The 72,089-nt window shown below is 48.3% G+C and overlaps 1 long non-coding RNA gene across 1 annotated transcript; it reads left to right on the top strand.

Annotated features, from left to right (window-relative positions):
• Window positions 1-41,901: 41,901 nt before the first annotated feature.
• Window positions 41,902-42,415, top strand: LOC146784033 (uncharacterized). The gene is made up of 2 exons (XR_014970590.1): window positions 41,902-41,986; window positions 42,233-42,415. It is a non-coding gene; the product is annotated as an uncharacterized LOC146784033 (long non-coding RNA).
• Window positions 42,416-72,089: the final 29,674 nt, after the last annotated feature.

Genomic DNA, 72,089 nt, shown 5'->3' with positions numbered 1-72,089 from the left:
CCGGTTTCCCTGGGTGAGGTAACTCGAAAACTCCAGTGCTCCCGTGGGTGTTGGCCCTAGAACCCCCTAATTCTAAAGGGGCTTGCTCAAAGTCCTCTCCTAAGTGTCCTTAACTTCTAAAATTCCAACCGCGACTTTCCGATAGAATAGTACGGGGCTCGCGCCTGTGTTCTCACACTGCACGCGTCCCCCGTGGGTCTCCTGTGTCACTACCTTGGGTGGTTCCTTGGGGTCCCAGTGATTCTACGTGCTCTAGGCACTGTGTCTAGTCAAGTCGTGCTTCTTATACCACTTTCTTAATATATGGTTTTTCCACCCCCTGGGGCCCAGTGTATATTGTGCTATTTACTGTCGTTTTAGAACTGTATTATTGTGTATCCTGGACTCTAATCTCATAAAGAGATTAGTAGTGAGTGTTTAGAAATAAATACATATATTTTATATATACCTTGTGTGGTTCTCCTTTCATTTAATAATTCAAGAGGTTATAATCTGGTAAACCAAGCTGCTTTACACTCCTTCGAGACTTAGCTTGAAGGCTGCTCTACATAGCTACCACTAGGATAGCTTTCAATAAAGGTTGTCTTTAAACCTATTCATCAATAAGGGTTGTTTGGACTGGTGCAAGGTGCCCACTATACTAGTAGACAGCATATACCAGGCTAACTTCTCACACCCGGTAACAGAGATCTTACATGCTAAGAAGGTTTGGCAACTGACAATAAAGCTGTCCTTCATATTTCACAGATATTATATGTTTAGCCCTCTGACCATAGAATTATCCCACAGATTATAGAGCCCTCCCTTGCTTTGGCATATGTCAGTAAACGCACCCCTTTTGTACAGCAAAGTTAAAGACTTAAGCTGCTGATAGCACAGTCGTCTATCAGATTATGCAGATCATACAGGGCTAAAATTCTGTTGCAAAGCTATACCCCACATTACAGAGATCTTACAGCTCTGACCTAAGAGCCGTCCCTCAAGTTGGAGAAAACTTCCAAGCTAAACGTTTGAGAGAAAAACGAATTACCAGGTTACACAGCACCTACAGGCTTAGGCTTCGGACAGCTAACCTGTTCTTTACTTTACAGAAATCTTTCCAGCTAGATCTTATTGACAGGCTATGGTTTACAGGCCAAGATCACAACAGAATAACTATCCATTGGTTTACAAAGAGTTATTGGGATCCGGCTTTAGAGAGCATCCCTTAGGTTATGCATATCTTACAGAATTAAACATTTGACCGTTAAGGTGTCCTTTGATTCCGCTGATCTTACCACATTAGATCTCAGGCAGCAGAACTATCTCTGAAGTAAAAGCGTCTAGTGGTTCAGACATCTAAAAGCAAAGCTATCTTTAAAGCTGCATTACTCGGGATAGCATTGCAACCCATCGTTATTTTGCCCATTATGCCACCTCAGATTAAACCCAGCCATTTTGCAAAACAGTCTTTGTCCTGCTCCATTTACTTCTATTGCACAATCATCTAATTAGACTTGCTCTTACTGCCCTCAGTTAATACTAGCCTGACCTGCTGTGTATAGTGTCTCACAATCCTTCCAATTACTGATTCGGGCAAAAAAAGTTCAAAATTCAATCCATGAGCTTTATTTAAAGATCAGGTCACCATGTGTTTCGCGATTGGATCATTTCCCGAGGGCCCCATATGTTCAGCTCATAACACATTCTCTAAAAACATAAAGAAACTTATATAAGCAATTCAAATATTTTTTCAACAGACACATGTAGTGGTCTTAGCATGTAATCGCATATAACAACAATCTTATATATGTGATGACATAGGTTTGGAGATTAAATCAATTGTTAGAAAATCTAGTCAATATGTGTGTCCCTTCTAGTAGTACCTCACAGGGAGTTCATTATGCAACATAGGTACTAATCATTGGGTCTTCTCATCAATCAATCCAAGCACAAATCATCACTAAGCTCATGAATAAAGATGCATTTGTGTAATCATCTTGATGTAAATTAACAGCCGTGATATAATTGTAAAATTTGAATTAAGTAAATAGAAGATAAGATCATTATTCCCTATTCCTGTTATTGATTGTAACCTCATATTTCGTATAACAACCAGAACTATAAATATAACATAAGTGTTATCTAACCACATTTTCAAGTGTATATGATTTGAGTGGTCAAAGCCTCATACTATATCCATTGCAAAGATAAGATCAAATCATATTTTCTAATCAGTCAAACTAACTATGATCCACACAAATCATTCTATTTAAATGATTTCACATTCTTGTTCATTAAGACTTTTCCTTCTTGGTCTCAATATTATATGTCCACTCTAGGTACCTTATTTAGAGGTAAGATCCTATAGGTTGTTCAGTTCTATCAATCTCATATTCATTCTAGCCCAACACACTAACTCGTCAATATATGTTCATATTTATTATGTCAGATTCCAATATCACACCCAATTTGTTGAAATTGCATAATGCATTTATCTCAAAGATTCAGTCCTCGTTAGTTATTTGGCTTACTCAGTTAGGGATTCAATTTCATGATCTTAACCACTCTCCTGTTGTTGCTTCTCAGGAGAAGTCTTTCAAATCTTGAAGTGCTTGCATTACCAAATACAAGCCAAATCAACCCCAAAGTATGAACAGATTATAAACTGCTCTTCAATATTCATTGATAACATTAGGAATAAACTGTCATAAATACATTTATGAAAAATAATCAGTTATGGCAGTTACCTGTGTAATATCAGTAATTTAGTCAGTCACATTTTTTCTGATTGCGCTTCATTTTATAATATTGTAAGAAATATACTAGCTCTCTCATCAACAAAACAGTAGTTCTAAAGGCCAGTTCCCAAAGATTTCACTCTTTACCTTAAGCTTTCTACAGAGTTACGTCATACCTTCTTACACCAGCGTGCATGCATTATAATGCATCAAATGGCTTCATTTTAAAGCCTGTCCCTTAAAATGGCCACCTAGTGGTTTCAGCATTCTACCGATCCATAAACCTAGGTGGGGCTCCATACTTAACTCTTTGGGTCCAATGTTCAACGTCCTGACTGCTATATCCTGGTATCAGCATGTTTCAAGTCTATAATTCTGCTTGGAAAAGCACTGAATACTGACCTCTATGGTACCTTTTCAACCAACATGTGTACTTACATTTGCACCTTACCTACGATCATTGCATACATTCAATGCCTTTTTTAATTGTAATATTACTTTCATTATGAAGTACTAACCAGCACATAAACCTAGAGAGCTGTCCATTATTATGAATAATACAATTGTATTTGAAACACATACCTGTTCTCAAATATTTCAAAATAAAAAATTATTTGATTTCAAGCATCCTATGTCATAATTCAAACCCTAGATAAGACCTAGTATAACCATGATAGCCTCCTGGTTTTAACCTTAAATCAATCAGCTCAATAAACATATTTGCAGGTAACATTATCATTGTCTCTCTCCTGCAGATGGACTACACCTAGCAACTAAAATCTACACAACGTCAGTAGTTTTATATTTCACAACCTATTTTACTATAAAGTTCCATAATAATTAGATAGGAGTTCAGCTTTTGGTCAGAAAAATATGTACCTTTAAAAAGTAAACTGAAAGTAGATCTTAAACTGGCATATGTATTGAATGTATTTCAAACCCATGCAAGCACATCTCAATGTTTCAATTCCCAATAAGCCGTTCCTCTGGGCTATGCTGCCTCATAGCGTCTAGTCATACTTTTATTAGATAATAAATGATGGTCATGTAAGCTTTAGAATTTAAATATTATTTATTATAGTGTTTCTTTTATCTTGCTTGTCTCAGTCATAACAATGGCATATTATACTCTTGTATTTAACAAAATGCTTTTAAGACGTTGTGTCAGGATTCCTGCCACAGTTCACCTCTCCTGTCTATCGCAATATACCGGCATGAATCATATCATTCCCCCAACACTTATGAATGAACAAACATCTTGCACCTTGACGTTTGACCATATCACATGCTGTTGGTTATAGCTAGCTGCAGCTGGTGTTCCCCGGTTTGTTTGAAAAGGCTTTATAGCTTTTACAAATGTTTTACCATGCATATGCAAGGTCAGGTTTCAGGGACCACGGAAACATCCATAAAATCCACCAGAATAGGCATCAAGCAACTGGCATAGATGATCTCAACGTGAACCTTCTGGAAGACAGACCTCATCAAATTAATCCCCGGCACCTGTTTCTTTCTGTAAGCAATTAGAATGCAACTTTTGTAAACATTCTAAAACACCTTCTAGAAGGCATCCTCATCAAGTTAATTAGCTGCACCTGTTCCTTGTTACAAACAATTAGAATGTGACCTTTATGGACGTTCTAAAGCAGTCTTATTTAAAAAGCGTCCACGCTCCTCCCCTTAGCTTAGCCTCTTTGCCTGCGACTTAACTGTTTCCCAGGTGCCAGGACTCTGTCTTGCTAGCTCCCCTGATCCTCTCGCTTCTACCTCACCGCAAAGAACATCCCACATTAGTCTTGCTCCTGGATGGAAAAAAGAACAAGAAGTAAAGGAGAGATGCATTAACAGACTTAATTTGACTAAGTGCTGAGCTCAGTGGCAACATCGTGCTGCAAACAAAGGTAACCAGTGTTTTTGTTCAACTTGTGCATACTGTTGGCAGGGCTCTGCCAGAGAGGACTTGGGTGAAGCTAAACCCGTCCAAATTTCCTTGTGGGTTTGATTCTGAAATCATACTCACTGCAGTTTGGAACATTTGGATAAAGGAGCCTCTAAGGACAATCTAAGTGAAAACAAAACAACGAAACTAAAGGTTGGTTGAGATTTGAAAAGTTTTTGTGAGGTGATACCTTAAGAGATAGAGTTAATACTAGACTAAAGCCTTATTATTTGTTTGTTTATAGGTACCATATCTGCCAGTACCATTTATCGGACTGGTGTGAATGCCTGCTGCAGTGTTGCTGTTGAGTGGACGATCCACAGCATCTTTAACTCTACATGCTGTCTCCATCCCAACCCCCTCACCCTGGGAATTGCCATGGAAGCAGTGTCTCCTTCTGTAAACTGAGGGCAAGTCTCAGGAGGATTTGGGAACTAGCATCGCCGCCCTCATTGGAATCATCTGGGATCCAGATAGGTGGCTTATGACACATTGAAACCCTGTGATGTCAGCTCTTGCTATTAGATCTTAGCATTCAGGCAGGCTACTCCTTCATCTGCTATAATAGAAGACCTTTTTATGTAATGTGTAGTTTGGTTATCTAAAATAATTAGAAGTTCCTAAGCCTTACAGTTTATTTTATGTATGTTCACTCCAGGGATACTGCTAATTTGTCATCAGCATAAGGCCCTATTGTATAGCACATAATTTACCAAGCATACATCTTTCATGCTTTCTCAGTATCCTATCTCCACCTCTCTTATGTGGTCGTACAGTTGTTAGCTTAGTGGACTTCAACTTTACTAAATCTGACTCTGTGTGTTCATTCCAGAAATGTATCAGTAGTGTGTATCTAGTGTCTCCATTATGTATAGCTCTCTAATGTTTCTGCCACCTTCTTTTCAGTTTGCTGATAGTAGATCCTACATATAGTTTATTACCAATGCATGTCAAAATATATACGTAGAATGTAGAATTACAATTCATGAATTCTTGTATCTCATATTTTCTGTTATCACATGGGTCAGTAAGAAATAAGTGACTGATGATAAGACCATGCAGTGCAATTGCATGCAGTATGAGAAATTTGAGGAACTTGCTCTAATGCTTTGATCTCCCACCAATTAGATGATTCTTTGATCATTAGTCCCTCAAGTCTGATGAATCATTTCATCATTCCTTTGGATTTTACCTCTTTAGTCTCTGTATTCATGGGGGATTTATTGAACAAGGCTCCAGCAAGTTCCTCAAATTTCTCATATTGGGTGCAATTGCACTGCTTGGTCTTATCATCAGTCACTTATTTCTTACTGACCCATGTGATAACAGAAAATATGAGATACGAGAAATCATGAATTGTAATTCCACATTCTACGTATATATTTTGACATGCTGCACATGAGGGTCTAGGTTCTGCACACGCTGGGATTACCGTGACGGTTTCTTTTTTGAAACAACGCTATTGGTGGCCAGAATTAACTAAACAGACAAAAATGTTTGCCCTAAATTGCGACATCTGTCAGAAAATGAAGGGTTCCACCGTGGCACGTCCAGCGCAGACACCATTAGTTATATCAGGCAGACCACTTGCTTGCGTCTATTTGTACAACTGTGGCCCCTTACAATTGGATGGGGCTTATAAGTATATCTTGGTGGCAGTGGATTCATGCTCTAGATTCCTATGGGTATGGCCTCAGCAGTCGGCTGATGCTAGAACTGTTATAAAAGATTTGCAGGTCTTTATAGGGACATACGCAGTAGGCACATTAGATTCTGACTGCGGCCCCGCGTTTAGATCTAGGGCTTACAAGGAAGCCATGGAAAGTTTGGGTGTTGCATTGCGGTACTCCTCTCCATACCATCCAGAGGGATGGAGAGGAAAAACTGTGACTTTAATCAATCTTTAACAGCAAGAGTATTAGGTTTGGGTGGTAGTTGGGTCAATCACTTATACAGGGTCCAAAGAGCCCTTAACAATATGCCAAGAAGTTCCCTAGGAGATGTCACTCCTTACGAGATCCTATTTGGGACAAGAAAGTGGGTACCTGATCTCGATTGTGAGAGTATAGTGGCGGATGTAAAACCATTTGACATCAATAAACGTTTGACTGTTTTACAGGATCTCAATGAATTCCGGGCACTACAAAGCAACCTGCAAGTAAAATGCACCATCACTAGGGAAGTCAAATCAGTCACGGAAAGACCTGCTTGGATCCCAAAAGTCAGGAATTTGGTCAGAGAAAAGATTGTGGACAAAAAAGAATTTGGGCCATCATACAGAAAGCCAGTCCCTGTCTTGACTGTCAAAGGAACAAGAACACTACTTCCTCACCCTCTTGCCGGCAACAAAGGAAAGAGATTAGTCTCCATTGATCTGATCAAACCACACTATGTGGCCGATACTGAATAGTAGGCCTCGTGGGCTCCTAGGTAGCTGATGCTCTCCTCTCGCTACCATACAGGAAGTTCAGGTAAAAAGAAAATAACATTTGAAGAGTCACCAATCCCATTTCTTCTTGGAAGAATCAGATGCTTGCTTGGTGTTATCCTTTTCAGGACTACCCATGAGTTGAGGTTTTGTTGCTCTAGCTTTCAAATTATCTGTACCTAATTCAGCAGAGGTGTCTTCAATAATTTTAGCGTATTTCCACTGCTGCTGCCTCCCCTTTTATGTTTGCTACCATAATAGCTGATACCTGGGCAAAAATTCCTAACAATTTCATCCCTAAGTTCAGAGCAGGTTCTGCTCCATACTCATTCTGTATTTGTCTTAATACATCTGGTATTACTGCTAATGAAGGGATACCATGTGTTCTGGTATATATGGCAGCGAAAACTGTACCCCAAGAGGTACACACCTCTATCTGGGGAGCTATCCCCATTGGCAAGCAGATTGTTAGCATTCTGTGTTTTTCTTGAAGGCTTGTGTGTGGGAATACTGCCTCTAGCCGTGTTATTATTTTAGCCATCCAGAATGGCATTTGCCCACATCCAGGCATTTTACCCATAACTGCGTGCAGCGTTTCTGGTGTTATTTTAGTTGTAGATCTCTGAACTTGTATAGCCCTTGCTGGCTGAAGTGTGAGTGTTCTCATCATGAACTGTGTCAGGTTTCTGTAAAGTTTTATTATTTCTTTATGAAGTGGACTTAAGTCTGCTACTGACAATGTCTGGATGTGGTGTGTATGCAGCTACGACTGGCCAAGTTGCTCCATATCTTCCAAGCGGACCAAGTCTCGCTTTTTCTCGTACATGTGGGAGGGCACCTTTTAACCAGTTTATGTGCTCCTGGTAGGTGGGTGGAACTTCAATGTCCTCATACGGACAGTATTCATTTGGTGTTTCATCTGCACTGTAAGAATGCCATGTATTTGATTGTGCATCTGCTTGTGGTAATTTAACCCATGGATTGATTAACTCTGTTCTATATGATTTGTGTGCATAAATCATGAATGTGAATTTCCCACCCCTAGCTGTGACGCCATAGTCTGCTAGTTTTAGAGTAAGGGCAGCTCTGACATTTTCTGAAATGCTGATTTCCCCCTTCTGTTCTTCCTCCCTCGCTGCAGACCGTTGTGCTGGCGCAACGGCATCTTCATCAGCCATTCGTCAGCCATTTTTTTTTTAAAAGAAGAAGTTTCAAGGAAACTGAGATTAGGTTTTATGCCCCATAGGAACTGTTTGTCCTTCAAACTTGATGAACCTACAGCCAATACATAGGGTATGCCTACTCAGTTGTGGGGGAATAGTTCCCTTCCCACTTCAGGGGTCTCTGAGAATAGCACAACTGAACTACTCAGATTTGACCATTAAATAAGTACCAAACCAATGTTGGCAGAGTCATGTGTAGTTCCTATAAATCTATATAGGATCTGCGCGTTTAGACACCATAGACTCTGGGATCGGTGTCCAGGCTGATTTCAGACACCCCCACCGAGTATGTTCGCCTGTATACCAGCTAGCTCACAGTGCCACTAGAAACCCCTCTTACCAAGGAGAGAATAGTTCTAGGCAACTATTGAACATGACAGCTCTGTCCCAACAGGGATCGTGGAAACAGTGCGATACTTTTCGCTCAGTCACTCGTGTTCCCTTTGTCTCAGAGAGATACACGGTGGGGATGTTTTCTATAAACATTTATTGAACCAGCGTCATTCTAGTGTAAAATAGGTGTGCGGAAACGACCGTTAGACCGAAACAGATATAAATGATTATAAGCACCAACAGAGTAAAGGGATGGTAGATTTCTACCATATTGCTAAAAAGATGAATACAGGCAGGTATAAAAATACATGACAATAAAATGCGTATTCCTACGATGCGACCCTAACTAGATGTACCTAAGTGTACCTAGCATGTATGTAGGTGTAAAGCCAAGATTCCCTCTAGGATAAAGTCAACCCCATTACCTGATGTTAGAGACTGTGGGACCCGTCATGGTCTCGAGATAGCCACTCCGCGAGGGATGTCAGATCACTGTGAGCTGGAGTGTCTGCGCGCAGGAACCTTAGCGTCTCGTGCCAGTGTGTCAGCATGGAAGTCCTTTTTCTCCTCTGTCCACCTCAGCAAAGATATGGTGTATATTTACCCAAATTGGTACCCTCAGGGGTTCTACGTTGCTGTGTCATGACGGACTTAGGATGACAGAGGGAATGACCCTTATACATAGTTATTATGCAGGCGATGGTAGTCCTGCTGAGTTTCCAAGAAACCTCATACATAATGGATAAAGCTGGTTTTCAGTTTCAGTTTTCACGTCCTGTAAGCAGTACCGTAACTAGGTAAAAGGTCAGTCCCAAAGAACCGTTATGTAGTGTAATGGTACGGGAGAATATAGGTAAAAGGTTAGGTTGCTACCTGAACCTATATTGGGGTACCTACATGAAATATAACAAGACATGGGTTTGAAATGTCCCCATAGTTTGGGGAAATTGAGAAGACCTGGAAGTGCTCCCCTGAGATATAGAAATATGAACAAAATGTGATTCTCTGGTGTAGTTTTATAGATATATTTTAATTTGGAAAGGATCAGTTGATGATCTGAAATTGTTTCTAAAAAATCTGAATAGTAATAATGACAACAATCATTTACTCACCAATGGCCAGATGTAGGACCTTTACATTTTTCGACTCTCAAATTGCGCCGCTCTGCGACTAGCAATTTGCGACTCACAAAATGCAATGTACAACAGTGTCACAGACATTGTTAGCGATTCCTAATGGGGTCACAAATTGCCTACCTCATTAAATTTCATGAGGCAGGTGCTCTTTGCGACCCCATTATGAACGGCTAGCACTCCCAGGGATGGTGGCCTTCTGGGGTCAGCAGACCACCATGTCTTTGACTGCTTTTTCAATAAAAACAGGTTTTTGTTTTTTTAAATGTATCCCGTTTTCCTTAAAGGAAAACGGGATGCACTTAAAAAACAAAAATTAAACTTTTCAGTTTAACTTTTTAAAGGCAGGCAGTGGTCCCTGGGACCACTGCCTGCTCTTAAAAAACACTTTCCACACACTCACAAAGGGGAAGAGGTCTCATGGTTACCCCTTCCCTTTTGCGAGTGGCTTACCACCTTTCTTGAAGTAGGTGGTAAACTACGAGTGTTTTGTGACCGCAAATGCGGTCGCAAAACAATCATACATTGCAGTTGAACTCGCTATGAGGAAGGGACACCCTTGGCAAGCCCCTTCCTAATAGCTAGTCACAAACCATATTTTGCGAGTCCTTAATAGGTTACCAACTTGCAAAATAGGGTTTGTACAGGGGCAGACCAATTTTGCGGTCGCAAACGGGCCAAATTCCCGTTTGCAACCACAAAGAAACGGTCGTACATCTGCCCCCAAGCCACCACCTAAGGACTCTAAGCTACAGACTCCTCTTGTTGCGCTGTACGGGAGGAGGAGGGCCAAAAAGCTCTACTACAGTAGGTGTTCATCCCCGCAGCTGGGACAGCCTTTGTCAAGCTCCCAAGCCACCACCTACGGACTCCAAGCTCCAGACTCCTCTTGTTGGCTGTATGGGAGAAGGAGGGCCCAACAAGCTCTACTACAGAAGGTGTGCATCCCCGCAGCTGGGACAGCCTTCATCAAGCTCCCAAGCAGACATCTACGGCCTCTAAGCTCCAGACTCCTCTTGTTGGCTGAATGGGAGGAGGAGGCCCCAAAAAGCTCTACTACAGAAGGTGTGCATTCCCGCAGCTCGGACAGCCTTCATCAAGCTCCCAAGCAGACACCTACGGATTCTAAGCTCCAGACTCCTCTTGTTGGCTGAATGGGAGGAGGAGGCCCCAAAAAACTCTACTACAGAAGGTGTGCATCCCCGCAGCTGGGACAGCCTTCATCAAGCTCCCATGCCGGCACCTACGGACTCCAAGCTCCAGACTCCTCTTGTTGGCTGTATGGGAGGAGGAGGGCTCAAAACTCTCTACTAACTTCTCTTACCATGCACTCACTAGTTACTCTCACAGCCCACCCTTCACTCTTGCCGCTCACCCTGCAATCACACACAGGTGCACCGCTCACCCAAGATTTACACTGCTCACACCACCCTGCACTCACTCTGCAAGCGCTCCTCTCACCCAACATTCTCATGGGACTTCCTCTCATAGTGCATTCATGCAGCTCACTCAACGCTCTCATCGGCACCGTTTTCACCCTACACTTGCACCACTCACGCTGCACTCTCTCACACTATTCACCATCACCCAGCAGAAGACAAGAGATACCATGGTGCACCAGGTGAAGTGGCACCAGGACACAGAGACTGCAGGGGGCTACTAAAACATGATTATTGCAGTATTTCACCGTTCAAACAGGGGACCCATTTGGTTCTTGCACTAGGGCCCATGACACACTGGCTACACCACTGACAGCAGCCAGAGATGAAGGCTCTTGGAGATGAGGCTTTTTACGTTTGTGTTTCGAGTTTAATATTATAGCCAAACACTGTAACCTTCTTACTCAGCTATTGGAGGTCTCGCTACGTGAGAACACAGTACACCTTTCTTAAGACCGCAGTGGGGTCATCAGATTGGTGTGGTGGGATCCCCTGGACCCTAATGGAGCCAGATCGTTCCCAATGATGTAACCTAAAATGTTGGGACTAGCTTGCAGAATGTGATGAGGGGCCCTTGAGCTGCCCATATCTCACAGATATTAATTAGCCTTGGGATGGAACGGTTGAGGGGCCCCCTACAGGGCTGGTGGGGCCTCCAGCATGGAAAGGCTGCAGAGGCCTGGTTACACCCTTGATGCTCTAAGCTATAACCAGTGTAGAAATATGCAGAAGTAAGGTGCTCTGGGACACAGCTCTCAAATCTAGATTTCAAAAGAAAAATTGGAGTTTATCGATGAAAAGTTTAACATACCATCCTAATTTGAACAAATGAGTTTTAATCAGCTTTTTTGGACTTGATTGGTGGAAATGCACAAATCATTTAATGCATTATCAGTGGTCACCATTTTGTACATAGTTTTATATTGGGGTGGTTGCTCAAATCTGGAAGAAGTACCCTAGCTCCTGCCTGGGGGCATAGGGTTTGATCTCCTGCATAAAGTGGCAACCAACTATTGTGAAAGAGGCAAACACCTTAAAGTTGATTGCAGGCTTGGTGCTTGTGTTGATGAGTTGCTGTTGGCTCTACTCCACAGCCAGTATCATGGCAAAGTGTTTGTGTTATTGCACTAATAGACTTGCAAGGCACATGCATCAAAAGAAAAACCGGTCGCAAACGGGCAGAATCTCAGGATCTGCCCCTTTGCAACCGGTATTTTTGCATTTGGGATGCATCATCCCAAATGCAAAGATCGCAATTTAAATAATATCTAAATTGTGATTACTTAAATTGCGATTGCATTTAAGGAATCGCAAATTGAGATTCCTTAAGTGCAATGCATTAAAGTAAAAAAATTAGCGATTTCGCTAATAGGGGGCGCAAATTACCATGAAGTTGAACTTCATGGTAATTTGCAAAACCTTTGAAAAATGCACTTTTGTGCACTCTTCTAAGTTTCATGTTGCGCACACATATGCCCAGATGAATGTTCTTGGAGCCGGGCCTGCGACAGAAGGTGTGCATCCCCGCAGCTGGGACAGCCTTCATCAAGCTCCCAAGCCGCCACCTACGGACTTTATGGTCCACACTCCTCTTGTTGGTTGTATGGGAGGAGCAGGGGCCAAAAGGTATTACTAAAGGTGGCGCGCGTCCCCTCAGTGTGATACGCCCTTCATCAATCTGCCAAGCTGTCACTTAAGGGCTCTAAGTCCCAGACTCCTGTTGTGGAAGGAGGAGGGGGTCACAAAGCACTACTAAAGGCAGAACGTATCCCCACAGCACAGCACACGACCTGGCCAGGCAGTGCCTAGAAGACCAGGCCTAGACAGGCCTATCTGAGCCTGGAGAAGCCAGGAGGAGGGGGGAGGCTGGGCTGGGCCACCCCTCGGGGCTTTAGCTTTTTAAGATCTTTCATATGGACAAAAGGAAGGGCTCAGCGATCTCTAATGGTAAGACTGGTACAGCTCCATCTTCTAGTGACTAGCATGATGGGAGTTCTGAACCATGAGATAAACTGGGCAGAGAAAAGGTTGGCGGCGGAGCAACCTATAACCTCAGAGCCTTTACCACTTCTTCTGGCCATATTACTTGTGAAGAGACCAACAGCGCCAATTTTGTCGGAGCCAAGTAAACCGCTGCTGTTATTATGTTCCCGTTTACTGCACTTCTGATTTACCACTTTTAGTCCACCTCAAGCAAAGAAGAAGAAAACATTTGAGGATGCTGCCGTGAGGAGCGAGTTAAAAGAGACTCGCCTGATGGAGAGACCTGATCTGTTCCTAAAATCCCGTTCATTCATTGTCCAATTCTACTGGGCAGCTGGAAGTCCCCATTTGGAACTTGCTTGAGAAAGTTTGAGAAACTGGGGGACACTGAATTAATCTTACGGAAGTGGCCGATGGGATGAAGATTCCTGCTGGTGGTATTTTGGCACACCCCCATGGATGTCCGGGAGGGAGGGTGGGCCTGCGGCTGGGTGCTCAGACTCCATGAATAATCAGGTCAATGAAGTCACATTAAGTAAGTAACGGACTAACACGAGGTCAGGAAGGGGAAAGGAGAAGGCAGTTGCCACACCGAGAAGAGAATATATTGTGGGGGAACATCCAGTTGCGTATACCCAGGGCCACTGGAATTTGTCAGCAGGGCAGCGCCACATTATGTGGCAGGCTAAATTAGGAGGCCAGAAAAGGCAAAATGTGCCACTTCTTTTTTTTATAGTATTTCTTTATTATTTTGTAATTTTTATATATGGTAATACTGTCTGGGCAAAGTTTTTACCTCATTAGTACCAGTTTAATAACTAAATCACAGAAATAAGAAACTGAAAGAGGGCCAGTTACTCTTTGCAAAGGGTTTTCCACTGCGCACAAACACATGCTGCAAAGTTCTGAGGAACCTTTGATCTGCTCGAGGTAGAAAGTAGAAACACATTTTTGTTGTTAAAATCTGCAATCTATGCAACAGATGAAAGATTATGTGGCAAATCCATAATTATGTGAAAAAAGTTGTGGCCCCAGAATTACATAATTCCAGTGGCCCTGCTTTTACCTTAGGCCCGCATGTAAATTCTCCATCTGGGAGTTTATCACCGCACTTAACCCCACACCTTATGTAATTAAGCTAACTGAAACTGATGTCCTAGTGCTAATATCTGATCAGAGGGAGGAATGGTTAGACCTAAAACAAACAAGGGCATGCCGTTTGCTACCGGAAAAATGCATTTTCCAATGTACCAACCCTATTTTGTGAGTCGTAACCTATTATCGACTTGCAAAATAGGGCTTGCGAATCACCATTAGGAAGGGATGTGTAAAGGGCGTCCCTTCCTAATAGCAAGTTGCACTGAAATGTATGAATGTTTTGCAATGGGAATACGGTCCGAAAAAATTTGCAGATTGCCACTAATTTCAAACTGTGAATGAGGGTGCCAACATTTTTTCACAGCAGGCAGTGGTCTAACAGACCACTCTGCACTCTAAAAAAAGGAAAAGAAAATTTTTCGTTGTTATTTTTGAAATGCCTGCCATTTTTCTTCTAAGGAAAACCGTCCGAATTAAAAAAAAAATGACTTTATTTAAAAAGCAGTCACAGACATGGTGGTCTGCTGGCCCCAGCAGGCCATAATCCATTTGTGGGCCGGCCATTCCCAATGGATCGCAAAATGCGACCTGACACATACACATTAATGAGGCAGGTCCCTTGCGACCCACTTGGGAATCGCAAACAGTGTCTGAGACACTGTTGTACATCAGGTTTAGCGAATTGCAAATTGCGAGTCTCTAAAAATCTCAGTTTGTGAGTCGCAAAACCTGACGGTCACACATATGGCCCAAGGCTTTTAATTGATTAGAGGAATATTGGTATGATAACGTATAGCTATGATGATATACTGTGGTCGTGAACTTTAGGGACTCTTCCATTCATTGTTGCTACCCTTTTGTGTAGGATATCAAGCCCATTGTTGAATTGTGGACAAGCTAAAGCACCACCACTGGAGTCTATTTGAAGATCACTGAACCACACGTGCTCTTGCAATTTGATTTACCACATGACCAATCCTACTGCGCTGCGATCTCCTTATAACATTCCAGTTAAGTAAACATTTGCTCCCTTGGAGTCACTAAAAGAAAATGATTGATAATTAGGGTGGGGTCAGGGAGATGTAAACCCCAGGCGGGACTTGGTTTGTTTGGTGAACCATGGTAGGCCTGTGGATGTTATCCTGCCCCCTCACACTTCCCCTTACTCTGGTCCAGTGATGCATAATGTGAGCATTGTTCTTTCCTCTTCAAGTGTTTTCCAGGGTATTTTTATGCAATGTTGTCACAACTATTGATACCATTGTGCCTGAATTCCTGGTGATTTAGATATATATCATGTATGACATTTCTTCCATGACAAAAATAACTGCAGAACTGCTACTTCACACTCTGCTTATATTATATAGTCTTTTCATTCAAAGAAATAAGGCGAATTCTGACTTTTACGTTCTAAGGATTAATTTCTACTAAGTTCTGCTTTTGGTCACTAGATGGCAATTTTGATCCTTCATTGAACACCATAAAACCAACTTGTGTCTGAAATGTATGAGCGTCAGAGGAATTATCAGAGAAACAAAACCTGTTTTATTCGAGAGGAGCAGCCAATAGTGCTTGAAACAGAATGCCAGGGAAGGCAGAGGCGTTGGTGTCCTCCTTCAGCACCTACCACAGCAAAAACAGTTGGGAAGTACAGATCTCTGTGAAGAGTCTATTTGAATAGTCACCACAATGTTCAAGGTGACTGCTGTCTGAACCAGTAAACCACAGATCCAAAGGTACACACAACATGCCTACCAAGCATGCGTAGAAGCAGAATTATGTAGAGTCCTTCCTTGTTTCCTGAATGTATACCTCAGTAATTGGAGGAACCAAATGTTGAATGTCAGAACCCCTTTCAGAGGGCTTTGAGGCACACTGTGCTACTGGGCCCAACAGTGGTGGTTGAGGTTTTTTGCTCCTGATTTTCCAGGTTCGATCTACTATGGATTCTAAGCAAATTGGCCAAGTACCCTGTCTACACTTGACTCTCAGTGGTAGCTGTGGATGAGCAGTCAAAGGCTCCCTCGAGGGGTAAGTGTAGATACAGTGGAGTAAACTCGACTCATAACTCAAAACGTGCACATCAAAGGCAATAAATCAATGTCCATCAAATATTCACTTCTTGCGATATGGTAGGGGTATTCCCCATTCACTGGTGGCCACATCAAGGGAATTTTCTCTAGTGGGCCTTACTCAAGAGACCACTCTGACTCTTTGAAAACAGTAAAAAGTGTCTATGGTGCCGCAGAACCTTTAGCAGCGAGTCCCCTGTGGCCTGGTAGGCCCATTAGAAGTCTTAACCACTCCAGCAGCAAGGAAGTGTTCAGCGTAACCCGGCCGCAGGCCCTCGCAATGCTCTAGTCCTGCTCGGTCGAGTCGTTCTGCATGCGGGACGCGTGGCAGCATCTGGCAAGTGCAGGGTCTCCTGAGCCGTGAGGCTGGCTCCAACAGTGATCGGAGGGCTTCCGTCAGCATGATAAGTTCCGCGCTCCCCAAAGGGGGCGAGGGTTGATACTGGTGCTCCCAATCTGGTCCCAGTGATGTGGTGATGTCCTCTCAGCATCCTCCTGAATCCACGGGACAGGTCGGGACAGGTCTCGATGCTGGTTTCAACCCACGAGTTGCAACTTTCAATTCTTTGGGCAGCAGGCCAAACTTTGCAGTGCCTTGTACCAGCAGCCTCTCCTGGCATATGAGGTTTTTGTGGCACCTGTTGGCAAGGCATAGGTCTTGACTGCACAGTAACCTATACCACAGTGGTCCCTCCTGGCAGACGGGGTTGCCGCTAAAGCCCGCACAGATCTAGGCGCTTTGTCTGTAGCTATTGCTTCCACGGTGGCCCCTCCTGGCATATAGAGTTGCCGCAATGAGGTGGTACAGTCTTCAGGCTCCTTATACTGTACTCCATTCACAGCTGATTTCATGGCAGCCCGCTCCTGGCATACGGGTGCACCGACCTGATCCTGCACATGGGCAACGACCCATTCGATGCACAGCGATCTCCTCATACCTCACATCGGGAGTCCTCTCAGCAGGGCTAACCACTGATCCTTGCTCTCTCCAGCGCTCTCCTCCTCCTCACAGAGCACACTGGGTTTGACAAATAGGTAGGCACTGGTGTTCCAGACTCCAGAACAGGTGATCTGTATTTACCTGGTTGATGTCCCTTCCCAGCAAACAGGGAGACTAGAAGGCTTTGGCCCTTAGACCTGGTCACAGGCAAAAGTCTTTTAGAGCTTCCCCATCTTATACAACCTGTCTTGCAACTTTGGATATTAACCTCTCCTTCTTATAGTCTGACACCAAATGTGATTTAGGGTCTGTGTCTGTGAAGTTTTATGTTGGGTGTAGGAAAGTGTCCTTTTTGTTGGGTCACCCTCCCCACGTTTTGCTCCAAATGCTGATTGTTATGACTCTGTTCGTGTACTGGAGTCTGCTAGACCCAAGTGCCCTCTGCTAAAACTGTTATGTTTGTCTCGGTAATCCCAAATTGGCAAAGACTTTACCCCCTTATGTGTGTCCTTAGTATATGGTACCACGGGGACCCAGGGCATAGGTGGTAAAGGGGTCCCCAGGGCTGCAGCATGGTTTTGTGCCACCCTGGGTGGCCCAAGGAAACTGCTGACAGCAGGCCTGCCATGGCAGACTGCGGGAGCAGTGCAAACTGCTCAAACTCGACTGTGCCCTCACCATGTGAGGCACAGTCAATACACTATATCTTTAATGTATGTCAGGCACCCCTAAGGAAGGCTTCCTCAGCCCAAGAGGCAGGATGCAGTATATTAGGGTGACAACATATAAGTAAAAGCCTATATGTCCCTATAGTGGCATTCCCCATTGCAAACTACTATAGGTGTTAGCGGTCCATAGGAAAACATGGGCTGCCACACGGGCATTCTCGAGGTTGGCAGCTCCATTATGGTACTGCCAAATTATGTCAAGTTTGGTATCAAACAATGTGTCTTCTCACCCCTGACAGGAATCCTGTGCCCTGGGTGAAGTGGCATGCATCCAGGTGTCTACCTTAGAGGTTGCCCACCTGGTTGCCCCAGCTTCTCTGTGCTCTGGCCGGCAATCCCGTGTTTCCCATGCCTACTGCCACCAAGGCAGGATTCTGACCTGCCAGGCAGTGTGATCACTCCTAGTAGTCAGGATCAAAGCCTTGGGCAGGAAGTAGGTCACACCTCTCTCCTCCACAGCAGGCTAGGGGAGTGGCACATCAAGGGGGAGAGCTTCAAAGGCTGCACTGTCTCTGATATGCATCAGGGCTGACTCCCAGTAGAGGAAACAGCCCTCTCCCCGCCCCAGATGCATTTGCTATGCTATGAGGGGTACACCCCTAGAAGGCTAGCCACACCTCCAAGGTGAGCAGCCTGGTCTGTACACAAAAATTTGATTTCTTCCATCTTTAGGAGTGGCAGAATAGAGGGTTATTGGTAGAAATGGTGACCCACACCCCTCCGGATATGAACTAGCTACCCATTGGCTACTATCTCCAACACCCCTAACACCACATAATCTAGGATTTAAGGGACCCCCCTGAGACCAGAACCTCAGTTCTGAACAACTTGCATCAAGCAAGGACGTAGAGGAGACCCGTGTCTGCTACAACAGACTTTACCCACAGCACCAAAGCAAAATGGGGATACTTTATCCCTATGGCAACATACTTGGAACTGCGTTATTGAGCTTTGTCCTTGGCTAAAACTCTGGACTCTGTGGCAGAGGGACCCTGTGGAAGCCTGAAGAACCTTCAGGCTCCCCAGGGCTAGAGGCACTACTTCCCTGCACAATGCTGGTAAAACAAAGCTCCGAATCCGAAGAATCGCTGGCCATCGGGGCCCATTGTGGGATCACCTAAATCCAGATGGTTTAGTTCATTGTGAGAACTGTAGTCCTGCCTTCCATGAAGTTACAGGCAGCTATTTTGTTCCCCTGGTCCTCAGGATGTCAATGTTATTTTCAGCACTGCTTACTGCTGCTAAGGCTTGTTGGTTGCCAGTCTGGCAACTGACCCCTTTATTGATGCTTCATTAAGAGGAGATTCCATTCAACGTTTGACCAATGTCAGCAACTACAACGATGTTGCCTGTTTGCATCTTTTTCCCCCTCAACACCGTCTCAGTGGTAAAAGCAGCTCTCCTGCCACTCCAGTTCAACAACAAGGACAACCAGGACAACTCTGCACTGGGCTCTACGGGCCAGGTAAAATTGAACTGACTGTTGTGTCTTGGTTCTGGGACCCGCATCACATTTACCCTGCACAGGTACAACTCAACTTGACCTGCAAGTGATTGATTGTCACTAGTGATTTTTCCCATTAACCTCAATGTTACATTTTCACTGAATTAATATGCATTGATTTTCTATTACTTCTAAAATCTATATCACCTGTTACATGTATGCATTTCTTTTCATTTTGGTGTCTAAATTATGATATAAATACACATTATTTTTTATGAATTGGTGTCAGATTTCTCTTGAGTCGTGTCAGTTAGTTAACATCCATGTTGGTTCTCTGAAATGCTTAACACATGTTCCTCTAGGAAAGCCTGACTGTTCTTTGCCACACTACCAGGACCGAGTTAAGGATTTATTAGTGTGAATCCAAGGACCGTGTTTGGGGTTTTGTGACAGTATTACATGGTGAGGTCTAACCGCCACACCACATAATACTCCACTTTCATACATTAGGGTTCTGCTTTTTTTGAAATGCACCCTTCTGTTTATTCTCTACCTCTTGAAAGGCTGTCTGTTACAGCAAGAGAGACTCCGAAGCTGACAGTCCCACAAGGGAGGTGGTGAGAATGACTAGCGTTCACACCTGGATGTCAGCCAACGTATTTTGTGCTTCAAAAGCTTAATCCCGGGCTCTATCCTTTATAATTCCCTTATACAGCCCATCTCCTTCCTGAGATGTGTCCAGGCTCCTTCCTTGTGATTTCTCACTGAATCAAAGAGCACCCTTTCAAGTGTACTGGCAGAGTCTCTCTCTCCTCACCAGTGTGCGCCACCCAGCCTCAGTAATGCAGCAATGAATAAATCTGTCTGGGGAGATTCATCTACTCCTCTTGTCTTCACCAAGCAAGCCTGGGCATCCCAACATGAAACCCTTATTCCTCCATGTAATGTACCATTACAGATACACTTGCACTTAGGGCAGGGGTACATATCCGTTATCATGCAGAGGACTTTTCCGTCACAACAGATGCCCCTTCCAGATCCGAACACCATGAACCAACTCCTAATCTGGAAAGGATGGGTGGTCAGATCAGTAAAACTGAAAGGAAAGTCCATCAGCATTCCCATGGCTCAATCCAGCTCTGGGCTTCACTACAAAGTTTAACCCTTGCAACCAAATAGACCATCTCAACAATTTGAGATCCTCTCACCTCAAGGACCTCAACCATTTCAGTGTCTTATGATCTGATTGCTCCACAAACATAGTGGCAAACAAATATGAGTGGAACTTACGCAATGCCCACACTATGGCAAAGCACTCTTTCTCAATAGCCACCCAGTTCTGCTCTCTGGCTAGTAATCTCCTACTAATAAAGGCTACTAGATGCTCTCTACCTGTGTCATCCAGCTGAGCTAATACTGCTCCAACTCCTTTGTCAGTGGCATCTGTCTGTACAATAAAAGGCTGACTGTAGTTGGGTGCCTTCAGTAATGTTACAGTGTATAGTGCCTTCTTCAGTTCCTCTTTCGGACTCTCTACAGTTCATATTACCTTCCTAGGCTGCTCTCTAGAGGTCAAAACAGTCAATGGGTCAACTATACTTCAATAGTTAGCTGCCAAAAAGTTCCTGTAATACCCAGTGAGTCCTAAAAAGGCCCTTGCTTCTGTCTGGGTGGTAGGTACTTCCCCTTCTATCACAGACTGAGCCTTGGCATCCAACGGGTGAATCTTCCCGTTTTCCACCTCCCGCCCAAGGTAGACTAAAGAGAACTGTCCCACTTGACACTTAGTTACCTTGATGGTCAGTTTGTCTCCTGTATCCTAGCCAACACCTGCTCAAGGTGTCTCAGTTGGTCTTTCCATGGTCTTTCCATCAATTGCTGAACACCTCAATATCGTTCAAGTAAGCCACACAGAACTCTTCCAACCCTGCAAGAACATGGTTTACCAGGCTCTGAAAAGAGGCAGGAATATTTTTGAACCCAAAGGTCTTCACCTTACACAGATGCAGCCCCTCTGGCATAGAAAATACAGTCTTTTTTTGCAGCACCTAACTGATACACAGGCTCATCTGCTCTGGGGATTGGATGGGCATTGTTTTTTCATCTGTAAACCCTTGCTTTGTTACTAAAACCAGAGGACTAGACTAAGGACTACGAGATCTCCCAATGACCCCCCAGGTCCAATTGGCAATGTCCACCGTAATGCATCCCTGAAGGAAGTCAGACATTCTGTACATTCTGCCGTTCACAGGCAGGCTGCTACATGTATCTATGTTATTCACACGGAATGTGTCAAACTGGAGTCAAACCATCCCAACACTCTCTCTGCTGCTCAAGCATTAACTCTGAGGCAACCGGAACCCCTTCTACAGTGCCATCTTTAATGTCACTTGCAGCAAGTCAGGAAGAGGCTAACTGTCTTCTTCAACTTCCTTTGCCATAGCCATGCCTTTCACTGTGTAATCTCTCTGGAGACAAGGCTTCAGCCTGTTTACATGAAACACCCTCTTGGGTTCTCTTGTGGCACCTGTCATTTATATCAGACACCTTCTGGACTACTTTGTATGGCTCATACCACTTGTCCTCCAAAGTCCTGGGACATGAAGGCTTTAGCACTAACACCTCTTGTCTTTCTGATACCCAGTCAGTGTAGCTTTCTGGTCATACCATTTTTTCATCAGTGATTGGCTAACCTGAAGGTTTTCCTTTGCCTGACACATGCATTGCTCCATCAACTTCCATCAAGCGTTGCGCACCGACGTCATTATACTAGAAGGGAAAGTGAAATGAGTCGATCGGCTCATTTAACTTTCACTGCCTACATGCTCCTGGGGCTATCTCAGCCCCCCGAGCACATAGGCAAACAAGAGCAGTATAAATGGAAAGGAGAGAATCTCCCCTTTACAATGATGCCCTTCCCTAGTGGATCCCTGCTTGGGGTTTGCTGCAGGAGGGTGATCACCAAGCAGGTATCCACCCACTAGACACCAGGAAGGCAGGAGCGGGAAACATCCTTTAACCCGAATACGTTACTCCACGTGCCATTACCCTGCATTTTTACACCACAAAATCCTTTACACTGCAGGGCTTTACACCGCAAACTATTACAGCGCATTCCCCAAAGTAACACCCCAGTGGAGTTAGAATAGTAAATTGTGTTGTAATGGATTGCATTGTATAGCCCAGTGTTGTAAAAGATTTTGCAGTGTAAAAACTGCTGGGTAAAAGTGCGCTGGGCAAAGTATCCTATTCAGGGGGAGCGGCCCCATGAGCAAGATCTGTTTTATGTGAAAAGGTAGGGGTGGGGTCTGCCCTAAATGGGCGTTATAATGCCCCAGCTCTCTTTTTAAATTGCCACATTCTTTATCCCCCCCGGGGCACTGATTGGGCAATGGTCCCCGATCTGCCCCAAGAGGGCAGAAAGTCCACTAGGAACCAGGGATTATTGTTCTTTTTTTCACTGGATACAGCACAGAGACAGCTCTGGTTGAAGTGGCAGAGTCTGTGAGGATGACTGTCGATAGTGGCGCATCTGCAATGCTAGTACTGTTAGACCTATCGGCAGCGTTTGACACGGTCTCACACTCAATCTCACTGGAAAGACTAAATCATGCCGGCATTTGGGGGGTGGCTCTCGCCTGGATTCAATCATATCTTGAGGATTGCTCACAACAGGTGTTCTCACGCCCATTTCATTCTACCCAAAAACCTTTAGTGTGCAGAGTGCATCAGGGCTCTGCCTAGAGTCGGTTGCTTTTTAATATATACTTGACATCACTGTCAGCACTCATCGTAGTGGAGGTGAAGACGGTTTTCTACCCTGACTATACCCAGCTGGTGTTCCCTTTTAAAGAACACTCCGCTGATGCCTTCCTTAATTTCAAGGAATGTCTGGCAAACATCTCAAGCTGAATGAATGCAGGTAAGATGGAGGTGCTGCGTTTAGGGCAGCTACTGTGAGAAGTTGGCCTGGTATATGCTGTCCACTAATTAAAGTGGGCACCTTGCACCAGTCCAAACGACCCTTATGATGTATGAGGTCAAAGATAACCTTTAGAAAGCTATTCTAGTGGTAGCTGTGGAGAGCAACCTTCAGGCTTAATCTTGAAGGAATGTAAAGCAGCTTGTTTTACCAGAACATCACCCCTATATTGACTAAATGAAAGGAGACCCACACAGTAGTTATATAAAAATATGTATTTATTAATAGAACACTCTCTAGTATCCTCTACACGAGGATTGAACACAAAGCACACAAAACGAGATCAATAGAACAGTTGTAAGTAGCACAATACACAGTGGGCTCCAGGGGGAGACCAAACCATATACTAAAATAGTGGTATAACAATCACGACTTGAGTCAAGACAAGGTCTAGAACACGTAGAATCGCTGGGATCCCAAGGAACCACCCAATGTGAGTAGATAGTTACCCCACGGAGGACGGATGCAGTGTGCTAACACGACTGCGGGCTCCGTACAATTCTACAGGGAAGTCGCGGTTACAGTTTTCAAGTTTAAGGACCCTTCTAGGAGGACTTCGAGCAAACCCTTTGGAACTTAGGAGGTTGGAGAGCCACCCCACCCATGGATACCATAGTACCCGAGTTACCTATGCCAGAGGAGCCTGGTGCATAGGTCTGGAGTGGTGTCGGAAACCGCTGTCATTCTCAATGGAGGGCTGTGAAGAAGTACTGGTGCCGTGAAGGTGAAAAGGGTCCGGTGCAATCCAAGCGTGGATTCTGGAAGGAACCTGAAAGCAGAGGGGACAGAGTCTGGGTCACTTCAGAGTGACCAGGGGCTCAGTAGAAGAATGCCCACCGATGTCGGGTGCTTCAGGTGCGAATAAGGGATGCTGGACTCTGCAGCCACGAGGACGAGGAGATGTCGAGGATGACCAGGAGCCGGAGGTGAGCTGTACCACGAAGGATGTCGAGTGCTGAGGAGTCGGTGTCCGGCTGGAGCACCAACAAGCCTTGGCAAAAGCAACCCATGCACGAAGGTCACGCAGGTTACGGTGTGGACCAGCAAGTTCCAGGGGACTCACCAAGCAATGGGGAGTCAGGGCACGTCTGGAGCAACCAGGAAAGGCCAAATGAAATCAAGATGACCCTCAAGAGGACCCACAGGCTGAATGTCCAGGAGTCGCGAGGGGGACCTCGAGCAAGACTGCAAAGTACCAGCCCACGAAGCACTCGGTGCGAGGATGCCGGAATTCTTTGGTGCAAATACTGCTCAGGGTCAGGTCTACATGAAGTCCATGCACAAGCTCGGGAATCGCCAACAGGCATATGCAATTGCAAATGGACGCGGTGCACATTGGTTCGAGTTATGCAGTCCCCATGAGGGATACTGGCCTCCAACTTGCTGAGAGGTCAGATCAACCTCAGGGATCTTCGAAAACCCACCTCTTCTGTTGCTGAAATCTTTGGAGTCCGCAGGAGCTCAGGAGCAGCAGACCGGTCAGTTGCGTTAAGGTGCCTGCAGTTGCAGGGGAGTGACTCCTTCACTCCGAGAAAGATTCTTTAGTTGTCCTTAGTGCACCACAGGTTCTGCACGGAGCCTGTATGGAGCAAGGCCACAGACAAAGCTTTGGACGGAGAGGGAGACAAAGTCGGGCCCAGTTGGATTCGAGTGAAGTCCAGAGTGTCCAGACGGTCGAAGGTCAGTGCTTTTTCTCGTAGAATCTTGTCCACGTAAAATCCAAAGTCTTACAGCCAGGTAACCCCTTTTGTACCCACTGGAAGGGGTTGGACAGATCCGGGGGACCCTCCTATGGGAGGCTGAGGACAGAGGGGTGGTTACACCCTTGTCCATTGTCCAGTTTCGCAACAGAGCAGGAGCCAACGGCTCCCTGAACTCGTTTGAGCTGGACTATGCACAGGGACACCAAATGTGCCCCAAGTGCAGACTTTCAGGCACTCTCAGAGTGCACCCACCCAGCCCCAATACACTAAATCCTGTCTGGGAGGTGGTCACACCTCCCCGTGACAGGATGCTTATTGTGCTGCCTTCGTCTCCGCGAGATTGGCTCAGCAGCAGGAGGGCAGAAATGTGTCCCTGGTCGGCAGCATCCATTTTGTGCTGTCCGGGTCGAGAAGGCTGTCACTGAATAGACCAGTGACCCCACAAAGCTTGCTTCTGAAGGGTGGAATCATACCTCCCACACCGGTTACTGGTGTGGAGGTATGATTCCAAGGTGTTTGATACCAAACATGATATGTTTTTATGCAGCTGTTTTCGAGATAGCATTTACTATGAGGTTATAATGCACCTCTACCTATATGTCTGACTGAGTGCCAGACAACCCGGGAGAATGGTTTCCGAAGGCCGCAGAGAGGCTCTGCTCATGCAGGGGCCCCCTCTCACTAAAAACCCAGCACCCTACCTTCAGGATTGATAAGGCCTGCTATAGGGGTGACTTATAAGTTTTAAGTGTAGTGACCTATAGATATAGTGAACCTATATCTAACGTAAGTGGTGCAAGCCCCATCTTACACATGTTGCAGTAGCAGACCTGTAGTTCCATTTTGCATAGCTTCTCATGGGTGGCATAATACATGCTTCAGCCCATGGGAGGTCTCTGGGGTACCTATGCCCTGGGTACATGTGTACCATATACTAGGGACTTATAAGGGTACCCCAGTATCCAATCTGGATTGTACCAAAGTATATGTGCAACAATTTAAAGGAGAAAGCAGATAGACTGGGGTCCTGATTAGCAGGATTCCAGTCAGACTAGTCAAAACCAGTGCAACATCAAGCAAAAAGTGGGGGTAACCATAAGAATCAGATCCTACTTTCCTACAGCTACCTCCTTCGGCAGCATGCCTCTGGTGGCCCACAGATATGGGACCTTTGCCGATTCCAACAGAGACAGCCAAAAACCTCAGCATTAAGTGGGATATGGACTTACCCTTTACTACACATGTACATGTCTCTTCAACATGCTTTGGGAGGTTGCGTTACATCAGGAAATTTCTCCATCTGCTTCCAGAGGAGAGCCGCAGAATATTAGTCCATGCGCTACTGACTTCTCAGTTGGACTATGCCAACAGCTTGTATCTGGGGCTACCTGCTTACCTGATATATAGACTACAGATGGTCCAAAACGCCGCAGCTAGGTTGATTCGCCGGGTCCCTTTCCAGGCAGCATTTATCCCCCCATCTGAGACACCTACATTGGCTCCCAGTGTCTAGGAGGATTTAATTCAAGGCTTTGATCTTTGCTTTCCAAGCAATGCATGATAGGGTCCCGGACTATCTTAAGCATCAGCTCAGCCTATCTCAACAGGAACGGATACTTAGATCTAACCACCAGCATCAGCCTTGCCCGCAATATGATAAGGCCCGTTTAGGGGGAGATCCTTCTCGGTAAGGATCACAAGATTGTGGAACTCTTTACCATCATGCTTGCGTCAACTTGAATCTGAACTCACACTCACGAAGGCCTTAAAAACATGACTTTTCAAGCAGGCATATCGGTCGGCTGTGAGGTCGCTGATTTTGTCTGTGTAGCCCCAGGCAACCTCTGTTTGAGGAAGCTGTGCGCTTTTGAAATGCTTTATTATTATTTTCTATTATTACAATAGAGGGGTGGGGGCTGCCCACAATGGGCATGCCAATGCCCCCACCCCAACACAGTCTTTCTGCCCCTCCTGAGTCAGATCAGATGGGGGTTATTACGCCCCTTGAGGGGGGCAGAAAGCCCACTAGACACCGTGGATTTTTTTGTAAATATAAAAGAGGGATGGGGCTGCCCACATCGGGCAAGGCCATGGCCCCAACCACAATTATAATAAGAGAATTCTTTCTGCCCCCCCCCCCCCTTGTGGGGGAGATGAAGGTTTTAGCCCTCGACCTGCCCCCCTGCTGGGACAGAGAACTCAGTACGCACCAGGGATTTTTTATTTGAATATGTAAGGGTGGGGTCTGCCCAAAATGGGCATGCCAATGCCCCCAACCCCCAAACAAAAAAAGGACAGTTTTTTTGGAGAAAACCCCCTAAACACCAGGGATTTTTTTAATAAAAAAAGAGAGGTGGGGGTTGCCCATAATGGGCAATGCCAGTGCCCCCTCCCCCCCCAAATAGCTCCAATATTTCTGCCCCCCTTGGGCACAGATGGGGGCAACAGACCCCGATCTGCCCCTCCCCCCGTTGTCCCCTCGACTAGGCACCAGGGACTATTGGGTTTTTTGCATAATAGAGGGATGGGGGTCGCCCACAATGGGCATGCCTATGCCCCAACCCCCAACACAAAAGGGGCAGTCTTTCTGCCCCCGGGAGGCAGACAGGGGTTATAAGCCCACTAGACACAGGGATTTATTTTTATTTTAAAAGAGGGATGGGTGCTGAGCACAATGGGCAAGGCCATGCCCCCACCCACAATTATAACAACAGAAGTCTTTCTGCCCCCTCTGGGGGGCAGAAGAAGGTACTAGTCCTCGAACTGCCCCCGCTGGGGCAGAAAGCCGACTGGGCACTAGGGATTTTTTGTTTTGAATATTTAGGAGTGTGGGCTGCCCAAAATGGGCATGCCTATTCCCTCAACCCCCAAACAAAAAAGGACAGTCTTTCTGCCCATCTTGCGGGGGCAGAAAGCCCAGTAGACTCCAGAGATATTTTTTAATGGGCTGTCCATAATGGGCTATGCCAATGTCCCACTGCCCCTAAAAATAGCCCCAGTCTTTCTGCCCCCCCCCCGGCGCAGATGGGAGCAATAGGCCCTAAACTACCCTCTGGGGGGGCAGAGAGCCACTAGGCACCAGGGATTCATGCTGTTTTTCATAATAGAGGGGTGGGGGTTGCCCACAATGACCATACCAATGCCCCAACCCCAACACAAAAGGGACAGATTTTCTGCCCCCGGGATGCAGATGGGGATTATTACCCCTGATCTGCCCCCCGGGAGGCAGAAAGCCCACTAGGCACCAGAGATATGTTAATGTGCATGTCAGGGAGCGGCCCCTTTGGCAAGGGTTGCTCCCCTTTTTTATGAACACATTTTGGCTGCTTCTGCCTCCCCAAGGGGGCAGAAAACCACTAGACACTAGAGAAAGTTTCTGTGTGTGTGTGAGATGGTCTGTGTGTACAAGCGTTTGGCTGGCTGGGTGTGAACCTGCATTCTACTGGCGCTGTGTGTGGACTTGCGCTTATCTGGCAGTGTGTGTGGACTAGCGCTTGGCTAGCAGTGAATTGTCCCTTAGCTAGCGGTCTTGCGTGGATGGCACATGTCTGGCGGTGTGTGTGGACTGTTGCTTGGCTGGCGGTGTGCGTGGACTGTCGCTTGGCTGGTGGTGTGCACGTATGGCGCTTGGTTGGCGGTGTAGCTTGCGTGGATCCCCCATTGTTTTATTACCCAGAATCCCCTGCAAACCTTAAATTTTGCTATAAAGTCACACTTTCCTCAAATTTCTGCTTGGAAAGGTTGTGGGATCACCACGTCGGCACAAATTTCCCACCACCCAGTATTCCCCCTCGGTCTCCTGATAAAAATGATACCTCACTTTTGTGGGTGCCCAAAACAGAGAAACTAATAACATCTAAAATGAAGAACTGAGGGGGAACCAAAGTGGGTCCAAAAGGGCAGTTTTGTTTTCATAATTTTTCAGGCTGACTATGCTTTGGCCACCCACACATGTGACGTATCATTTTTTGTGGGGAGCCTGAGGGGAACGCTGGGTGGTGGGAAAATTGCGCCAGTGCGGTGATCTCACAACCTTGTCACACAAAAATGTGAGGAAAATGTGATTTATTTTAGCAAAATTTGAGGTTTGCAGGGGATTCGGGGTATTACAACTTTGGGAGATCCCCGCAAGCCACACATTCCTGGACTCCCCCGTGTATCTAGTTTTCAGAAATGTCTGTGTGTAGTAGGTTTCCCCAGATGGCCACCAAGCCCCGGACCAAAAACGCAGGTGCCCCCTATCTATCACAAAACAACCTGTTGTTGCAAGGGGATCAGCTGCGTTTTTTGTCCCAGGCTCGGGTGCCATTTAAGGAAACCTACCAAATCCATACATTTCTTTAAACTAGACATCCGGGGAGTCCAAGGAGGTGTGGCTTGCGTGGGTCCACAAATGTTTCTTTATCCAGAATCCCCTGCAAACCTCAAATGTAGCAAAACAAAATCAGGTTTTCTTCACATTTCTGTGTGGAAATGTTGTGGGCTCACCAAGCCCATGATAATTTCCTATCTCCAAGTGTTCCCCCATGTCTTCTGATAGAAATGCTACCTCAGTTGTCTGGGTTGGCCAAAAATGTATTGTAGAGGCATCAAAAATGATCGATCACAAAACGACCTGGTTTTGCAAGGGGGTCATCTGCGTTTTGAGTCCCGGATTCGGCAGCCATCTTGGAAAACCTACCACACCCAGACAGTTCTGAAAACTAGACACCCAGGGGATTCCAGGGAGGTGTGGCTTACGTGGATACTCAAGGTTTTCTTACCCAGAATCCCCTGCCAAACTCAAATTTTGCTTACAAAAAACACATTTTCCTCACATTCCTGTGCGGGAATGTTGGGGGATCACCGAGCCCATACAAAGTTCCAACCACTCAACGTTTCCCCAGGTCTCCCGATAAAAATGCTACCTGCCAAGGGCCCGTGACAGGAAGGGCCCAAAACTTATTGAAGAGGCATAAAAAATGATCAATCACAAAACAAACTGGTTTAGCAAGGGGGGGTCCCTGCGTTTTGGGTTCCTGGCTCGGCGGCCATCTAGGGAAACCTACCAAACCCAAATATTTCTGAAAACTAGACAGCCGAAGGAGTCCAAGGATGTGTAGCTTTCATGGGTCCCCAACGTTTTCTTACTCAGAATTCCCTGCAAACCTCAAATTTATCTTAAAAATTACGTTTTTCTAACACGTCTCTATGGGATCACCTTGTTGGCATAAATTTCTTACCTCTCAGCATTCTCCTCGGTCTCCTGGGTAAAAGGATACCTCAAATTTGTGGGTGGGCAAAGGGCCTGCGATCGGAAGCATTTCCCTCACATGTCAACTTTGATTTTGGAAAAGAAAATGTTTCTGGTGCTTTTATGAAAAACATTTTCTTTCCAGTACTGTGGATGACCGCACAGTGACTGCACGGTGAAAGTAGTGTGGTGGACGTTCAACGGGTCATCGTCTGCCCTAAACAGTTAAAACCCACCAGATCCATGCAGCCTTATGTCCTGTCCAACAACAATTGACAACAAGCTGCAGGGATGTGAAGGTTACATTGCACTAACTTTTTTTTCCAAGATCGTAGTGAACTTCTCTAATTCCAGGAGTCCCTCAGGATGGTAAGCTTCTGGGACTGGCAACAACGAAAAGCACAGTGGGCACAGAAAGGTGACAGTTACTGCCAATGGCTATGCAAAGCAAGAAGAAAGTTTCAGTTGCCATACATAGTCAATGGGGAAGAGGGCTAGAGAGAGAATAACACATATTAAGAAGTACAAAGAAGACAGAGGAGAAGATGTAGAGAAGATGAGATAATTGAGAGAAAGAAAGGAGAATCTACAGAAAAGCCAAGAAAGAGAGCAGGGGAGACAAAGAATGGGAAGATAGATGCAGCAGCAAACAGAAAGGGGTAGTAGGAAAAAGGATGAGAGAGGCAGTGGGGGCAGAGATTAGTAGACTGGGAGATAATAGTGAAAGTAAGAGAGCCTAAAAGAGCAAAATTAGAGCTAGGTTCAAGGAGATAAATGGTGATTGGAGATTTTAAGTGGAACTTATGGCTTATCATGTTTTGGCCAATACACATAGCCAAATGTGATTTCAAATCACAATTTTGCACTTTATTTTCTAAAAGAAATCTTAGTGTAAGATCCAAAAATCACCTTGCCTATTGGTCTTGATGGCGGGACAGGTAAATGCATAACATTCCAGGATCAATATATCCCATTATGTATTACGCATACCCAGATTTGTATTATCGGTGGTTCCATCTGTCACAACCTTTGCACAACAAGGGTTCTTCTATGCAGATTCTATTTTCCCTCCCATCTCCCCGCCCTCCCGCAACCAGGTATCTAACCCCCGTCCCCCCTCCCGCCCCTGCACTGCTGTCTCCTACATTCGTCTATTGAGCTCAGTAATTCACTTCTACTGTTCCTTGTGGTGTGTGTTTGTGTTACTCAGTCACCTCTTTTCCAGGTCCAGACCCTCCCTTGTCTAAGGGTATAATATGTCCTCAGTGCTCTGGTTCTGCACTCCTACCCCCTCCTGATCTTGCCTCTGGTGGTTCCCCTGCCGTGACGGTCTCTCTGGAGTGGAGGCCTCAGAGTCTCGGTCATCATTCCTCATTCCGTCCATCAAAACCTCCCATGCCCGAGCTGTCTCCAACTTGCCTACTCCCCGTCTCGCGTTTCTGAGCAAAACCCTGCCCTCGCACCCAGCCCATTTCACCAACTCTCGCCTCCATCTGTGAACATTGGAGCCGTCTGGATCCTTCCATCTGCTAGTGATTTCTTCTTAGCAAGTATGAAGGTGAGATCTTGGAACCTGTCCGTGGTCTTAGTTGTGGTGGTGTGTGGGAACAGGCTGAGCAGGACATGCGCTGTTGTGCATCGGATTACCCTCTCCATTATCCTAGCTATCTCCCGGGTTACTTCCTGCCAGTAGTGCGCCGGGGAAGAGCAGCTCCATATCATGTGAATAAAAGTCGCCCCTTGTGTATTACATCTCGGGCACTTGGCGTCCTCCCTAGCAAAGTATCGTCTCTTAACTGTTTCATAACATGAAGCTTGACTTTTGTCTGCACATGTAGCAATTCCGAACAATCCCTCTGCAAGTAAATATTTTTTGTTTTTAGTGCACATGACATGCTTCCATGCTTTCTACATTCACCACTCAGAAAAGTGCATGCTTGTCCAAGAAGTGTTTGCCACAGTGAGTATGACTTCAAAACAAACAAGAAGAGGACCCCTGTAGGAAGAAATATAAAGTCAGGAAAACAGAGGAATAAAAGTCACAACAAAACAGAAATCCTACCTAGTTACTTTAATGGGCAGAATATCTCGCAATACCTGAAAATAGCTACAAAGTCAATATAGACCCAAAATATATCTGTATTTATAGGAATAAATAGGAAACTTAAACTTGTGACTGTAACATAACATGTATTTTAATTGTATTCTTTTTTTTTATACCATATTAAATTTATGTAGGTCAAAGACAAGACAAATGTATCGAAAAATTTAAACATATATCAAGAATACATTATCATATATCTATACTCCGGTCCCCTGACCACCCATTCTTTGCTCACCTGCACTCATACCTCATTCATTCTTCATCTAAAAAACAGTTGAAATGACATAATCAAAAACACAAGACACACCAAACAGTGTAAGGACCGAAATAAAAATAAACTTAACTCTCTTTAAGAGAAATATATATAGCCTCATTTCTTTAAATCACTACAGTTATAGCTTTTACCATTCTTAGTGTGTTAAGAATCACAGCACCAAGAACTAATGAAATTGTCCTTGCGTCTTGTTTTTAAATTATGCGCCGACGAGCGTTTCGGTGAAGACCCACAATCCTGGTTGCATCTTCCTCAGGGCGCTAAAAATAAAAGTACCAGAGGGCCAGAGAACAAGCGCTACAGCCAGAGCCTCATCTAGAGAATACAAAAATTCAATATAATATGTATATATCAAGGCTCCAATTTTTTTATAAATATAAAGAAATATTTAAATAATAGGTGACTTACCAGAGGAAGAGTTTCACTTAAGCATATACCACACCTCAATGTGTGCAGACATTCAGAAAAAAAGAAGAGATACATATAAAGATACACCAAGGATGGTCATCCCACATGTGTGTATAAGTTAAAAAATACAAGGAAATAAGTGGGGAAAAAACTAGCAAGTGCACTTAACCTTATACCGAACAATAGATACATTTCATATCAGAAAGTGGTAAGAAATCCAAATGGGCCCAAAAGCAGGGGAAATCCATACTTACTAATTGTTTTAGAGGAAGTAAGGTGAGGAAATGTATGGACTGATCGCTGGCGGGAGCATAAAAATAAGGAACTTTCTCTGTCCACTATTACAGAAAATCCTGGTAGGGCACAAGAAACACATGAATAACCTGCATAGGATGATATACTGTCAATCCATTATATATAGATCAAGTAAATCTGCTACCTTTCTGGTAAGAAGAAACACATCTTGAAAGATAGGTAGATATCTAGTAGTATCTAGTAGTAGATGAATCTAAATCATCCAGTGATTTTAGGAAGTCATGAAGAACGCACTTAGAGGAACTTGTCCCCGTCGGAGGACTCCAAGTATTGCTGCCACGTAGTCCATGAATTGGTTAAAAATGTCTAAAAAAACACAATATATTTATGTCAGTTATATAGGGCACAAATGGACACATTTGATCCTGTGTAGGGAACAAATATATATATTTTGAGAGAACATAGTGTTTAATATAAATCACAATATAGACTATATTAATGGAAATTCTCAATAAAGGTATAACTAAAGAGAAAAAGGATAGATTCTCTCAAAGTTGGCCTAAACGCAACAAACAAAGTCCCTCCAAATAGAATAAAGATTAAGCAAAAGATGTCTGAAAATCTCCCATATTCGAAAAGACAAAGTGGCCGTAGATAGAGAATAGATAAGTCTCTCTCAAAGTACATCTACAGAGAATAAAACCATGACAGTGTCCCTAATGAAATTTCCATTAGAGATGTTTATTCAAGGGGGTAACCGAAACTCCCTCCCAAACAGCATCAAACAGATATGTTACTGCAGAGCAGGATCCTAGATGCAAACCTTGAAACCACCACTCAAAGCAATAGTGGCAATGCTACTGCTTGCCTATCTACGGTTCCTCTAACTGGAGATGGAACTAGTGTTCTCAGCAAGGTCACAGGCCTCAAATGGACCCATCCATTCTTTTTGTGCAACACCTTTCATACAACCTGCCTCTAACTCTGAGGGAAGCATGCCAATGTTGGAACCTTCTTAAAGTCCATGCAGATTTGACTAGCACTTTTTTTTTTTTTTTTTTTTATAAAAACCTTTATTTCTTCAAGAATCTGGACACAGCTATTCAGCCGACAACCCGGAGGTTCGGCAGCTTCATTAGGAGAGTATAGAGAATCGTCCACAGTACATTGAAGGAGCAGTGAGAAGGTTCCATTTTTAATAATTACAAACACACAACAAACCCCAGCAAGGCAACAACACTGAATGCCCACGGTGGTAGCCCCCCAGGGGGAGCCGGACCCCAATCATCTAACGGTCACAGTACTATGATAAGAGGAAAAAGGGGGAAAAGCAGAGGCCCAAGAGGTCAATTAACCATCACATCTACATACGGAGCTGGAATGAAGGTCAAGAAGAAAGCTGTTCCTCGGGGGGATCCAGATCAGGGGCAAGACATATTCCCCCCCTGTATTGGTTCCACCGCCCCCAGATGGCATGCCACCTCCGAGGGCGGCCTCTGGCGCAATATACTGTCTTCTCCCTGAGCATACTCCAGTCCATATTTTCTTTCCACGCAGTTAACGTGGGGGGCCCCCCGGAACCCCACAAGCGCGCGATGTCCCTCTTAGCAACCATGTTACCCAGGGTCACCCACTGGGTCTGTGCCTCATCATGGTCAGTGGGCCCCCAGACATTCAGGAGACAACACCGCGCCTCCGGCTGCATGGCAATGCCCGTCACCTCCCCCATCACCGCATGAACTCGCCTCCAAAATTCCGTGATGACACCACATTCCCAGATGATATGTAGGAAAGTACCCACCATACCGCATCCCCTCCTACATAGACCTTCCTCAGAGAATCCCATATGAACCAGTCGCGGCCCCGTCACATACACTCGATGCAGGATCTTAAGCTGCACCAGCCTCAGACGCGACGGGATCGCAACCTCCTTAGGAGAGGAAACAGCAGACTGCCAGTCCTCATCGTCCAACTCGAGTCCGTCCCTAGTCCACTGGTCCCGCAGCCCCAGTAGCACATCAGCCCGAACATTTATCAGTTTCTTGTAGATGAGCGAGATCGTGCTCTCCGGCATATGACCATCAAGGATCCGGTCCTCCAAAGGAGAGGACTCAGGCACCTTCTCACCCTCCACAAGGACTGACCGCAGGGCATGACGCACCTGAACATATCGGAAAAACTCAGACGCCCCCAACTCATACTCCTTCTGCAACTCTTCAAAGGACTTCACCCTACCCTTAATCAGCATATCTCCAACCCTGGAAATGCCGATCAAATCCCATTTATCAAACCCTTTTGTATGCCAAAGCCTACCCAACCTTTCAGATTCAAACAACGGGGCAGCTAAGGTGAGCCTATCCTTCCAGCCCAGAGAGTCAGTCGCCATCTTCCATACACGCACCGCCACCCCAGTGGGCCCCGTGAGGGATGAGTCGAGGGACCGCGAGTACAACGCCCTAAGATAGTTCCCACCGCGCAACAACCATCTGTCCATGGCATAACCAGGGCTGAGGGCCGGGCCATAGAAACCGTGGTTAATCGCGGACAACTGGGTGGCCCAGTAATAACGTCGGATGTCTGGAAGCGCGATACCCCCGTCGTACCATGGAAGCGTCAATTTAGCAATCGCTATCCGCGGCCTCCCATCCCACAACAGCGTCCGCTGGAGGCTTTCGACCTCCCGAAAGTACTTGGCCGGCACCCAATCTAGAGTGTTTTGCAATGCGTAGAGGAACCGAGGAAGGGACATCATTTTGAACAAGGCAGCGCGCCCGACGAGGGAGAGCGGCAGCCTCCGCCAGCCCTCAACATCCCGCCACAGGCGCGCCGGGGGGGGAGCAGGTTTCTCTCATACCGCAAAGCGGGGTCCATGGAGATAAAGATCCCCAGATACACGAAGCCCTGCTGAGCAATCTGGATCGAGCAAGTTCGCGGGACCGGCGGAACCTCACCACTCAGGATGTATAAATACGTTTTACTCCAGTTGATGACGAGACCCGAATTCCTACCGAAGGATGTAAGAACGTCACAGACCACTATGAGTGAGTTCTTGGGCGAGGCAAGATACAACAAGATGTCATCAGCGTATAGCGAAATGCGGTCCTCGTGGTCGGGCGACCACCGAAGGCCACGTATATCCGGGTGCCAGCGTATCCACGCCGCCAGAGGTTCAAGAGCAAGGGCGAACAACAGAGGCGACAGAGGGCAGCCCTGCCGAGTCCCCCTCCCAAGCCGGAACGGAGTCGATACCCGGCCATTTACCACCACGCTCGCAAGGGGTCCCTCGTACAGCAACCTCACCCAGCTCACAAAACCAGGGCCAAAGCCGAACTTGGCCAGCACAGCCCACAAATACTCCCATTCCACCGTATCGAAGGCCATCGTGGCATCAAGAGACGCCACAATAGCCGGTTCTCGCAGCGTGCCAGCCCTGGCGATCACCCCATGAAGGCGCCGAAGGTTCAACGCGGTGTTGCGATGCGGAATAAAACCGGATTGATCCGGGTGAATCAAGTCTCCAAGTACCCTGACCAATCTGCCCGCCAGGATTTTAGCCAGGATCTTCGGCTCGGCGTTGAGGAGTGATATGGGCCTATATGAGGCACACTTATCTCGGGGTTTACCATCTTTATGTATCACAACAATTGCCGCCAGCCTCTGGTCCAATGGGAGGTTCCCACTCCCCCGCACCTCCACAAAAATGGCGCGCAGGTGAGGGGCTACCCTATCCGGGAACAATTTATACAGGTCAATCGGCAAGCCATTCGGGCCCGAGGCCTTGCCCGAGTTCAGCGCGCGAATAGCTCCCGCCACCTCATCGACCGTTAAGTCTCCATCAAGATCATCTCTATCTACATCAGAAAGACAGGGCAGAGCGATATCCCGCAAGAGGTCACGCGAGTCCCCGGGCAGCCTATCCGACACTGAGGCATAAACCTTACGAAAATAGTCCGAGAAACACTGGACAATCCCCTCAGGTTCCACAATCACCTCTCCCCCCTCACCCGTCAGCTCCGGCACTACTCTATTAACCCGTTCTTTTTTATCCAGCCAAGCTAGGAGCTTCCCGGCCTTGTCACCAACATCATACAGGCGGCCCTGCTGCTCCCTACTGAGGGTCTTAGCGGCATTTGTCACAAGGTCCTTATACTCGGCTTGCTTCAAGCTCAGCTCATGCAGTGAGGCCGCTGTTACCTCCTCCTCTAGCGCTCCTTCCAAAGCCATGATCTCCTCCTCCACCTGCATAACCTCGCCATCTCTCCGCCGCTTGGCCGCCACTACAAGTGAGAGGGCCTCCCCTCGCAGAACGGTCTTAAAGGCTTCCCAGAGCGACACTGCCGAGTCCACGGACCCCTGATTATCCTTGAAAAAATTATCAACTGTCTTCACCAGTGCGCTGCGCATCTTGGAATCTCGAAAGTACCAGGGGTTAATAGGAGCCACCCTTCCCCCTTCCTCTCGGCCGACATCCAACCTGACCCACACTGGCGAATGGTCCGATATGCCACGCGCCATGTGCCTGGCCTCAGAAACCAAAGGGGCGTGCACAGCCAAAGTGAGCAGATAGTGAATCCTAGAAAGGCTACCATGCGCCCCGGAGTGGAAGGTGTATTGACGCTGTGTGGGGTGTCGGAGCCTCCAGCAGTCTATCAGGCCGAGTGTGTCTAGGAAGTCTGGAAGCCACTTCTGAGCCCCCCCTGTGTCTCTGGGCGGGTGCCTATCCAGCAGCCCAGAGCCGACAGCATTGAAGTCCCCCCCTACCACTAACATACCCCCCGGGAGATCCAGCAAGACCCTACCCAGATCCACAAACGTGTAGGCCTGCAGGGCTGGAGGGACATAAACCGAAACTAAAACCAAAGTTCTACCTTCCCACCTCCCCGCCACCGCCACAAACCTCCCCCTATCGTCAACAACGGTGGAGTCCACCTCAAATGGCAGCGAGGCCCTGACAAGGATGCCCACACCCCTAGACCCGGAGGAGAATCCCGAATGAGCTATGAATTTATAACCCTTCCTATTAAGAGCATAGCACGTGTTACCTATAAGGTGTGTCTCCTGCAGTAGGGCAACATCTGGCTTTGACCGTTTCAAGTGTTGCAAAACTATCCCGCGCTTAATGCGATCCCCCAACCCATTAACATTCCAGCTAATAACACTTAAACCTCTACCCCCCATCCCCAAACACAAAGAGGCCCCCCCCCCCCGAAGAGCCACCATGGGACAATACCGAAGATGATCACTACGCCTTGCAGAAACAGACCCCCCAACAACAACCCCAAAATCCCAACCATCCCCCCCACCCTGCACCCCTGCTGCAGCTTACAAAGCCCCCCCAACTTGCAGTGTGCCTGTCGCCCTACAAAACCCAACATCTACAAAAAGCACCCTAAGGGAGGAAAGAGCTCCCCTCGTCCTCCCGCAACCCTCCGCATTTACTGCACTCTAATCAAGTCATCAAATAAAGTCAAATCGAGTCAGACCGGCTCCGAGAAATCAGCCCTGCCCATCCCGGCCACTGTCCCCATCCGCGGCAGTATCCTCTCCCGTCCGCCGCCGGGGCAAAGCGTCCAGCCATTCATCGGCCATAACAGGAGATTCAAAGAAGAATGTCCGATCTTCATACACCACACGTAGTCTGGCAGGGAAGAGCATGGCATACTTCAGATCCCTCTCCCGAAGTCGCCTCTTCACCCCCAGAAAGCCCTGTCTCTGCCTCTGCACCTGCTGGGTGAAGTCCGGATAGAAATTCACCGACGCGTTCTGGAAGGGGACCGGGCCCGTCACCCTCGATGCTTGCAGGATAGCGTCCCGATCTCGAAAATGAAAGAGCCGGGCGACAATCGGCCTCGGTGGGGCTCCCACCTTGGGCCTCCCACCCGGCACTCTATGGGCCCTTTCAACCGCAAAGAACTTCCCGAGACCCTTAGGCTGCAGATGGTTAAGCACCAAGTCCTCGACGAGCAGGTCAACCGAAGCCTCATCCGAGGACTCCGGGACCCCGATAACGCGCACGTTGTTGCGCCTGGCCCGGCTCTCAAAGTCCTCCAGCCTGCGGGCGGCAAAATCACTCTCGGTCCTCAGCTTACGAACCTCGGTCTGCAGTTCCGGGACATCATCAGCGAGGCCCGTGGTCTTGAGGTCCAGGGTTTTAACCCGTTCATTCGTTTTGCCCAAGTCCGCACGGATTAGGTTGACATCCACCAAGATGGCATCCACCTTATGCGCCAGGGCATCAAACTGCCTCCCAATCGAAGTCTGCATCCCTTCAAGCGCGCCCATGACATCCTGCAGCGAGAGCTCCGGGGCCAAGGGCGAGGCCTCCTTCTGGGTATCTGGCGACTGGCTCAACCCACTCGGTGATCCCTTCTGCAGAGCATAGCGGTCCATATTATTGACCTGAGTATAGGCACCCCGCCTGGTAGATTTAGGCTTCAGCCGATCCACCTCTGCTTTGCCCGACATGGTTGGTACCAAGCAGGTCGGTTCAGATAAGACGGCCCTCCCCCAGCGAGAGAAATCAGGAGTGATCAGTTCTGCAATGGGCCGCCAGAGTAGCATGTAGAGCGTCCAAAGGAGAATGAAGCCACCAAGAGCTCTCCAGGGGCAGGGCAGACAAAGGGAGAGAAAGCGAAAGTGAAAGGACGGGGACCTCCATCCGACAGTTCACACCTCGCCTGGCCGTTGTTGTTCAACTAGAAGTCGGGCGTCCTGCCAACTCTAGCCCCTGGCATTCCTCGGAGATAGGCCGCAATCTTCCGCCATGCATAACTCCAGTTCCCGGTGGGCGATCCGACCGCGGGTAGCATCAATCGCCTCCCTGGCAGGTCATCTACACGATGCCATGCATACAGACAGGATTAGAAACAGGATAGTCGACGGAGGGCGCGAGGGTCTCGGGAGCTCAGAGCTCACGCGGCCATCTTGGTCAAGCGCTAGGCTCCTCCCTCTTGACTAGCACTTTTGATGAAATGTAATTGAACTGTCCATAGTGAAATTTATAGTGGGAACTTCCCCAGTAAAATGACATTTAAATTGTATTTAATGTTCACCATTATTGCAGTCTTAAAATGTTTAAAACACACTGTTCCCCACTAATTTCCCCAAAATGTTCTTGATGGATATGGTCCAAGCTCTCTGTAAAGTTCTTTTAATTAGTGGTGAGTTAAATTAAAACTTCACTTACAATGTTGGTCAGAGTTAGGAAACTATACTCTTTATGAAGCAGATGAAGTTTTCTAAATTTACGTGAGGTAAGGTTTATCCTTCCGGGCCTTGAAGTGTGAACATTTCCTGATGCAGAATGTCCCAGGTTGGCAGGACCATAGCCAGAAGTATATTTGTTGGGGGGGCATAGCTCTCAGCTATTAGCAAACATTAAAACTGTGCTCTATAGGGACGTTCTTTCCAAATACTGGTTGTACTACTAAATAACGACCCCCAGAATATGTGGTACTAAAATATCAAGCGCAAAAAAAAAAAAAAAAGGTTTTACAGTGCACACCAATCTTTTTAAGCTTCACTTTACAGTATTTATACAACGTTTCTTGCTTTTATCTTCTCTAGCGTGCAACCAGGACAACAGGATCCACCCTGGCATCCCGTATTTATCAAGGATGTTTGTTGCATTTATTGCATGCTCAGAAAAAGGCCTGGATGGGCATATCTGCAGCACAAGAAGTTGTTTAAATGCGACCGCATCTTACGTGTGATTACCAACGAGAAATAAAATCTACACAAGAAATTCATTTGGAATATTTTGGAATTATTATTTTGGAGAATTCGTATTGGTTAGCAATTAGATGATGAACAATCCTATGGTTGTGCACCGGACTGGAGTGGAAACTCCCCTCCTTACCTCTGATGTTTCATATAAATACGGGATGCCAGGGTGGATCCTGTTGTCCTGGTTGCACGCTAGAGAAGATAAAAGCAAGAAACGTTGTATAAATACTGTAAAGTGAAGCTTAAAAAGATTGGTGTGCACTGTAAAACCTTTTTTTTTGTTTTTTTTGCGCTGAAAGTTCCGCCCTACTTACATGTTGCACCCGCTGCCAAATGGATTTATTGGACAGAACACACGTAGGATGCTTCATTCTGGAAAGATATCTAGAAGAACTATGTTTTTACCATTTTGGATTACGAACTTCTTGTCAATAACATGTGTACAGGGATATGCAATTTTGGATCATCGCTATCAATTGTCATATTGTAGTATCAGTGTTTTGAATACTTGAGGGTGGGTGGTGTACAGGAACACTTTTGTCTGGAGAGTAGTTCTCATTTAAGTTCTCGTCATTGTAAACATTTACTGCCTAGAACAAAGCGGGCCCACACTTACGGAGGTTTAGAGCAGAGGATTATGGGTATGGTAGTTTTTGAGGATCGACAACGTCAGAGTAGATTCAACGCTATTTGTCATAGGAGAGGGGCGGAGTTATAACGTTCAAATTATAAGCGTGGAGAACAGAAGTAACGTTTTTGAAACGCCGCTTTCAGTGGAGAAGATGAGCTGGGAAAGTGACCGCATTGTTTGAAATGACTAAGGTACAAGGGAAGATTCTAGGCCTGTTTAGTTTAAACAGTGCGAGCGAAGAGGACAGGGGCAGAAGGTTCACATACCAGGGTGGTTACCTTTGATGGGACAATGTAATCAAACAATGTCGTTATAGAAGCATTTTCATGTTTAGAGGGAGAACGCTGAATGGAATCAACTAAATATGACATGACACATGCACAATTTGTTCCTTTTTTGAAGATGGCATTGTAATATCATGTTCTTTTTACTTATAGTGAACCCCTGACGAAGGGCCAACTTTGGTATAAGAAACTTTGTCATCGAGGATGTTTGTTGCATTTATTGCATGCTCAGAAAAAGGCCTGGATGGGCATATCTGCAGCACAAGAAGTTGTTTAAATGCGACCGCATCTTACGTGTGATTACCAACGAGAAATAAAATCTACACAAGAAATTCATTTGGAATATTTTGGAATTATTATTTTGGCGAATTCGCATTGGTTAGCAATTAGATGATGAACAATCCTATGGTTGAGCACCGGACAGAATATTGAAAGGTAAGTATATATAGGGTAGTATAGATTTACACACACACATATATATATATATATATATTTCTTTTTCACTAACACGGTCCTTTGACGGTGGTCCGCTGAACAGCAGGTGCTTACGGCAAGGTAGGGCCAGCCTTGCTACTCATCTCAATACAAACGACGTTTTGCAGCACTCTCCTTGGGGTTTGAATTGTTTATTTCATTTAATCCTCTCTCCTCCTCCTACGCGTTTCAACCTTCACAGTCTTGGTCAAAGTAGTACACATTGTCCCTTTTCGCTTTCTCATTTAAATACAGAGTCTCCATGCTGCCCATAATGAGGCATTATGGGACCTGTAGTTTTTCATATAAAATTACTATAACATTACTCATTGATCATTGGGATTATATGTATTTTTTCCGCTGATATCAACCGATATGTACGTTACTTACTAGGAATGCATTTATTAATGCATTTATTAAACCATTCGTTGTACATTGCTTACAATTTAGTTTTTGCCTAAATATTAACACTTTTTCTCGGGTCCCAGTGACCCCTTTGAATGCTTAGGACGTTGCGGTCTATAACTCTTGTTACTCCAATGCTTTTTAGCTAATAAAGTATTAAACGATTCACCACATAACATTAGGACTTAGTGTCCTGATTTTACAATTAGTAAAGCAGTGATTGCAGCTAAGTGCCCTTTTTTTTTACAATAAACTAGGATACAGTACCCTTTACTCAAACCTATTTAACGCATTATTGATTACATTATTCATGACACAATGTTACCAATTTTCAATGTTGCTAGCTGACACTCTACTAATGTTGATTATCAATTAACCCAACAGAAGAGTCTTTCTGCACCAAACAAAGTTCTCATTGGACGTCACATTCCACTCTTGTCGGACCATTGAATAGTTCTTTCTGTTGTTGCATGCTCCTAAAGATGTATATACATTTCTTTGTCCCCTTTAGGACCCAGTGGGATCTTTGTCTTGAATCTGATAATGCGTTTTGACACTAAACGTCTCAGTTTCAATGTCCTGTTACCTCCCCTCTTATGTGGTGGTACTGTGGCTTGGCCCGAATAGGTCATATCTTACCTTCATGTGTTAGCATGTGTCTGGCAATTGCATATGTATTGTCTTTGTTTTGACTCGCTCTTATATGCTCTAAGATTCTCTTTTTCAATGGGCATATGGTGCTGCCTATGTATCTCTTCCCACAGAAGCACTCGGTTATATACACCACATATGTTGATTCACATGTTATCGCCTCATTGATGTTGAACGTTTTTCCTCGGTAGTCAATGATGGTCTTGAGATTTTTGCCAATCTTAAATGCCTTGCAGCTATGGCATTTGCCAAATCACTTTTGCAGGTTCTGTAGCCAAGTATCTTGTTTTCTTAATACAAAATTACTGTTCACTAGTGTATCTGATAGTGATGATACTTTTCTGTAGAATGTAAGTGGACATTCACCTAGCTTAGCTCCAATGTCTGGGTCTTTTTTCAGAACATTCCAATATTTGGTCAATATTCTTTGTATTTGGAAACTTTCTTTACTGTAAGTCAAAAGCAATCGTGTAGTATTGTCCTGTGATTGTACATTCTCGTTCTTTATTTCTCGCTTGTTGTTTATTAGAGTCTGAGCCCTAGTTATAGCTCATGCTTTAGCTTCTCCATGTTGAATATCTTTAAAATTGTAACCTCTCTTCAGAAAACGATGTTTGGTTTCCTTGAATTTCAACTTCATTTCTTTAGCATCTGAGCAATTTCTCTTCATCCTAATGAACTCTCCATAGGGTATGCTCTTCTTCAGGGAGTAAGGATGGAAGCTTGAGCCATGAAGCACACTGTTTGTAGCTGTGCTTTTTCTGAAGACTGTGGTATGTATTTTATTGGCCTTCACATACACCTTAGTGTCCAGAAAGTCTATCTCCTTGGTGTTGATATTGTGTGTGAACTTGAGACCTACATCATTGTTATATATATCGTAGGTGCATTTATGTGGGCAAGGTATTGAAAAACTATACTTACTTATCTGTCAATATTTTGAATTCCATATTCTATTCTTAATATACATTGCCTACGATATTCTGATTTCGATATACAGGTGAAAACTGTGTCATTCTATATGAAGGAATAGAATATGTGGATTTTGTTAACGTATATATTGATGCACACTCAATCAACTTTTCACAATCTAACTTTAAAACCCAGCAGTCAGATGGGATTTAAAGTAGAAGGGTGTAAATATGTAAAGTAGGACTCCCAACTATGGTGCCGATTACGATCCTGTAAAAACCGGGTATGAACCGTCGGACGGAGCATATTCTCCGTCCGACGCGTACCCAGTCGTAACAATATACAAACATGGAAGTACGATTCGCAAGGAAATACTATTTCCGTACGAATCGTACAAAACCCCGACCGACGAAAATAAACATACAAATGTGATCCGGGAAAGCGCCGACGTGACGTCGGGACGCAAGCAGCCTGCCATTCACGAACCAGGAAGTACGATTCGCACTGACGTCATCCCGCACGGAGAATATTTTCCGGCAGCCAAAAACTGCCGGGAAATCAGGGCGACGCGAACAAGGAGTACCTGCACGCGACGGACAGACATGGACCCGAACCTACGTGTCATCCCGGCCCTCATAGCAGTCGACCTCCTCTACAGGTTACGCCGCAGACGCCGCAGAAGGTCAGAACAACAAAGGGAGGGGGGAAAGGGGGGGGGGGGCAGGAGCAAGGGCAGGCCACAAAACCCCCACCAAAGTCACACAGCACACATGCCCTGGACATACCTGACCCCCAGGCCCTGGTCACTACGAGGGGGTGGGGGCGTGTCCAGCAAAGCCAGCGTCCGCCACAACGGAAGTGGTTGACGACGCGAACCGGTAACACAACAATACAGGTACGTCCCGTACCCACGCCTTAAGAGCGTGGGTACGAGTCGTACCACGCCCACACCTACGTCACCCCAACAATGGCGGGATGGCTGTACCCACGTGGCAAAGGCCTGGGTACGGCCCGCACAAGCATTCCACAGCGTATGTACGGACCGTACCCCCACCCCCGTACGCATGGAGCGTACCCCCCACCCCAACAGTGTAAATACGACCCGTACCCTCACCCGCGTATGTATGGAGCGTACCCACACCCCAACCGTGTATGTACGACCCGTACCCTCACCCGCGTACGTATGGAGCGTACCCCCCATGCCAACAGTGTACGTACGGACCGTACCCCCACCCCGTATGCATGGAGCGTACCACCCACCCCAACAGTGTATGTACGACCCGTACCCTCACCCGCGTACGTATGGAGCGTACCCCCACCCCAACCGTGTATGTACGACCCGTACCCCCACCCCAACCGTGTATGTACGACCCGTACCCTCACCCGCGTATGTATGGAGCGTACCCCCACCCCAACCGTGTATGTACGACCCGTACCCGCGTATGCATGGAGCGTACCTCCACCCCAACTGTGTATGTACGACCCGTACCCTCACCCGCGTACGTATGGAGCGTACCCCCACCCCAAACGTGTATGTACGACCCGTACCCCCACCCCAACCGTGTATGTACGACCCGTACCCTCACCCGCGTATGTATGGAGCGTACCCCCACCCCAACCGTGTATGTACGACCCGTACCCTCACCCGCGTATGCATGGAGCGTACCTCCACCCCAACTGTGTATGTACGACCCGTACCCTCACCCGCGTACGTATGGAGCGTACCCCCACCCCAAACGTGTATGTACGACCCGTACACTCACCCGCGTATGCATGGAGCGAACCCACACCCGTGTATGTCCTAAGTGTACATATCCTGAAATAGGAGGGTTGGGTGCAGAGTCCTCCCAGCAGTGCCCAGACACAGGAGGGGTGGGTGCAGAGTCCTCCCAGCAGTGCCCAGACACAGGAGGGGTGGGTGCAGAGTCCTCCCAGCGGTGCCCAGACACAGGAGGGGTGTGTGCAGAGTCCTCCCAGCAGTGCCCAGACACAGGAGGGGTGGATGCAGAGTCCTCCCAGCAGTGCCCAGACACAGGAGGGGTGTGTGCAGAGTCCTCCCAGCAGTGCCCAGTCACAAGAGGGTTGTGTGCAGAGTCCTCCCACCAGTGCCCAGACACAGGAGGGGTGTGTGCAGAGTCCACCCAGCAGTGCCCAGACACAGGAGGGGTGGGTGCAGAGTCCTCCCAGCAGTGCCCAGACACAGGAGGGGTGTGTGCAGAGTCCTCCCAGCAGTGCCCAGACACAGGAGGGGTGTGTGCAGAGTCCTCCCAGCAGTGCCCAGACACAGGAGGGGTGTGTGCAGAGTCCTCCCAGCAGTGCCCAGACACAGGAGGGGTGGGTGCCTAACACTCCCAGCAGTGCCCAGACACAGGAGGGGTGTGTGCAGAGTCCTCCCAGCAGTGCCCAGTCACAAGAGGGGTGTGTGCAGAGTCCTCCCAGCAGTGCCCAGACACAGGAGGGGTGTGTGCAGAGTCCTCCCAGCAGTGCCCAGACACAGGAGGGGTGGGTGCCTAACACTCCCAGCAGTGCCCAGACACAGGAGGGGTGTGTGCAGAGTCCTCCCAGCAGTGCCCAGTCACAAGAGGGGTGTGTGCAGAGTCCTCCCAGCAGTGCCCAGACACAGGAGGGGTGTGTGCAGAGTCCTCCCAGCAGTGCCCAGACACAGGAGGGGTGGGTGCAGAGTCCTCCCAGCAGTGCCCAGTCACAAGAGGGGTGTGTGCAGAGTCCTCCCAGCAGTGCCCAGACACAGGAGGGGTGGGTGCAGAGGCCTCCCAGCAGTGCCCAGACACAGGAGGGGTGTGTGCAGAGTCCTCCCAGCAGTGCCCAGACACAGGAGGGGTGGGTGCCTAACACTCCCAGCAGTGCCCAGACACAGGAGGGGTGTGTGCAGAGTCCTCCCAGCAGTGCCCAGACACAGGAGGGGTGGGTGCAGAGTCCTCCCAGCAGTGCCCAGTCACAAGAGGGGTGTGTGCAGAGTCCTCCCAGCAGTGCCCAGACACAGGAGGGGTGGGTGCAGAGGCCTCCCAGCAGTGCCCAGACACAGGAGGGGTGGGTGCCTAACACTCCCAGCAGTGCCCAGACACAGGAGGGGTGTGTGCAGAGTCCTCCCAGCAGTGCCCAGTCACAAGAGGGGTGTGTGCAGAGTCCTCCCAGCAGTGCCCAGACACAGGAGGGGTGGGTGCAGAGTCCTCCCAGCAGTGCCCAGACACAGGAGGGGTGGGTGCAGAGTCCTCCCAGCAGTGCCCAGACACAGGAGGGGTGTGTGCAGAGTCCTCCCAGCTGTGCCCAGACACAGGAGGGGTGTGTGCAGAGTCCTCCCAGCAGTGCCTAGACACAGGAGGGGTGTGTGCAGAGTCCTCCCAGCAGTGCCCAGACACAGGAGGGGTGTGTGCAGAGTCCACCCAGCAGTGCCCAGACACAGGAGGGGTGGGTGCAGAGTCCTCCCTGCAGTGCCCAGACACAGGAGGGGTGGGTGCAGAGTCCTCCCAGCAGTGCCCAGACACAGGAGGGGTGGGTGCCTAACATCCCAGCAGTGCCCAGACACAGGAGGGGTGTGTGCAGAGTCCTCCCAGCAGTGGCCAGACACAGGAGGGGTGTGTGCAGAGTCCACCCAGCAGTGCCCAGACACAGGAGGGGTGGGTGCAGAGTCCTCCCAGCAGTGCCCAGACACAAGAGGGGTGGGTGCCTAACACTCCCAGCAGTGCCCAGACACAGGAGGGGTGGGTGCCTAACACTCACAGCAGTGCCCCTGCAAAGAAAAGGGTGGAGTACCCACAGATCCAATGCCCACAAATGTCAGTCAGGTGCACAAAGATCCTGCAGTACATGTACCACATGTGTGCGAGGCTGGGAGTATACACATGCATAGCGCCGAAAAGAAAACATGTCCACATGAAGTCATGACAACAGTCTACATACACAAGTACAGTGACCACCAAGGACGCCACGAATGATGCAGGTGGAGACATCGCTCAGCATGCATGGCCCAAGTCTAACGAGTCCGTCACACACCCAGCCAATGTAGACACAGCTCAGCACCACATATTGGAAAGACCCTGCAGGGAAGATGTCAGGTTACACAGAGGAAGGAACACACCTTGTGACGATGTCACCATGCAGCAACTGCTTACATGAACAAAGTTATGTAGCCAACAGCTTGTGATGGCACACAGATACCAGGATCCACCCTATGACCAGCACAAGACTACAATTCCCACACACCCAACACATAATCACCACCCAAAATAATGGGGCCGGTCCACCAACAGCAATACAAGACAGACAGTAGTGTACTAAGGACAAATAAATTGCTTTATTCAGCATCCAAAAATCTGTTTGTCTCTTGAAAGTTCACAATGTACAATGCCCATAGGGCAATCCAAAGTTCAAATCCAGGTGGGGGACACAGTGGGACGCGTGTCCCCTAGCTTGCCTGCACAGTCAGACTCCTTCGTCTTCCAGAGGGGGGAGGGCATCATGTGGGGGGGAAGGACCAGGCACCGCAGGGACATGAGGGCGAAGGGTAGGCGTCGTGGGTGCAGGGATGGAGGACTCCACCACAGGGGGTGGGGCAGGGCCAAAGGCGGAGGCCAGGATGGCGCTGCACACCTTAGCAAGGTCCTCCAGCGACTGCCCTGCACCCGAAGGAACCACAGGCCCCAAGGAGGAGGGGGGGTCAGAGGGATGGGTCGCAGCGCCACTGGGGGAGGGTGTGGACAGGGGGGGGACTCAACCACCCTGACCGGGGACTCCCTTGACCGCTTGCGGGGTGGTGTTACTGTGGGGCTCAGGGACAGAGCGGCCATGAAGGAGTCTTTGCCGGATATGTGGCCAGGAGAGCTGAGGGGAGGGGATTTGGAGGGAGTGGATTTGGTGGAATGCGGACTCCCACTCTGGCTGCGTGTCTTACGTTTGCCCCCCGACCCAGTGGGTGTGCCTACTTCACCCTGTGTGTGCGTGCCAGGAGGTGTGCGTTTGACCTTCCCTGCTGGTGTGGTGCCTGTGTCTGTTGTGGTGGGTGCATGCTGACGTCTGGGTGTACGTGGGACAGGCATGGGAGCGGGAAGTGTGGATGGGTCAGGGGTAGGGGGTTGGACGAAGCGCTGCAGGAGACCCACTGCTGCAGTCAGTGTCGAGTCAATGGACCTCAGCAAGTTGCGTTGTTCAGCCTGCGATGAGAAAATGCCCTCCAAGTATGCCTCCATGTTGTTCAGCACTTGGCTGTGGCCATGGAGGACATTAAGCATCGCAGCCTGACCAACCTGCAACTGCCGCTGGATGTCCACAGACTCTGCATTGACGGCAGCAGTGGAGACAGGGGTAGGGGGTGTGGTGCCTGGCAGGAAGGAGACATGCGGTGACTGGGCACGCTGGGAAGGGACACGATCAAGTGAGAGGCGGCTGATGGCAATGGAGGGGGCGGGGAGAGATGTTGTGCCGCTGTCAGCTGCTGGTGCAGCCTCCGCCCACTCGGAGAGATCATCCTCGGACCCGTCAGCTTCATATTCTGTGGTGGCAGTGGACAGGTCCTCGGCCTCACTCTCCTCCGCCTCAGTTCCACTCGATGTGCCAGCCACGATGTCACCGCTGGCACTGGTGCTCGGTCCCTCCGCTCCGTCTGTGCTGATGTCTCCCTCCGTGTCCCCCGACGATGCTGTGGGCAAGGTGAAGAGACAGCAATTAATCATACACCTGTATACATATGTCACATGAGTCCAATCTACATAGGATACAGTGCATAGCCTGAAAAGAAAGATGAGTAACATCTACAAAACAAGGTACATATGTAGGGCATGCAACACACAGTTGGTTTACCCACCATGCCACTGAAAAACTATGGAGAGCATGACACAATAGCAAATGACATGAAATGGATTTTGACAGAGGAGCCAGGCCCTGGGGACAATCCTGCACTGCATCAGCACCACACAGCGTCGCCGAAAATAGGGATGAGCAGGGACCATATCCATGAACTTGAGGCACATGCTGCATAGGTAATACTGAAAACATGCCCACCATGACTGGCTCACTGCACCTTGAGTGTATGTCCAGACAAACATCACACACTGGCCAGACCTAGCAAGGAGATATCAGGTTTTGACATGTAGGCTTTGCCCACACCAACCACCCCCTACATGAGACAATTAGTTGAGACACAGGAAGCACTTACATCTCTTAGTGTGGGTGAAATACACATGGGCTGCATAAATGCAAGATTGGACACCAAATACCCAAGGTGCACCTGTCCAAATAATCATGTACAAATGGTCATCATCAGATGATTGTAACAAGACACACAGGCACTGGCCACCGTGAGTATGAACAAGGAAAATCAGGTCAGGCTGTACAGTGGACACTTGTACTACATTTTACGTCAATATACATGGTGCCAGGGGACAATGGCACAGAGCACAACCTATGCTGTAGACACTGAGAGTGTCCACTTTTTGTGATGACACACATGACACCTATGAAAATATGCCCCAGGGGACAGTAGTGGCCACACAACTCCATGGTCCTGAATGGGAATGACTGCAACACACGCCACCATCCCTGCACCATGCGTATCGCACACTCATGCACATCATGTCACAGGCCACAACATAGGACATGAGTGCTGTAAGGCATGACACTTGAGAGACTAACTCCCATGTCTGGACTCAGCATCAGTGCCAACTGTCATGGAACCCACAAGTACTGAACTGGACAGGGCACAGGCAAGGTCCCAAAACCTATTACACACCACCCCCACACATGATGCTACAGGCATTGTTCACGTGGATAAAGTGCCAGCCTAGATAACCTTGTGAAGGAGTGACTACACACAGACCAGGGAACACATTGCAAGGAGGGGAAGGGAGGCAGGAGAGCACCGCTATACTGTGGGTAACAGGATCTGCACAGCACCTTTAAACCCTGGCAGTGTATCCATGCAACTGTGCACTTACAAATGCTGGTGACACACAACAAACACACATGTACCTACCCCCTTCCTGCTGCTGCTTCTCCTATAAGCGCCTGTCCAAGTCTGGAAAGACCACCGCCAGCACACGCTTGTGGATGTGGGTCAGACGGCGGCGCCCGCGGTTCTTATGGGTCTCAGGTGAGTCCCCCAGCAGGACCCGTGCGATCCTCCGCGTCCAGCACCGGATATCCTGCCAGCGTTTTCTCACCTGCGCCAGGCGCCGCTTGCGACCCTCTGTCCTCCTCACGGCACTGACGGCGTTCATCCAGATCTGCTTCTTGGCAGAGGCGCCTACCTGTGAGGATGAACAAGTGACACTACATCAATACACCTGGCACATGTCACAGAGACACATATTAGAACAAATTTGCTGGTTACAACAAGGCATAGTATGCATCCAACGCATTGCACCTTTGTCATAGGGACATGATCCTCTGGGGAAGGGCAAAAGCAGTACGTGCCATTGAAAGTACACAGGTGGAATGAGGGCAACCTACAATATACAAAAAAATACTGTGGGTCTGGGGTTCAGAATGAGTACAAACACTGGTAGGACAGAAAAAGTAAGAGGGAACCAAAGTAATTGTGTAAAACCTCCAATGAGGTTTAAGTTCCCATCACCCACCGAAGGTGGTTAATCATCATCTGGGAACTATGGACATTCCCAAGAGTACCAACCACTATGGTAATTGTGATGGTACCCTGGTTGTCCCAGGCATCCGTGCAAAATTGTTACAAACGGTAGGGTGATGGTTGCAGTGCAGAAAAGTGTAGTAAAACAAAATGTGATGTTAAAAATGACTACCAAGACACTATATATTTTATTCTGGCGCTATCTTGGTGCCACTTAAAAACAATGTATAGACAGCATAAACAAATAACTGTCAGGTCTTTGGTCTACATGTTTCGGCTTCTGGACAAAGAAGTCCAAGCTCTCGTCAGGACCATGTAAACGCTACTGCAAAAATGTGAATGAAAAAAAGGGTATAAATATCGTATAAATTGATTTCACGGTTGGTACCCAATACAACCTGATAGGGTCCTGTATGTCACGTTGGAACAGTTACAGGCAATGTCTGGTAATAGAACTCCGAATGATTGTGGGTATGCACCTCGCCTCACCTGGCATCCGCTCAGGAATTGAGGCACCGCTCTCTCCGTCGGTACCCCGCTCCAAACACCAGAGCTGGAAGGGGAGGACCCTCCTTTGTACGATAATTTTGTTTGTCAAGGAATGAGGGCAACGACACAATCAATGATCCAGGCTCATACTGTGCATCACAAGCTACACCAGGATTATGTGCAGCACCTCTAAGCAGTCACATGCCACAGGCCACTGACGCTACCTCAGCAGAGTACACAGACACACACAGGCACAGGACATTCACTGGCCATTGCCAAATGCAGCGACAAACCTCACTCTGCACATGTGCCCCTAGACGGGGGGGGGGGGCTCACAGGTGTGGGGCTGGCTCTGCACGTCAGACACACAGCACTGCTCCCTGCTCACATCAGATGGGCAGGGTATATCCATCCCTCATGCAGCCCGGGTGCTACACTCCACATATGCACCCACCCACATGACAGGGGACTTACACACACACCCATGTCCAGGGTACGAACACATCATGTGGACACTCTCAGCACAGGTTCACAGAACTAACACACATCTGTGGGTACAGTCACCTGTCACACTGGGCTGACCACATAATCAAATGAGGACTGTAGAGGCTACATTCCCAGGAGGACAAGACAGGCAGAATGTGGCATGCACCATGCAGTGATTGTCACAGTAAACACAATGCAAGTGAGGACGGCAGACATGCACCACAGCATGCTCTGGCTGGGAGACATCAGGCATTCCCCCCCCCCTGGGATCCCCCCTACAGTACATAGCATGTGTGTCACACCTGGACACAATGCCAGAAGTCACAGACACAAAAAAGGGACACAGTCTGTGCTAGTAGACTCTGCACTCACCTGATACCCTGGTTGCCCATACAGCAGGGGGTACTGTGGGAGGATCACATCCAGCAATGCCAGGTTCTCCTCCAGGGTGAAAGACTGTGCCCTCTCCACAGACCTTGACATGGTTCCAGGGAATCAGGAGCAGCAGCTGGGTCGTAGAATCCAAAGATGTGCAGGCAAGTGCTCCCTCATGGGACCTGGCTGCCTTATATCTGCCTTTCTGGCCTGTTTCATGCACAGGAGTACAGAGTGATTGGTCACTCACATTTGCATCCTATGTTTCCTCCAATCCCTTCAAACCTAGCACAGTCAGTGGGTTTTTATTGTTTTTTTCTTGAGCATGATGTCAACTCCAGAACCACATTGCAACAAAATAGATTCATTCAAACTGACTTCTGCTGTGCACCTTCCGGAAAAAATTCAAAATTTAAACTTGGTCTCCATGACAACCAGCATGCATGTAGGCCTTTATACTTGTCCCTCATGTGTCCCCTATGTAATTTGGAGTTTTCACACACAGGTACGGTGCGTACCGGGGCCCTAGGGCACCCCAAATGCATAGCAATGGCCCGTACAGGCGTGTGTACGGTCCGTATCACTATGGGTGTGCTCGCGTATGCGTACCCATAGTGATAGTGAGCGTACAGGCCCTAGGGCACCCCAAATGCATAGCAATGGCCCGTACAGGCGTGTGTACGGTCCGTATCACTATGGGTACGCATACGCGAGCACACCCATAGTGATAGTGAGCGTGCAGGCGTGTGTACGGTCTGTATCACTATGGGTGTGCTCGCGTATGCGTACCCATAGTGATAGTGAGCGTACAGGCGTGTGTACGGTCCGTATCACTATGGGTGTGCTCGCGTATGCGTACCCATAGTGATAGTGAGCGTACAGGCGTGTGTACGGTCCGTATCACTATGGGTGGGCGTATGTCCTGAGACCCACCCTCAAGGTATCGTAGCCGGGTTCTTAGGATTCAAGCTTTATCAAAACGAAGTGGTAGGATCTTTATGATCAGCAAGGCAGATATTTACAAGCAGAGCGTGGGCTCACAGAGTCTTGGCGGGGGTAGGAGGTAGCGGGACAGTCCTTGGGGGGGGATCGGATCAAATGCAGGAGCGTACCCGGCGCACAGCTCACAATCCTCGAGCTGGGGGATACGCTTGTCGTCGTGGGGTCCGGCGGGACCAAAGAGAGTCAGGGGGAGCCGCGAGTCACTCAGCAGGCTCAAGCACCAGTTCGGAGGTCTTACGATCTTCAGGGAGCCGCGAGTCACTCGGCAGGGCTCAAGCACAAGTTCGGAGGTCTTACGTTCTTCGGGGAGCCGCGAGTCACTCAGCAGGGCTCAAGCACAAGTTCGGAGGTCTTACGATCTTCAGGGAGCCGCGAGTCACTCAGCAGGGCTCAAGCACAGGTTCGGAGGTCTTACGTTCTTCGGGGAGCCGCGAGTCACTCAGCAGGGCTCAGATGTTCCAAGGCGAATCTGCCGGACAGTCCCAGAGCACCCCTTGTTATAGGTCGACCCCTCTTTGATGTCCGGAGTCTGTGCAGGCAGGGGTCTTGTCACCTGGGGGTCGCTTGTCGAGGTTTCCTGCTATTGTCTTTTGATCCTTTCAGGGCCGGGTCGGGAGGAGTCCCAGACACCCAGCAGGCGTGGAGCCAGCCCTCAGAGAGGCCGGAGGGCCGATCGAAACCCATCGTCCCAGGGGAGTTCAGAGGTGCGATAGAAACTGCTCCTCCCTCTCTCATCCCCTGGAAGCGTGATGTCCTCCAGCCGGAGTGGCGCCTCTAGGCCCGGGTTGTGCTGGGGCCGGGCGGCCATCTTGGTGCACGAAGTAGGCACGCGTGCCCGAAAGGAGAGAAGCCATGGACGGGGAGGCCCGGGCTGCGTGTGTGTGTTCTGGTGGGAAGGATCGGCTGGGCCGTGTGCTTGGAGTCCCTGGTACCAGGTTAGGTAGTGCGAGGACAGGAAGAGCCATGCTACGAGGCCGGGTCAAACACGCGTCCCCCCCCAGCTGAAAGCCGGAGAGAACTACCCATCATCGCGGAAGCGATAATGCCCATCTGGGGTGGAGAAGGCGGACCGCTCCTTGGCTTCCTCTGTGAGCGCAATCTGCCAGTATCCGCAGGTGAGGTCGAATGTGCTGAGGAACCGGGCCGCCCCGAGTCGGTCAATGAGCTCGTCGGCTCGGGGTATGGGGTGGGCATCGGCCCGGGTGACGTCATTGAGCCCCCGGTAGTCCACGCAGAATCGGAGCTCGGGGGCGACACTGGGGGCCGCTGCCTTCGGAACTAGGACCATGGGACTGGCCCAGGGACTATCGGATGGCTCGATCCCCCCCAGGGTCAACATCTTCGAGACTTCAGCTTGAATGCAGGACCGGACTCGGTCAGGGACTCGGTAGGCTCGGTGGCTTACTGGCGGGCTGTCCCCGGTGTCCACGTCAAGGACACACCAGTCGGTGACTCGGGGGATCAGGGAGAAGAGGTCGGAGAATTGTCCTAGGAGCTGGCGACAGTCCGCTTGTTGCTGGTCAGTGAGGGATGGGGAGAGGTTCACTCCCTCTACAGAGCCATCCTTCTCCTTGACACACAGGAGGTCCGGGAGGGGATCGGACTCATCTTCGGCCCCGTCATCGGTGGCCAGCAGGAGGCTCAGTTCTGTCCGTACGAAGTGAGGCTTGAGGCGGTTCACGTGTAGGACCCGCAGGGGATCCCGGGGCGACTGGACGTCCACCAAGTACGTGACTGGACTCTTCCGCTCAATCACTTTGAAGGGCCCGGTCCACTTGTCCTGGAGGGCGCCAGGCTTCACGGGGGCCATGACCCATACCTGCTGGCCCGGCTGGAACTCGACCAGAGTGGCATTCTGGTCGTACCAGCGCTTCATTTCTTCTTGGCTGGCCTCCAGGTTGGCCTCGGCCAGCTTTCGGAACTTCCTGGTCTGGTTCCGGAGGGCCAGAACGTATTGGAACACATCTCGTGGGGGGGTCTGGGGTGCTGCCTCCCACCCTTCCTTAACCAAACTGAGGGGACCTCGGACGGGGTGCCCATATAGTAATTCAAATGGGCTGAACCCCAAGGACTTCTGTGGGACTTCCCGGTAAGCGAACAGGAGGCAGGGGAGCAGGACGTCCCACTTACGCCGGAGGGGTTCTTCTAGGCCGTTGATCATCCCCTTCAGAGTCCGGTTAAACCTTTCTACTAGGCCGTTCCCTTGGGGATGGTATGGGGTGGTGAACTTATAGGACACCCCACATTGTTGCCACAGGGACGTCATGTATTTCGAGATAAAATTAGTGCCGCGATCGCTCACGACCTCGCGGGGAAAACCCACCCGGGAAAAGATCCCCATCAGGGCTCGGCCCACCACGGGAGCCGTGACGGTGCATAGGGGGATCGCCTCAGGGTACCGGGTGGCGTGATCCACTAGGACCAGAATGAAACGGTGACCTTGGGAGGTGGGGGGATCCAGGGGCCCCACGATGTCGATTCCGACTCTTTCGAATGGGGTACTGACGACCGGGAAGGGTTGGAGGGGAGCCTTGCGCTTCCCCCCACTCTTCCCACTAGCCTGGCACGTGGGACAGGACTTGCAGTGGGCTTCTACAGCTACTCTCATCCTAGGCCAGTAAAAGTGAGTCACGAGACGGCTGTAGGTTTTGTCTTGACCCAGGTGGCCGGCGAGGGGGACATCGTGGGCCAAGCCCAGGAGGAAGTCTCGGAAGCGTAGGGGTACCACCAGCACCCGGCCGGATCCTAGCTCCACCGACTTCTGCTCACTGTACAAGAGGTTATTCTCCCAATAAACTCGGTGTGTTCCGGTCTGGTCGCCTGCGGCGTGGCCCTCGGCCTGGTGCCGTAGTCCGACCAGGGAAGGACAGGTGGCTTGCTCCCGGCAGAACTCCTCCCGGGTGGGCCCGACCTCGTGGTGCCACGGGGCCAATTCGGCCAGATCGCTTAACTCGGGGACCGGGGTGGTGTCGGACGGTGAGGGTTCGTCGCTGGCGACTGACCCTCCCGATGGGGGGACGGGAGGACCCTCGGCGGGGACTGCTCTGACTCCCTCGGTCGGGGGGTCCTCGACTTCCCCCAGGGGGGTGAGTCGGGCGGACATAGATCGGGTGGTGGCGCACACCCACTCGGGGAGTCCCATCATCTCTAGGTGGGCCTTGCGCTCGACGTACTTCCAGGGAGAACTCTCCAGGTCGTTCCCTAAGAGGCAGTCGACCGGCTGGGAGGTTCTTACGGCAACCCTCAGTTTACCTATCACCCCTCCCCACTCAAACGGCACCAGGGCTACCTGACACACACTCTCTCTATTATCTGCGGAAATTACGGGGCAAAAGACGTTGGGTAGGATCTGCTCCTCGGGGACTAAGTGCCTGAGGACACCGGTGATGCTGGCCCCGGTGTCTCGCAGGGCTTCTATCTGGTGGCCATTGATTTTGACGAGCTGCCCGTACTTCTTCGTGTTGGAGGGCAGGAGGCTACCAGGGACCATTTCTCTGTCTCCCAGGGACACTAGGGCCATAGCTGCGGGTTCCCACTCCCCGGTGTCCTCAACCTCCTCCCCCAGGGCTACGTTGGCTATCTGTCTAGCAGGGGTTGCAGCAGGGGGAACCTGGGGGGCCATGGGGCACTCCGGGTCATTGGCGTAGTGCCCGGGCATTTGACAACGGAAACAAGTGATGGTTACCCGGTGCCCCCGTCTCCCGGGCGGTCCGGAGACTGGTGGGGGGGGCGCCGGGAAAGGTGGAGGTTGGGCCTTCGGGGGACTCGACTGGGACTCTCTCTGCCCTCCCTGGAAGTTCGGAGGTCTTACGATCTTCAGGCAGCTGCGAGTCACTCAGCAGGGCTCAAGCACAGGTTCGGAGGTCTTACGTTCTTCGGGGAGCCGCGAGTCACTCAGCAGGGCTCAGATGTTCCAAGGCGAATCTGCCGGACAGTCCCAGAGCACCCCTTGTTATAGGTCGACCCCTCTTTGATGTCCGGAGTCTGTGCAGGCAGGGGTCTTGTCACCTGGGGGTCGCTTGTCGAGGTTTCCTGCTATTGTCTTTTGATCCTTTCAGGGCTGGGTCGGGAGGAGTCCCAGACACCCAGCAGGCGTGGAGCCAGCCCTCAGGGAGGCCGGAGGGCCGATCGAAACCCATCGTCCCAGGGGAGTTCAGAGGTGCGATAGAAACTGCTCCTCCCTCTCTCATCCCCTGGAAGCGTGATGTCCTCCAGCCGGAGTGGCGCCTCCAGGCCCGGGTTGTGCTGGGGCCGGGCGGCCATCTTGGTGCACGAAGTGGGCACGCGTGCCCGGGGTGGCCGAAAGGAGAGAGGCCATGGACGGGGAGGCCCGGGCTGCGTGTGTGTGTTCTGGTGGGAAGGATCGGCTGGGCCGTGTGCTTGGGGTCCCTGGTACCAGGTTAGGTAGTGCGAGGACAGGAAGAGCCATGCTACGAGGCCGGGTCTAACACCCGTGAACACCGTCACGAGCTCAGCCCGTCTGTCCTCCATCCGCCCTTGGTGTCGCAGTAGACAGGCATGTTGCTCCGCATGTTGCTGGGCCTGCTGGGTCTTGATCTCCTCGAGGATGGACACAACCTGGGCCATGCCCGTGGTGTCCTGCCGGTATGTCTCCAGGATGTTTCTGACATGGGAATATACCGGTTCCGCAGCCAACTGGTCAGGCTCGTGCCTCCACCGTCCTCCACTCCCACCACCCCTGCCCACTTGCACCTGGCCTGCCCTTGTGGGCACATCGGGTCTCCGGGACCCCTGAGGGGTGGCATTGGCATTGTCGCCTGCCTCCTCCTGGGTGCCCGGTACACCGTGTCCCTCCTGGCCAGCCTGGCTGCATTGTGGTGGTGGGGCAGGGATCCTGGGTGTCTCCTGGGATGTGGCAGGAGTGGGGGTGGTGGTTGGCCCAGTTGTACCTGACGCAGGTGCTGCAGGTGGTTGGACACCAGAGGGGCCAGGTTGGTCGGGGTCGTCCACAGAGTGGTGAGAGTCGTCGCTGCCGGTGGGTCCGTCATCCCGCCGAGCCGGGTCCTGTGAGTCTTCCCCCCCAGTGTTGGGGGGTGATCCACGATGTTGACCTGTGTGTGAGAGAGACAATGTTAATTTTGTTCCATGCAACATCCATGTTTCATTCGTTTCTAAGTTGGCACATTTCCTCTGGGAATTCGGATATGTCTTGCATTCCACTCACAGTGCACTTGTGCATGGGTATGTCCCTTGGCCACAGCTTTTGCGACTTTACCTATGTGTGGCACAGTCTTACTTGCTGCGTCAATTGTGACTGCAGTCAGCAGTGGAGTGGGCAGGTGTGGCGAGCCATGCATTGGTGCCTTCCGTGTTGCACTGTACGTGGGCACATGGAGTTGTTCCACACACTTATATAATGCAGGTAGCTGGCGTTGTGCTCGTACACAGGTTGAGACATGGCCCAGTGTTTTGCCATGGAGAAGAGAGGGGGATTCAGGCACTGGCCACCCTTGTCTACATGCACGCAGTCCACCTGCTGACGAGCAGACATTCCCACACCCCCCAAGGCTGAATTGGTCTCCCTGTGTGTCCCTTTCTCACTCCCTCTCTGTCCCCCTCTCCCTCCCTCTGTGTGTCACCCTCTGTCACCTCAGCCCAGCTTCCTAGGCACACACTTTTTGCAGTTCTTTGAATGGTCCTTGGCTTGTTGATGTGAGTTTGTTTCTGATCTCCAGGCACCCATTGGGTGTAGTGTCTGTGTCTGCGCTGCTGCTGTGGTGGTGTGTGCTGCCACTCTTTCACAGTGTTGGCTGTTCATTAGCTGCTGTCATGTGCAAAAACGTGCCGTCACCCCCATGTCTTAATGCAAGGCGTCCGCCATTTGCTGGCAAGTCTTTCCTGTGTGGGGACACACTGTTTGTCTGGCTGTGACCTAGGCCATATGGGCAGAGGGCATTGTTGTCTGCTTCTGAGTTGCACTATGTGATTTTTGGGGCCCACACTCCCGCCATCCGGCTTACCGTGTCTTGTGTTGGTGTTTTCTGTGGCCTGTGACTTGGCATTGTCCAGCTGGGTGCATGGGGCATGGTGGCGCCAGTGGCATGTGCGTGTTCATGGAGTGTGGTTGAGTCATGCGATAGCTTGGGGTGGTTGCGTGCCTGATTGTGAGTTTGGTTGTGGATGACGTTCCCCCCATGTGAGGTGAGTTGTTTGTGTACTCACCCGGGTCTCGGAGTCCTTCTAATCCGTCCACTGACACCACCGGCAGTATGGCCATCACCCTCGCCTCCCAGGGATGGTATTGTACGGGTCTGCGGGGCGACCCTCCTCCAGTGACGTTGGCCTGGTTGTGGTCGTCGGTCATTTTGGCTCGGACCCTCCTCCGCAGATCGTACCACCTGGCTTGGCATTCATGCCTGGTCCTTCTGGTGGACGCAACAGCATTCACAGCATCGACAATCCTCTGCCACATGGCTGTTTTTTCGGACATGCAGGTCTGTCTGACCAATGTTCCAAAGAGGTGTGGCTCGACTCTGAGGATTTCGTCGACAAGGACCTCCAACTCTTGGCTAGTGATCTTTGGATTCTTGTTAGTGGGCATGGTGAGGGGTGTGGGTGTGGATGGTTGTGGGGGGTGTGGGTGTGGATGGTTGTGTGGGTGTGGTTGTGCAGGTGTGTGTGTGAATGTGATGAGGGGGTGTTTGTGAAGGTGGGTGTGTGAAGGTGTGCAAGTGTAAGGTGTAGTAAAGGTTCAAGTATGGTGCTGTAGGTTGTCTGTGGGGTCTGGCAGCAGTGAGTCTGTTGCAAAGGCTCATGGTTTGTGTCTGTGGGCCCTTTTTATTGGTCCATTGGTGGGTGTGGCTGTGTTTGAACTTTGGGTGGGTGTGTTATAAGGAGTGGTTGTGTTTTGGGCCTCTGTTTGGGATTTTGGCAGTTGCAGGTCAGTGAATGTGTTGTTTTTGTGCTTGTTGGACATGTTTTGTGGCTTTGTGCCATTCGAATGGTGTATTCTTGTGTTGTTTTGCTTTGTCCTGGTTGTGTACGTGCGTTTTTAGCGTGTGTACGGTGTGTACTTCGGGAATTTTGTTGTACAGTGCTGTCCTTGTGTCTGGCTTGGTACGACTCGTACATGCGCGATGTTGGGTGAAGGTGCTGGTGTTGGGGCCTGGGGTGCGCTCCGTACTTAGAATGTTGGGGTGGGGGTATGCTCCATACGTACGCGGGTGAGGGTACGGTCGTACATACACGGTTGGGGTGGGGGTACGCTCCATACATACGCGGGTGAGTGTACGGGTCGTACATACACGGTTGGGGTGGGGGTACGGTCCGTACATACAAGGTTGGGGTGGGGGTACGCTCCATACATACGCAGGTGAGGGTACGGGTCGTACATACAGGGTTGGGGTGGGGGTACGCTCCATGCATACGCGGGTGAGGGTACGGTCCGTACATACACGGTTGGGGTGGGGGTACGCTCCATACATACGCGGGTGAGGGTACGGGTCGTACATACACTGTTGGGGTGGGGGTACGCTCTGTACATACGCGGGTGAGGGTACGGGTCGTACATACACGGTTGGGGTGGGGGTACGGTCCGTACATACACGGTTGGGGTGGGGGTACGCTCCATACATACGCGGGTGAGGGTACGGGTCGTACATACACTGTTGGGGTGGGGGTACGCTCCATACATACGCGGGTGAGGGTACGGGTCGTACTTACACTGTTGACATGGGGGGTACGCTCCATACGTAAGCGGGTGAGGGTACGGGTCGTACATACACGATTGGGGTGTGGGTACGCTCCATACATACGCGGGTGAGGGTATGGGTCGTACTTACACTGTTGGGGCGGGGGGTACGCTCCATGCATACGGGGTGGGGGTACGGTCCATACGTACACTGTTGGCATGGGGGGTACGCTCCATACATACGCGGGTGGGGGTACGGTCCGTACGTACACTGTTGGCATGGGGGGTACGCTCCATACGTACGCGGGTGAGGGTACTGGTCATACTTACACTGTTGGGGTGGGGGGTACGCTCCATGCATACGGGGTGGGGGTACGGGCCGTACATACGGGGGTGTACATACACGGGTGGGGGTATGTCTCGTACATACACGGGTGTACATACACGGGTGTACATTCACGGGTGGGGGTACGTCTCGTACATACACGGGTGTACATACACGGGTGGGGATTCGACTCGTACATAGGAGGGCTGGGGGGAGTGTTGGGTGCGTATGCGGGCACATGTCTCCATGGTTGCTATGGGAGTTCGGTGCGGATGGTGTTTTTTTCATACGGTTGTAACATCGGACGCACGGGATGGATCGTACTTGCGCGGTCGGACCTCACTTTTCACATTTGTACGGTAAATCGTCCGAGGATGTGTCGGACACATTTTCCGACCCGAGGACGTGTGGGGAATAATTCCCAATGCGATTCGTATGGACTTTTTCCCATGCGAATCGTACTTGGCTGTTTGTACGGCACTTGTACGATTCGTTCGGTAAAAAGACCGGATAAGAGTCGTACGGGGTAATTTTTTCCAGGATCGTAATCGGCACCAAAGTGTATTTTCTAAACCGTTCAAGCCATGTGCAATGCAAAGTTTGTAAGTTCTTATTTTAAACAAAATAAGCCTACCTTAGCTTAGAGCCCTCCCTCCCACATCTTTTACCTCAAGTGGTGGATGTCCAGCCTCCACACTCAATTTATGTTTGCTACAAGATGCCCTAATTGACGATTATTACTTAGCTAGGTCCAACATCTGTAAATGCCCAGCCACAGTAACAGTGGTGCAAAAAGCTTGCAGCTTGAAGGAGACACTGAGCTCCAGATCTCAGTAATCTAAGAGAGGTAGAAGGTTGTATGATATTTTGCAGAAAGGGATGCGTTGTTCTGTGAAGGAGTCACAGTGTACAGGGAATTGAAGTGAACTCGTTGTTAAAAATGCTGACAGTCTCCTGCATGTTGCCAGAGTTCAAATGGGCATATTTGTGCTCCCATAATGTGGTGGGCCACAGGTTCGTGTGCTGGTTTCTTGTCCAGACAGTTTTTCTTAGTGTGTATTCCTCTGGCAGGTGAGAGTTGTTGATTTTGCTTACCTCTGAGGGTCCTACCTCTATGTGAGAGTTCTTTATTTTTTCTTGCCCTGGTGTGTTCCTCTCACATGTGTAAGCAGCAGGTGTGTTCCCCCCCCCATGTATAAGTTGTTGATTTGGCTTGCCCCAGTGTGTTCCTCTTCCAGAATAAAGTAGTTTTACTTGTCGTAGTGTGTTTCTCCCAGCTGAAAAATCAGCCTTTTTTTACTCCGGTGTCTCTGAAACATTGTGTGAATTCTTCAGTTTACAAATGAGCTTGACTGCTTAGTTTTCAATCAAATGTAGCTTCTTCATCCTAGATTCAGAGAATCCCAAGAACTGTGCCCTTGGAATTCGATGCCATATCCATGGAGGTTGCAGTAAATAGCAAAGGGTGCTCGGTGGAATAAAGTGCTTCTCTCAAAACTGTGGTGATGGATATGTTGGCCTAATGTGCTGAATTTCCCCTATACCTATTTTACGCTGCCAAACCCTGTCCTAATATGACATCACACAATGAAGCGTCCTTAGCATTTTAGAACTGCCTTCTTTAAGTGCTTAAGAGTTGCAAAATATTTCCTCTCCTGCATGTTGCCAGAGTTCAAATGGGCATATTTGTGTTCCCATAATGTGGTTTGTGGTTTGTGTGCTGGTTTCTTGTCCAGACATTTTCTTCCCAGGTCAAAGTTGCTGTTTTTCTTAGTGTGTATTCCTCTGGCAGGTGAGAGTTGTTGATTTTGCTTACCTCTGAGGGTCCTACCTCTATGTGAGAGTGCTTTATTTTGTCTTGCCCTGGTGTGTTCCTCTCACATGTGTAAGCAGCAGGTGTGTTCCCCCCACGTATAAGTTGTTGGTTTGGCTTGCCCCTGTGTGTTCCTCTTCCAGAATAAAGTAGTTTAACTTGTTGTAGTGTGTTTCTCCAAGCTGAAAAATCAGCCTTTTTTTACTCCGGTGTTTCGTTCCTCTTGGGAGGATCATGGGATTGGCTTCCTAAAGTGTGACCTTTCCTCATGTGAGAGTAATTCTTTGGCAAGCCCAAATGTGTTTCTTCCACAGGTGAGAGTTGTGGGTGTTCCTTGCTCAGGTGTGTTTCTTCCAATTGTAAAAGCAGCCTTCCTTACCTCTGGCTGTACCTGTCCCAGCTGAGAGCAGTTAGTTTGGCTTGCCTGTCTAGGTGTTGTTCTCTCCCAGTTGAGAATTGTTGATTTGACTGACCCGATGTGTTGCTCTACAGGAGTGAGAATATGTGCTTTTTCTTGTCCAGCTGTGTGACTTTTAGGTGTATAAAAAGTACCTTGAGTGATGTAGATGTTGTTTTTCTTGCCCTAGTATATTCTTCCACCCAGTGAAAGTTGTAGTTTTTGCCTTACCACTGTGTGTTGTTCCCTCAGGTTATTGTTATTGGTTTGGCTCGCCCGGATCTTTTTTTCTGTCACATGTGTGATGTTGGTTTCTCTTGCAGTTCTAGCATGTATTCTCGTTGCCTCCTTTTCCAGTTCTTTGATTGCCAGGTCAAGGTATTTACTCCACAGAGCAACTGTTCTTCTAGGCCCAGCACACAGGCAGTGGTCGCCTCCTTAATTGTGTGTACCCACAGTTTGTAAAAACAGGGCCTTAGTAATCCACTCCTTGGGCCTGTTAGGAGGGGCACACGCACAATATATGAGCAATTATTCGCATTTGTAGCTGCAACATTTGCAAGATGTTCTAAGTTGTGAGTTCCAGTATGCTCGGAGGTCACCTAACGCTAGAGGTTGAAATCTGATTCACATAAATGTCGTTTTTGTCTCTTGTTTAAAATTTGTTGTCACAAAATTCCGGGCCTTGACCAAATTAAAAGTGGGTAACAACAGCTCCCCTCTTTTCAACCTTGTTTAAGTTCAAAAGTAAGTTTATTGAGGTAAAGGAAAATACTAGCACAGAAAGTATAATGGCAGTAAAAAAGAAAAAGTGCATACAAAAAAGCAATTCAGTTTTGATAAACATAAAGGATTTAAATGTAAGTCAGCTAAACATGTCATCTGTAGGAAAAATAACAATATTATATAAAGAATCGGTGAACAAATGAGTATTACATTCTATGTTAAGATGCGCGCTACAAAGTGAAAACACGGTTAAACCATATAATATCAATATGAAGGAAGTCATGGAGGTTTAGTCACTTCTTACTGGAAGGGAGTGAGAGACAGAGAACGTCGAGCACTAGCATCAATAAACAATGTAACAGACGACCATAGGTCTGAACGTTTGGATGCCATATGCAATGGGTATACAAAAGTTGTGTCCAATCTATGATTGTAGCAGACAGCATGCTACCATGCTTGATACGACAATTTAGTAAAGTCTTTCCAGTTCTTAGTTATTTGCTGAAAGTCAACTGCTAACACCAAATCTATTATTTCTACATTGAAACCAAAATTTGCCCAAATAGGGGATAGACTACCTAAAAAGATATGTGACAGGAGCCAAAGATCAAATTAATTTGAGACCATACCTTTTCCCAAAAACTGTGAACAAATGTGCATGTAAAGAGTAGATGATATAAATCAGCATGTGGCGAGGAACAAGTCCAACATACATCAGAAAGTGCAGTATGTCTTGCATTGAGAATGAATGGGGAAAGTAGGAGCCTGTTATAGATAAAAAAGAGTGTCTGTGTGGTGTTCGCAGGTCTAGAGGACGTCCTAAGTTTAATCCAAATTCTGTCCCAAAGCTCCACAGACCAAGAGGCTTCTCAATCCTTTTCCCAAGATAGTTCTACTTTAGATTTTTCTCTTGGAATGGGTGAGCTATGTAAGAACTTACATATGACAGAAGCCCTAGAGTTGGGAAATAGAAGAGTGCGTAGTCTATCTGCAGGAGAAGGCACACATGGAGCAGGATGAGGAGAAGTTGTGTAATGTACCCGGGCATTATGGATAGCTTGTGTTAAGAGGGAGTATTTAGAGTGGAAAGATGCAGGCAAGTCAAAAGAGCTGCTGGCGTGTGAAAAGGACATAATCTCATCCTGGACATACAATTTACGTACCCAAATCAGACCTCGTTGTCTCCAAGATTTCCAAAATAGAGGTTTATTATTTATTAAAATATAAACGTTGTGCCATATGGTGGAGTTGAGAAATGAGGTCCAATCATTGGAGTTCGAGGAGGAAATAGATAACATAATCTTAGCGGTATGTTTAATTACAGGAGTGGATACAGACTGCGGCTTACATGTAAAAGACAGATATTCTTGAAATGAGAATGGGGAGATGAAGGACTGTTCAAGCGTGGCCCAAAGAGGACAATTTATAAGAGTCTCAGAGAGCCATCTCGAAGCCTGATGCAGTAAAAAGGATTTATGGTAAGTGGGAAAATCAGGGAAATTCACCCCACCCTCCGATTTTGTGCGGATCAATTTTGATATAGACATATGTGATTTCTTATTATTCCATAGAAAGGAGGATAAAATGGAATTGAATTTCTTAAAATATTTTAAGGGGATAGAAAGTGGAATATTAGAAATTGTATATAAAATTATAGGAGATAGCATCATCCCTCTTTTCAACCTTGAAAGCTATTCCACATTCTCCGCAAATGACACAGTTAGTGTAGACTCTAGCTGTTTTCTTGAAGGAGCTATAATTAGCCGCTACTCCAATCCTCAGTGAGGCTCAACTCCTCTGTGATTCTAGTAAGGTTCTTAATACCATTTGTATTAGGAATTTTTAGGTTCGAACAAAGTCCTTTCCATAGCACCTTCCTAAGCTGCCTGCTGCTGAATGTTTCAGCTGGAAACAGTATTCAATGAAAAGAAAATCAGCCGTCCTGGTACAGCTGGTGAGCCCAAATTCCAGTCTCAGTTGACTGATTGGAGTGCACTGGGGTAGCCCAAAAACAAATCTAATGTCGGTAGACAGAATCGACTCGAAGGGGCAGATTTACTAAGATTTTGCATCTGGGTTGCATCACTTTTGTGGCTCGGGCCGACGCAAAATCATTTTTGTTTTCTTCTTGGCCGTGCAAATCAACTTTGAATAGTTTAGTAAATACAAAGTAACACAAGGCACCTCATAGAGCTGTCTTGCATTGGAAAGGCGCCCCATCTGTGGAACATGAGCATTCCCATGCATCCACCCATGGAGTTTGGCGCACTCCCAGATTTACAAAGGCTTTTAAACCTGAGACTGCGTCATAATGCTACACCTCACCCAGTGAGGTCTAAGATGGAGAAATATCTTTATTACTCCTCATTGTTTCCTCTGTCCAGGTGTGCTGCATTTTCCAACACACATAGAAAGAGGAAAACACCGTTAAGGATTGTTTATGTGCAGGAAGGTATCCCTTCCTTTACAAAATCAATTCTGCCTGTAACGCAGACACCCTTGCATCATAGCGCAAGGGTTGCCTGTGTTGGCGCTAGGCAGCACATAGTGAGCCAGCACTAGGAGACAGCAAAAATGCACCATATCTTAATTCATTTGGCGCATTTCTGCTTTTTTCTGGTCCACGCAGCACAGCGCAGTTACTTTGCCTGATGCCCTGTGTTACATGAGAATTTAGTATATCTGCTCCTAGATCTTTATATTAATTTTGAGGCATATGTGCAAGAACCATATAGAATTGCCAGGAAGAGCTCTTTTTTATAATTCTTTTCTATTAAACAAAGGCTTCGTATTGCACACATCACTGAAAAGCAGGAAGAACTTTGATCTAAATAGTACCAACACAGAATCCCTGGATGGGATGCATAACTTTAGATGCATTTGGCACAATTGGTACCATAGATAGGAAGCTCTGCTTAACATAGCGTTCCAATCCCTCACTCTTGAGAATCTCTGGGACTCTCCAGAAGACTATCATCTGACATCAAGGCGTTTAATAAAGGAACGGAGCAGAGAATATATCAGGGGAGAAACCGTAAAGAACACTAAATCAGTTTGGATACAGGACCTTGTCCTCGCGAGAATACACAGCTAGATGGCAAACCCCAAGAACTCCAACACCATTTGTCCTGTCTGTGGTATTGTTTCTGAATCAGTAAACCACATATCATTTTTTTGTATGGCTAATAAAGTCCCAAGGAGAAAACGGATCACCCCCTCCTTTGCAGATCACTAGGTATAAGGTCATTGGTCTCAGCACTTAGGATATTAAAAACAGATACACGGGAGGTGATCATTAGCGAAATATTTGCACGCAGTATGGATAATTCAGAACCAGTGGATAGAGCCTTAAAAGATGATTGGGACTTTCATGCTGGTCATTATATTAGGCATAGGATTCATATAGTGTAGTATATGCTAATATGGATGCTGCTATTTTTGTCTTATATTTTTAAAGCAGTAATTAGATAAAAATGTTAATCCACGGAATCCAACACATGAACTTCTGTGTATAATTAGATTGGGATATAATTGACTATTTTAAATATTTTAAGTATTTTGAGACAATGTATATGGATATTTTTTAGCAACATACCTATAAAATGTTATTTTACTCTTTCGTATGTCTTATGGATCTTTAATCCGAAATAAACAATTAATAATAACAATAATCCCCAGACCATTTTTGAGTCAAGCAGCGCTGCTCAGTCTTCGGTGTAATGCCATTTTTTCAGCTCAAAAGCAGTTTTGCTGCTCAGGCATTGGTGCTTTTATTCCAAAGTTAGTGCCTTCAATTCTGACAGGTGCAATTTATTTCTGGTCTTGGCATATCTCCTCTGACGTGTTAATTGATTTTCCAGCTCACCCAGCTCCATTGTATAGCAGGTGTTACCCTGAGCTCTAAGGCCAACTAGATCACCTTGATCACTCTGTTAATGGCTTGTAAAGTGATAAGATGGAGAGGACATTAGGCCGCTTGCAGATAATCTCAAGGCCTATTTTCTGAAGCACCATGTTGTTGATAAGATTGTTTCCGAAAGAAATGGATCACTTATCGGTGAGATTTGCTGAATGAGCGTTACATCTTGATGCTGCCTCCTTCTCTGCAATTGTTTCAATATTAACATTTTGCCGAATCCCTCAAATCATTTTGATCTCCTGTGGATAGTGATCGCTCTCCTTTGTATATATGATCTCAAAAGATCCAATTTGTTGAAAAAGGAATTTATGCCAAGTGAGTGCTAATCAGGATTGCCAGGCCACCGGATGGCCTACCTTTATTTGATAGCTTTATTGCAGGGTTGATCCAAGATGTATAATTTTGTAGAGTGCACTTCTCCTCCCATGTTTCTTGTAGACAGACAATGTCAAGCTCTTGGATACATTTGTTTTACTTTCAAGCTCTGCTTTAAATTGCACGCCCCAGCAATGTTTCAAGACACAATAGATAACTTCCAAACAGAAGAACTATAAATCCAAGGTTGGACCCTTGTTGTAGCTATACTAAGCCAATAGTGGGGGCTAGAATGCCCAGGATACACAAACAGTCTTTGTCAGTGGGAATATCTGTAACGCCCTGAACGTCTCAGGATCGTTTAACAGACACGACAATGAGGACGCAACCACTTGTGAAGGGTTAGTTCTTTTAATGAAGGCAAATAAAATACAAAGAACAAACAAAAGTTATAGTCACTGGAATCCTCCAGGCTAAGTACGTTACCAGCCCACAGCACGGATGGTCCTAACCGTCCTCTGCATATACGCCGATCCCGGCGTATGCCAACAGAGGGCAGAAATGAAATGGCCGACAATGCCAATCGGTAGGCTGTGAGGGGCACGAAGAGTGTTGGGGAGAATCGAGGAGTCAGGGAAACACCCAGCCGGGGTCTCTACCTGAAGGGAGCAGCCGCTCAACCTCTTCCTCAGACTGCACCGGGACGCGGAGTCACCTCCTGGTGATGCGTCACCGATACCCCAATCACAAGCAAGAAGACTGAACCGAGAGCAGCCGCTCGATCGATCCTGTGGACTTCCGAGTCTGTAACGCGGCAAACACCTCCTGGTGTGCGTTACAGCTGGCAGTCCCTGTGTCTCTGGTCGGGCTGGGACTTACGACTCCAACCAGCAAAAGCGCCACTGCGCTTGGACTCAGCCGAGTCAAAAAGCGAAGCTCAATGGTTGACCGGTAGAGCTTCCGGGTCCTTCACAGGTGACGATGGGGCAACTCACGGCCCAGGGAGTAACGACTCGACCTACCTCCGTTCTTGCCTTACTGGAGCACCACTCCGGAACACTGCTCTTCACGAAGCAGGTACGTCGGTGTAAACACAATATCCGACAGCCTTGTACCTCCCGGTTCCTCCCTTTATAGGGCGTGTTTTCCTTGAGTTATGTAACAGCTCTCCTGTTTACATAAGGGCGTGTTTCCCTTGAGTTATGTAACAGCTCTCCTGTTTACATAAGGGCGTGTTTCCCTTGAGTTATGTAACAGCTCTCCTGTTTACATAAGGGCGTGTTTCCCTTGAGTTATGTAACAGCTCTCCTGTTTACATAAGGGCGTGTTTCCCTTGAGTTATGTAACAGCTCTCCTGTTTACATAACCTCTCAACCGCTAAGCATCCTGGGAGATGTAGTCCGTTTTCGCTGGTTACCGTTTTCCTCCCCTCGTATGACAGGAATTCTTGACAGTACATCCTCCCTCTCAGCGGCTCCCCACGGGTCCAGCGCTGGCAGGAAAACGCCGATGGAACAAGGAGACCAAGCGCGGAGCATGAACCCCTTCAGCCGGTTCCCATGAATGCTCCTCCGGGCCATAGCCTTTCCACGCAACCAGGTACCACAGCTTCCCCCTGCGCCATTTGGACGCCCGTATGCCCGACACTTCATACTCCACCTCCGACTCCACGCATACCGGCCTAGGTGTCCCAGACGGCTTGGAGGGTGCTGGTTTGAGCAATGATACATGAAAGACAGGGTGTATCCGCAATGACTGGGGCAAGCACACCTTCACGTTCACGGGACCCATACACTTGGTAATTCGATAGGGGCCCATGTACTTGGGATGGAACACACTGTTCTTTCGAAACCTCATGTTTCTTGTGGATATCCAGACGTAGTCTCCAGTGCGGTAAAGTGGCCCGGGCCTTCTCTTCCTATCTGCCGCAGCCTTGTATCTTCTCTTGGCCTCTATTAGGACAGCCCTTGAGCGCATCAACGTGTCTTTTATGTGTGCCACCCTGTCCGCTGTGGCGGGAATCCTGTCCTCTCTGAACGGATGTAGAAATGGCAAGAACCTGGGATGTTGGCCATAGTTGCTATAGAACGGAGATGACTGTGTGGAGCTGTGAGTGGCGTTGTTATAGGCTATCTCTGCAACCCATAGCAAGTCGACCCATTCTTCCCTGCCCTGGTCCACAAAACATCGCAGATACTGTTTGAGCGTTTGGTTCAGGCGCTCGGTTTGGCCGTCCGTTTGAGGGTGGTAGCTGGTGGACAGGGCGGTCTTAACATGCAGCGCAGTGCACCAAGTCTTCCAGAATTGCGCAGTAAACTGCGACCCCCGGTCCGACACGATCACCCCAGGTAATCCATGCAGTCGTACCACATTCTTTAGGAGTAGTGACGCCAATTCCCCGGCCGTAGGGACTCTCTTGCAGGGGATGAAGTGCCCCATTTTCGTCAAGTAATCCACCACCACCAGTATTGCC

This window comes from Triturus cristatus, chromosome 11, assembly GCF_964204655.1.
Source record: "Triturus cristatus chromosome 11, aTriCri1.1, whole genome shotgun sequence".
Classification (NCBI taxonomy): Eukaryota; Metazoa; Chordata; class Amphibia; order Caudata; family Salamandridae; genus Triturus; species Triturus cristatus.
The sequence above is the reverse complement of the archived record's forward strand: the minus strand, read 5'-3'. Positions and strand labels throughout refer to the sequence as shown.